The sequence below is a fragment of the Erythrolamprus reginae genome, chromosome Z, assembly GCF_031021105.1.
Source record: "Erythrolamprus reginae isolate rEryReg1 chromosome Z, rEryReg1.hap1, whole genome shotgun sequence".
Classification (NCBI taxonomy): domain Eukaryota; kingdom Metazoa; phylum Chordata; class Lepidosauria; order Squamata; family Dipsadidae; genus Erythrolamprus; species Erythrolamprus reginae.
In genome coordinates this window covers 141,381,311-141,432,691 of record NC_091963.1, presented here as the reverse complement: position 1 = coordinate 141,432,691, position 51,381 = coordinate 141,381,311, and the positions used below count along the sequence as shown (strand labels likewise).

Sequence of the window (51,381 nt, the reverse complement as noted above, 5' to 3'; positions counted from 1 at the left end):
AAAGACACAAGGTTCAACCAGAAAGTAATGCACCACATTTTTTTTCTGCTTACAGTAATAGTACAAATTCATAACTTTAGATATACATTGTTTGAATTGTCAGGAGTGCATGTGTAAATTTTGCGTTTCTTCAGACAGATAGTGTATCTGCAGTAGTGTTTCGAAATGGCATCTGTAAGTGATGTACATTACAAGCAGTGTGTCAACATTGAATTTCTCACTGCAGAGAAATAAATTGTTGGGAACATTCACAAATGTTAGTGTGCAGTTTACAGACAATCTGCAGTCGACAGAAATATGATTAGTCACCGGGCACAAAGGGTGAGACCTTTAGAAGACAGTGCACAGTGCAGAAATGGCTTCATGATCAGAACAAGGAGCGGTACCGACAGGGCATACAAGCCCTTGTGTCTCGCTGGAGGAAGGCCATAGAACAGGACAGAGATTACGTGGTAAAATAGAGAGTGTAGAAGAAACATCATTCTTTCTTGTGTGTAAGTTTCATTATGTTCAATAAATAATAGTTGAAGAAGAAAAAATGTGGGGCATTACTCCCTGGGCATCCCTCTTATTTGCATGGGCATGTGGTGAGCATGGCTATACAACAACGGTACATAGAATGCTGTTACATTGCGGCGCAGGCGGAGTAATAGTCGGACACAAGGTGTGTGGGTATAACGGGGTCACTTTTATTCAACAACTTAATCCTTAACTTATTAACTTATTTAACCATTAACCCCACATGACCTGCAGGGTGCAAAATCAAATGGGGGCGGAATAACATGCCCAATTCAGACAGCAACCCTGGGGCGAAAACTCCTTGAAACTGGGTGCGGGTCATGTTAAACTACACCTACCCCCTGCACCCTTACTACGCCACACCTGGCGTGCGGGATGGCTCGCTACTGGTCTACGTTAAACTCCAGCCAGCGAGCCACAGGAGCGACTCACTCCCCGGACCCAGGCCGGTCGAGCCCTGTAATCCGAGAAGGAGCTCGCCCCTCACCTCAGTAGAGGTGCCCCAAAAGGAGCTCACCAGTTGCTATTTATTTTATTTTCCGCCCCCTATCGGCCACCCCTCCCCCCCCAGTGACCCTAAGGGGGGGGGGGCACTAGATGGTGGGGCCACCCCCTAACCACACTCCCACGCACAGAGTGGAGTAGGCGAAAAAACAATCGCAGCTCGTCCAATTCTGCTGCGACTGCAAAAAATTCCTACTCGGCCCCCCGGAGGGCGACCCATCATATGCACCCTGTAACAGAGGGAGGGTGGGTGGGTGCCTCACGATGCTCCGGGCGAGACTGCTGCGCAACAAGGCAGCCCCCTCTTATAGGGCTGCCTCCACTCGCCCGGCCAATCGGTGCCCACGCACCGCACCACGTGGTCACGGCACCCGACGTGGGTGCCGTGACTCCGCCCCCAACATGGCGGCCTCCATACCCCCGCCGATCGCCGCAAACCCCACCGGCCGGTAAGTCGGCTGTGGGAATTGCGGCGCAGGCGGAGTAATAGTCGGACACAAGGTGTGTGGGTATAACGGGGTCACTTTTATTCAACAACTTAATCCTTAACTTATTAACTTATTTAACCATTAACCCCACATGACCTGCAGGGTGCAAAATCAAATGGGGGCGGAATAACATGCCCAATTCAGACAGCAACCCTGGGGCGAAAACTCCTTGAAACTGGGTGCGGGTCATGTTAAACTACACCTACCCCCTGCACCCTTACTACGCCACACCTGGCGTGCGGGATGGCTCGCTACTGGTCTACGTTAAACTCCAGCCAGCGAGCCACAGGAGCGACTCACTCCCCGGACCCAGGCCGGTCGAGCCCTGTAATCCGAGAAGGAGCTCGCCCCTCACCTCAGTAGAGGTGCCCCAAAAGGAGCTCACCAGTTGCTATTTATTTTATTTTCCGCCCCCTATCGGCCACAGCAGGGGGTGAAATTTTAATTTATTCCCCCTGCTCCCCCCCCTGCACATACATGTGCAGGCACCTCTGCAGGTCGGCTATAAATTTATCGTTCCCGCTATCGGTCAAGTGTACACCGTCCTGCCTGTACAAGTCTATGAGGGATACCCTGATGTCTGGATGGTCTATCACTCCACCCCCAGCCTGAATCACCCACTTCTTAACCGCTCTGTTTACCCTCTTTCTAGCCTTATCCACTGCGCTAGGGCTTCTAGCCTGCCGCCAACTCCTCCTGGGCAGGATGTTGGACCACCACACACACGTATCTGGCCACCGCCCCCAGATCACCTGCAAACTCTCCCAAATGTGCCACAGCAGCTCTACACCTGTCATCGCTCCCAGATCGTTCCCACCAACGTGCAATACCAAACAGCCCGGCACCCCTCGCACCCTTCCACTGTCGAACAACAGTGGAAGAACTTCCCGCCAACGTAGGCCTCGTCGGCCCAGCCACTGAACCACCGCTCGATCGATCTCCAAACTCGTGCCGGGCGTCGTCTCACGGGCCCTCCGCTCGGCCCAGTACACCATGCTGTGGCCACATATCAGGATTCTGCGGCGCCAGTCAAGTCGTCGGGCTAGAGAAAGGGAGGAAGCAGAGCAGCATCAGACTGGCGGCCCGGCGCGTCCCCCCCCGCCCCACTCACCTAGGGGCGGATGTACGTCCGGAAGGCCCCAGATCTCCAGCGGCCCACTGTCTTTATATCCAGCCTGCTGAAACCTTCGACTGCTGCCAACGACGCTGCACCTATTCTGAATGAGTGAGTCCCGTAACGTCTGGGGTCCAAGCCCAGCCTTGCCAGCGCCTTGGACGTGACAGCCCAGAACTGGTACCTGGTCAGGGGTTCCCCGGACGCGTGACAAAACAAAAAACCCGGCTCTACACCCCTGTGGGCCCAATACGCCCCCAGCGCGGCCACCGGGCATACCCGCCGGTTGTTGGCCCGGGAAAGTTGGACCGTCACACCTCTACCCCTCTGGTCGGTCTTGGACCGTCGCAACCTCAAGGACACCGAGCTACGACCTAACTTGATATCCCTAGTGGTGAACGCCTGGCCGGAGCTATCGGCTCTGGAAGCTGCTAGAACCTCGCTAACCCGAAAAGCCCCGAAAAACAAGGTCACAGCCGCGGCGTGATACAGTGACGCCTCATAAGCAGAGCGGCAGAGCCGACCCCACAGCTCGTAAAGCCCCATCAAGTGGGTGAGCTTTAGGGGACGCCTACTGTCACCCCGGGCCGGACCTTTCTCCCTGATCCAACCCTCTAATGTCTTTCTGATCCTGAAATCCCCTGTGGTGTCCGCAAAGCCCCGAGACTTGGCTACAAAGGCCAGGCCTGCCAACTTGCCCCTAATCGTCCGGGCAGACAACCCACGGCGGCGGTCAAGCGCGCAAAATTCAAGCAGGTGTTCGACCGGGGCCGGCCAGAGCTGATCGTATCTCCTATCATGACGAAAAGCCCAAAATTCCCTACCTGCCCGCTGGTACGCTCTCCTGGTGCTGGGAGCTATGGACAAATCCATGGCCTTGCTTACGTCGGCCCTCCAATCAGCCACAGATGCTGTGGGGCTGCTTCCGGGTACTCCTCGGCCTGTGGGGCAAGCAGCCGGAACCTAGCCAACTGCCCCCTGGACAGAGCGTCAGCCACCCCGTTTCTCACCCCTGGAACATGATGTGCCCGGAAAAGCATATTGTTGGCAAGGCATCTCCTAACCATATGCCGGACCAAACCCATAACCCGCTCGTTCCTAGATGAAAGAGTATTCACTACGTGTACCACCGCCATATTGTCGCACCAAAAGTGGACTGTCCTACCGGCAAAACTGGCTGCCCACAACTCGATGGCCACGACTATTGGGAATAGCTCCAAAAATGTCAAATCCCTACAGATGGCCCCGCCGCGCCACTCCTGCGGCCAGTCAGCCCGGAACCATTTGCTTTGCCACACCACTCCAAAGCCGGTCGTGCCCGCCGCATCGGACTTCACTTGGAAGTCCGCTTTCAGCAGCATATCCTGCCTCCACAATGACACACCGTTGTACCCGTCCAGAAACCCTTGCCACACCACGAGGTCCTCCCTAACACTCTTCGATAACCTAATCCTGTGGTGCGGTTTTGTCACGCCAACCATTGCCCTGTACAGTCTAAACATAAAGGCCCGTCCTGGCGCAACCACCCGACAAGCAAAATTCAACAGGCCAGCCAGCTCCTGCACCTGTTTCAAAGTCACCTTCTTTGCGGCTCGTGCGACCCTCACCGCTTCCTTGAGTCTAGTCAGTTTGTCATCGGGTAGCCTACACGTTTGTGCAACGGAGTCCACCTCGATGCCTAAAAATGTCAGTTTAGTCGAAGGTCCCTCGGTCTTTTCGTGAGCCAAAGGTACACCTAAATCCGCGCATAAAGCCTGGAAACCCAACATTCCCTGCTGACAATCGACGGCGCCCGCCGGCCCCGCGAATAGAAAATCATCCAAATAATGTACTACAGACGCCAAGCCCGTACTTTTAACATGTGCCCACTCCAAAAATGAACTAAACTTCTCAAACAACGAGCAGGATATAGAACAACCCATTGGCAAGGCTCTATCAACAAAGAACCCGCCCTCGAACTGGAAACCCAACAAGTCGAAATCCCCCGGGTGAATGGGCAAAAGCCGGAAGGCCGATTTGATATCACACTTCCCCATCAGCGCCCCCACTCCGCACGCCCGGACCATCGCGACAGCCGTCTCGAATGGTGTGTAGCGCACCGAGCAGAGCTCCTCGGGAATGTGGTCGTTCACCGATTCACCAGGGGGGAACGACAGGTGATGTATAAGCCGAAACTCACCCGCTGCCCTCTTGGGCACCACACCGAGTGGGGACACCTGCAGGAAGGGCAGGGGGGGCTCCGAAAAGGGGCCCAAAACCCGGCCCTCGCGCACCTCCTTCATTATTTTGTCCCGCACAACGTGGCCCATTCCTGCCACAGACCTCAAATTGTCCGCCATGCAGGCCCTGCGCGGCCCCCCATACGGGATCCTGAAACCCGCGGTAAACCCCGCGAGCAGGAAATCCGCACCCTTCCTGGGGCGGTAGCCGGTGAGCCAATGCTGCAACCTGTCCAATCTAACGGGAGTTGGGCCCCTTACCTTGAGCTCCCCCAGGCTGGGGTTTGGCGGGGGTCCCAGCGTCCTTGGAGCCGGCCCCACCGCGCACCCTGTAACAAGCGGAGGTCGGGTGTCTGCCACTACACAAGGCGCAGGCGTGGCGAAAACGACAATATGCCCTGGAACAGGCCCCTCTAGCGCCGTACTCGTAACAGTACGGCTGGCCTCGAAAGGACGACCCAGCCGTGCTGCGTTGGCCGGAGGCCGGGGTCCCCGTCCCCACCGCCGGGCGGGGAAGAGTAGCCTCCTTGCCCGTTGTTAAGAGCAAGTGACCTGTGGGTGTTCGCCCACTGGCCGGAGTTGACGCTTGCTGCGTGGCCTGAAGCCACAGATCGTTATGCCGCATATCCCACGGCCAGTGCCTGTTGTGGGCGGCGAACCTGCGAAAATCCTCGTCATATCGCTTCCAAGCCTCCCCCCCAAACTCCTGATACGCTCTCAGAATCATGTTCATGTACAAGATGAGCTCATGTGTCTTATGGACATCATCTTCTACCACCACCGAGTGGTAGGCCAAAAATGCATACGCCCAGGACAGAATTCCCTTGTCCATTTTGGTGCCTTTTGGGTCCTCCGACCCCTTCTTGCCCTCTTTATCCTTCTCCTTCTTGGACTTAGGCGGAAGCAAAATCTGAAACATGTCCACGTAAGCGCCCCGCCAAATTTTACGCTTGAGGGACTGGGACATGTGCATACTGAGCGGAGTGTCCGGTAGGCCCGGCGCGAAAGGATTATCGCTGTCAAAAGAAGTACTGGTAGACCCCGAGGTAGTTGACCCTGAGCTGTCCCTTGAAGTATCCCTCTTCCGTTTGTGCCTCCTAGCCACTGCCCTTCTACGCCCCCTCCTCCAGACTTGCGCAGCTGTGCGGGAGCGCCCGGTCCTCTGACCCCCCTGTGTCGTGCGTTTTGAAGCCCGTAGCCTGCCACGAGGCCCTCTTGGGAGGGACCACCGGTGCCTAGGCACAGGGCACTCACCCCAGTGAGAGGAGTCATCATCCGCCTCCTCAGAGCCGGACACCATCCTGTTGGCCTTCCTCCGCTTGGACTTTGACTGCGCATGCCGGTCCTCGTGGGATCTCTGCGGGCTCCCAGCCGACTCTGATGAGCTCCGAGACCCATCTGCGCCGGCAACTTGCGTGGCCCGGCCCCGACGAGACCTGCCCCGCTTCTTTGGCCTCTCTTCCAGTTTCTCGAGTAATGAAGACAGTATACGTGAGGAAACAGAAAGTGAATCCCTCGCCCCCTGCCCCCTTCTGGCAGGCCGTGAAGCAGATGCCTCTGCTTCAGAGAAACCTGATTCCATACCACTGAGAGGCCCCTCCTCTGCGCCAGAAAACACCCCTGGGGCCCCCAGTGGATCCACGGGCGGGGCCCGGCCCTGGCGGGGCCCCCGCGCCCCCACTGCAGCTCCCCTACGGCCCCTCGTGCGCCCCCTGGGGGTCGCCACCCCCCTGGGGCCATCCTCACTGTCCTGCCTCCCGGCAGGCCCTGCCCCTGGGGCCTCGCTCCACGCCCGCTTGGGCGCCCTCCTTCTTCCCGTGCGGCGGGGCTCCGTGGGGGGGCCCCCCGGCCCTCCGGCCTGCCCCCCCGATGCCCGCCGCCGTGCCCCCGAGCGACCACGTCCACCCCCCGCCATGCCTCCCTGCTCCCAATGCGCCTCCAAACCCTGTGGGGGGTGTCGCCGAAGCGAACTGAAGGCTCCAGCCGCCGCTCGCGGCTCTTCTGGCCTCAAAGGCCTGACGCTCCGGCGAAGATCGGCTGCGCACCAGGCCTTCAAGCCTGTGACGCAGCTCGCTGGGGGGAAAGGCAGCAGCAGCCTCGCCTCACGATGCTCCGGGCGAGACTGCTGCGCAACAAGGCAGCCCCCTCTTATAGGGCTGCCTCCACTCGCCCGGCCAATCGGTGCCCACGCACCGCACCACGTGGTCACGGCACCCGACGTGGGTGCCGTGACTCCGCCCCCAACATGGCGGCCTCCATACCCCCGCCGATCGCCGCAAACCCCACCGGCCGGTAAGTCGGCTGTGGGAATTCCCACTGAAATGTGACATATTAATCTGCTCATGTGTGCTTGCTTTGGAATATGTTAAGTAGCCAGGAGATGGGGCAAGTAATAGATAATAGCAGTAGTATCATGATGGATCATATATTACTAATGGTATCATGATAGATATTGTATTAAACAAAGAGTATGAAAAGTGAGCTCAATAAATATATTTCCATTATTTCTCTATTTTTTTCTTTTGTATATATGATTGACCTTTCATTCTCCCATTTTCTACTTAATGTTCCAAAAGTTCATAACAATGCAATAGTTTTACAATGTTTCTATGTTTCTATAGTGTCTACTGAGACATAATATGATGATATTTTTTAAAAACAAACTACTGATGCAAGTAATATTATTGATTACACATTAAGTATAATAATTGTTCCTTCTTCTCCATGTCACAAGGGCATTCCAGCAGACACTAAAAAAACTGTATCACTAGATGAAGATGTTACATTGCATTAATCTCTGCTCAGAAATACAGAACTAATACTACAAACTAATATTTCCTGGCCTTAATTTCAGCGATTGTTTTAACTGTAGGTTAATGGGTGGCTAACCCAACTCCTCATCTGAATGATAAAATAGGAGTGACTGTTCAATATCTACAATGGTCATGTGTTACAGTGGGTTGGTTATAATCAGAACATTGATGTTATTCTTTTTTCCTAACATAATATTAATCTCTACTGCTTGCAACTGCAAAGTTAGTAGTCCTCTTCCAATTGTTCACAAGTATTATCAGTCTGGGGATTTAATCATTGCTGCAATTATGTATCAGGTCTTATTTCTTTCAAATGAGATCACATTTGAAAGCTTCCCCTCTCGTGAAGTACTTGATCAGTATCTGTAAGTATCTTCCCACTGCTGATTCTCCTCCTAGTTCTTTTCCTGTAGTATTTTTCTGCTGAACTATATCATTTGCTAGTTACTCAGTAATCAACTTCCAATGACCATTCTTATTTACAAAACACTCAGAAATATCTCCTGTTTTAATGTAGATGTTCAAATTGAAAAAATTGATTTGACTCATAAATTATATTATTTTTTTCTTCAGGAGACTTCCTTTCTTCAATAAAGTCCTCTGTTGAAAGTAAAAAATCCAGAGGTTGTACATGCCCTCAGGTTAATCTTGATTTTTTTTGTTTCTCCTACTTCAAAGCAGGAATTACCCAGCTTTGACAATTTTTTTCCACATCTTTTAAGTCTAATGTGGAAAAATTGAAGTGACTTCCCACTGTTAAAAATCACAGACAAAATTTAGATAGAATTGAAATTACTTTGACATCTAAGTTGATCTTGTAAGAGATATTATACAATCAATTTGACAATTCGCTAGATGGAGATTATAAAATACAGAAGAAAGCAGTCTAGAAACACTTTCTCAGTACAATGTTATCTTATTTCCACTCCACATCACTGATTCCTTAAGCACTAGATCCATAACATAAAAAAATATCAACTGTCTAAATCTGAAGCAGCAATATTTGATGTCATTTCTAACTCTCACTGAAGGTTCCTCACTCAAAATTATCAACATGCTTTGGCTTTGACATTTGCCGCAAAGGAGATCAATGAACATTCTGAGATTTTACCCAATGTTAGCGTCGGGTTCCACATCGCTACCAATTATCTTGAGGAATATACAACTTATCTTTTAGCAATGGAATTTTTATCTACAAAAGAAAAATTTATCCCCAATTACAAATATAAAGACCAGACCAATACGGTAGCTTTTATTGGAGGACCCCAGATTAAAACCTGTCTCAACATGGCAACCAGTCTTTACAACTACAAATTTCCCCAGGTGAGTAGAAATGTGGAGCAAGATGGAAAGTTCATGAACTAGTTGTTATTTTCAGATGTTAAGTCCTCATAATTATTCCTATGAGAAAGATTCCAGGGGCAAGAAATATTTGTCATATAATGATAAGAATATTATCAAAGGCAAGTCACTTCTTTGCTTCATAACCAGCATTTAACTCCCATAACCCTTATTGTGCATTTTATGAAGCCTCTCTCAAATCCAAGTATTGTGTTAAGTAAGAGAAAATATGCATTCTTTCTTTAATTTTTAAAATTCCTTTCAAAGTCTGTTTCCTTTCTTCTTATATTGACCTATATTTCCCTAATTAGATTACATATGGATCAGCTCCTTTGATGAATAATGACCAAGCAGGAATTTTTGTCAAATGGATGTTCCCTGAAGAGATCCATCAACTGAAAGGAGTGCTACACTTACTATTGCATTTTGGATGGACGTGGGTTGGATTGATTTCTCTGTTTGAAGAAGATAGGGAAAGGTTTGTTCAAAAAAGTCTTGCCATGTTTTCAGAGAAAGGAATCTGCTTTGACTTTATAGAATGTCTACCCCAAATGATGTATGGTAATGAAGCTGCTGAAATGGTTGAGAGGGCAGATAAAATATATAAAGTGATCATGTGGAGTACAGTCATTGCAGTGATCCTTAATGCTGAAAGCATAGTGTCAGTGAGAATGATGCTCTCTGGTTTAGATTCTGATGATATTCCAAAGGAAAGAAAATCCAAAGTTTGGATCATGACAGCTCAAATGGAATTCACCTCTATTCTAATGCAAAGACAAGTACCCATTGATTTTCTCCATGGTGCAATTTCTTTTGCAGTTCACTCAAAGAAGCTAACAGGATTCCAACAATTTACACAGGAGAAAAACCCAAATTCTGAAGAAGATGATGGATTTATTAGGGATTTTTGGAAAGATGCATTTGAATGTTCATTCTCCAGTGATATTCTAGATGAAAATGCTGAAGGGATCTGCACTGGAGAAGAGAAGCTGGTGACCCTTCCTAATTCTGTCTTTGACACCACTATGGGTGGAAATAGTTACAGCATCTACAATGCAGTCTATGCTGTGGCACATGCCCTGAGGGCTTTGCATGACTCCAAACTCAAATGGAGTCGAAAAATGGATGAGAGGAGGTGGAAGTACTTCCTTCAATCACCATGGCAGGTAATGTTTAATCCAATTTAGGAATCATGTAACATTACATAAATAAATGTTGGCTTATAGTTTTCTCCCCTCCTTTCCTTTTAAAACTGTTGTTTTTATTTATATTTTGTAATTCTTAACTGTTCACTTCTCTCCTCTCTCCCTTTACAGATAATTTTGAATGTTCATGGTATTCTCTTATGCAGAAACAAAAAAAAACCCCTATTAGTTTTTTTCAAATATTGTCTGAATAAATTAAACCACAACAATCAGTTGAATGCAATTTGAAAATAAAATTAAACTATTTGGAAACCCTCCCCCCAACATATGAAGTTTATTTTATGTATGAAATGCTATGTAAAGTATCTTTAAAATTCCTTTTCAGGAATTCAGTTTATATTTATATTCCTATTTTGTTTTGTTTTTTAGCTCCATCGTTTTTTACACAAAGTCTCTTTTAACAACAGTGCAGGAGAACAAGTTTCTTTTGGCCCCAATGGAGAATTTGAAACTGAGTTTGATGTTTTCAATTGGGTCACATTTCCAAACAAGTCCTTTCTGAAAGTCCAAATTGGAAAGATTGACCCCCTGGCTCCCCCAGAAAATCTCCTTACCATTTCTAAAAAAGATACTGTTTGGCCCCTTATATTTAACCAGGTATTTTTAATTTTTCTTTTCTTTTTTTTTTGAAATCATGTATTCATTGAGACACATAATCACAACCACATTTGGATTTAACAACTTAATTTTTTTTTGGCTTAATGTATATGAACGTAAGCTACTGAAGTTGTTGTTAGTTGCAAAGTCCTGTCCACCTATTGCCACCCCATGGACAACATTCCTCCTGGATTTCCTGTTCTTATTTATATAAAATTAATATTAGCATCAGGCACAGTAAAGTACAATTAAATTAGATAAGATAAAACAGTAAAAAAAGATAAAACAGTAAAATCAAATGGGATTTGGCAAAACAGAATACAACAATGTATAATGAAATGAATCCTAGAGATGGACAACAGTGGGCTATTTATTTATTTGTTTGTTTGTTCGTTTGCTTCTTTACATTTCTATGCCATCCAACTCCCAAGAGACTTAGAGCAGCTCACCACAAAAATAAACATGGATCAATATAAACAACTTTTAAATTTAAAATTATTGCAGCCATCCATACATTTATGGGCTTATCTTGCTCGTAGCCCCCCACAAGGTCAATGACGTCAGGTCTGTCAGAAAAGCCAGGCCTTTACAGCATTTTGGAAGGCCAATAAGTTGGGGGCTGTGCAGATCTCAGGAGATAATTGATTCCAGAGAGTCGGGGCAACACAGAGAAAGCTCTTCACTGTGGACCCGCCAGCTCACACTGTTTAGCTGACGGGATCCGAGGAAGACCAACCTTGTGGGATTTTACCAGTCACTGTGAGGTATGTGATAGAAGGCAGTCTTTCAAATACTCTGGCCCTGGCCGTGTAGGATTTTAACAGTAATAATCAACACCATGAATTGTGACTGAAGACCAACAGGAAGCCAGTGCAGCTTGTGAAGAATAGGGACTTAGATGGACTGTGGACAAGGGATTCAAGTATCTCCCCAAGCTCATTAGGCATCTGGGGCAGAACCACTTATTTGGTTCCACCTCCCTACAATGGAGGAGTGGTGCCTTAAATCTAACCTCAGCAAGAAGTGATCTGACTATGACAAAGGAGAAATGAATATACCACTTAATCTCAGATGATCAACATACTGCCCTGAGAGAAACACTAGGTCCAGCATATGACACCCCCCCTTATGAGTTGGACCATGAACTACTTGGGTCCATTGTTGTCATGGAAGCCATGAACTCCTGAGCTGCATCAGAGGATTCGCCGAGTGATGACAAGTTAAAGTTCCCCAGCACCATGAGCCGGGGAACTCCACCTCCAGTCCGTCTACCACATCTAGCAGTGCAGGCAGGGCCATTGTAATGCAGTTGGGAGACAGGTATGCCAGCAATAGACCCAACTAACCCCTGAATCCAACCTCAGGATGAGAGACTCACACCCAGCAATCCCTAGGGCAGGGATTCAGTGAGGAAGAAGACTCTTGCATACTATAATTGCCGCATGAGTCCCAGAGACTGGTTAAGTCCCACAGAATCAGCCTTCCCCAGGTCCCATCAACTAGATAAAGTTTTGTGGTGGGACCTAGGTAAGAGCCTTCTCTAAGGGAGCTCTGGCCCTCTGGAATCAGCTCCCCCCAGAGATTTGCACCTCCCCCACCCTCCTTGCTTTTCACAAGAGTTTGAAGACTCATTTGTGCCATCAGGCTTGGGGCTATTAATTCCTTGCCCCCTGGCCGATGAAAGAAATGTAGGTTTGTTGTTTGAATGGGAGTGAGTGGTTCTTAATGTACTTGGGTTTTAGATCAGTTAGTTTTAAATATAATAATACTGATACTGATACTGATACTAATAATAATAATAATAATAATAATAATAATAATAATAATAATAATAATAATACCCACTGATGGGTACGCCTTGTTGTGGTAGTGGGGCTTTTGTGCGTCAATGAAGCTGAGAGCTGTGCCAGCGGTAGTGTAAAGTACTGGTAGGTCTAATCTTGCCGGAGTGGTCAAAGCAGAAGAGCCAGACTAAACGTACCTAACCAATTTAAACTAATGGAGAGACAAAACAAAAAGAAGTCCAGTCTCCAACCTTCCCAGTCTCCAACCTTATGGAGAAGGTTGTTGAGAAGGTGGTGGTGCTCCAGCTCCAGTGGTCCTTGGAAGAAGCCGATTAACTAGGTCCCCAGCAGTCGGGTTTCAGGCCCGGTTACAGCAGTGGTCGACCCCAAGGTTTCTCCCTTGTGGGGTGCCTCAGAGGTCGGTCCTCTCCCCCCTGCTATTCAATATCTACATGAAACTGCTGGATGAGATCATCCAAGGGCATGGGGTGAGGTACCATCAGTACGCTGATGATACCCAGCTTTACATCTCCACCCCATGTCCAGTGGAAGTGATGGAGGCTGTTGGGGCTTGGATGGGTGTCAACAGACTCAAACTCACCCGGTTTTGCCTCCCAAGGACAATTCCACCTGTCCATCCATCACCCTGGGGGGGAATTATTGACCCCGTCAGAGAGGGTCTGCAACTTGGGCGTCCTCCTCGATCCACAGCTCACATTAGAGAACCATCTTTCAGCTGTGGTGAGGGGGGCGTTTGCCCACGTTCGCCTGGTGCACCAGTTGCGGCCCTATTTGGACTGAGGGTCACTGCTCATGCCCTCATCACCTCGAGGCTCGACTACTGTAACACTCTCTACATGGGGCTACCTTTGAAAAGTGTTCGGAAACTTCAGATCGTGCAGAATGCAGCTGCGAGAGCAGTCATGGGCTTTCCCAAAAATGCCCATGTTACACCAACACTCCGCAGTCTGCATTGGTTGCCGATCAATTTCTGGTCACAATTCAAAGTGTTGGTTATGATCTATAAAGCCCTTCATGGCATCGGACCAGAATATCTCTGAGACCGCCTTCTGCTGCACGGTTTCATGTAGATGTTAAATAGCAGGGGGGAGAGGACCGACCCCTGAGGCACCCCACAAGGGAGAAACCTAGAGGTCGACCTCTGACCCCCCACTAACACCGACTGCGACCGACCGGAGAGGTAGGAGGAGAACCACTGAAGGACAGTGCCTCTCACTCCCATCCCCTCCAGCCGGCGCAAAAGGATACCATGGTCGATGGTATCGAAAGCCGCTTAGAGGTCAAGAAGCACCAGGACAGAGGACAAGCCCCTGTCCCGGGCCCGCCAGAGATCATCCATCAACGCGACCAAAGCAGTTTCCGTGCTGTAGCTGGGCCTGAATCCAGACTTCTAAGGACCTAGATAATCGGCTTCTTCCAAGGACCGCTGGAGTTGGAGCGCCACCACCTTCTCGACAACCTTCCCCATAAAGGGAAGGTTGGAGACTGGACGGTAGTTATTAAGCACAGCTGGGTCCAGGGAAGGCTTCTTGAGGAGGGGGTGCACAAGTGCCTCCTTATAAAGGGCCGGAAAGGACCCCCTCCCCAAGGAGGCATTGACAATCTCCTGGACCCAGCTCCGTGTCACCTCTCGACTGGCTGAAACCAACCAAGAGGGACACAGATCCAGTAAACAGGTGGCAGAGCTCACAGCTCCAATGGCCTTGTCCACTTCATCAGGTGTCACCAAGTCAAACTCCTCCCAGACAGATGGACAAAGACGTTTAGCCCCAGTCACCTCGACTGACTCATCCAAGCGATTTTATCAGCAAAAAACATGTTAAAGTCCTCAGCACTGCTCTGTAAGGGCTCCCCAACTCCCCCCTGATTAAGAAGGGAGCGGGTTACCCTAAACAGAGCGGCCGGGCAGGATTCTGTTGATGCAATCAAGGCGGCATGATACGCGCATCTTGCCGCCTTGAGCGCCACTTTGTAAGTCTTAATATGAGCTCTTACAAGTGTTCGATCGAATTCGGATTTACTCTTCCTCCATCGCTTCTCTAGACATCTCTTCTGGCGTTTCAACTCCCAGAGCTCCTCGTTGAACCATGGAGCTCTATGGGGTCTAGCGCCATGGAGAGGTCGCAGCGGCGCAATTCGGTCAAGGGCCTCCACTTCAGCCTTGTTCCAGGCCTCAGCCAGAGACTCTGCCGAACTGCGGACGGGTTTATCTGGAAAAACCCCAAGCGCCTTCTGAAAACCTTCTGGATCCATCAGGAGCCTGGGGCAGAACAACTTAATAGGTTCCGCCTCCCTGCGGGGGAGGATTGGAGCCAGGAAGTCAAGCCGCAGTAGAAAATGGTCTGACCATGACACAGGCAACACTTCTAAGCCCCATAGTCTCAGACCATTACTCAGTTGCTCAGAGAGGAATACCATGTCGGGTGCATGTCCCCCCTGATGAGTCGGACCCTGTACTACTTGAGTCAGGTCCATGGCTGCCATGGTGGCCATGAACTCCTGTGCCAGTCCAGAGGATTCGCCGAGCGACGGCAGGTTGAAGTCCCCCAAGACAAGAAGTCTAGAGAATCCCACCACCAGCCCGGCTACCTCCTCGAGTAGCACAGGCAGGGCTTGTGCCACGCAGCTGGGAGGAAGGTACGTGAGAAACAAGCCCACCTGAACCCCTAAGTCCAACTTCACCAGGAGGGACTCGCAACCCGCAATCTCCAGAGCAACGAGTCTACGCAGGCAAAGGCTCTCCCTGGCTATAATAGCCACTCCTCCCCCCCTTCCCCGAGGTCGAGGTTGATGCCATATCTGAAACCTGGCTGGGCAAATTTCAGACAGAGGAACTCCTCCCTCTGGGCCCAGCTAGGTTTCAGTTACACATGCCAGGTCGGCCTCCTCATCCAGGATTAAATCCCGGATGAGGAGAGCTTTATTTACCACCGACCTGGCATTGAGTAGCAGCAACCTGAGCCCAGGGCCAGACTCATCAATCAGCTTCAATTATCAATTAATTATCAATGTTATCAAATATCTATCAATATCTATCATTGTCATTTGGTGGGGCCTAGGGAAAGAGCCTTCTTTGCGGTGGTCCCAGCCCTTTGGAATCAGCTCTCTCCTAGAGATTCACACTGCCCCCACCCTCCTCACCTTCCACAAGAGTCTCAAGACTCACTTATGTCTCCAGGCCTGGGGCAATTAGATCTAGATCCCCTGACTACTAAATGTGATGCATGTTTGTGATTAAACTGGTAGATTGATTTTAATACCATATTTTTCGGTGTATAATATGCACCAGAATATAAGATACACCTAGATTTTGGAGGAGGAAAATAAGAAAAAAAGAATTCTGAGCCAAATGATCTAGTAGCATCTCACTTGGCCAATAAAGAATTCTATTCTATTTTATTCTAATGTTTCCTTTCTAAACACTTTAGCTGAAACCATGTTTATTCATTCATTCATTCATTCATTCATTCATTCATTCATTCATTCATTCATTCATTCATTCAATTTTTATGCCACCCTTCTCCTTAGACTCAGGGCGGCTTACACCATGTTTAGCAATAGCACTTTTTAAATAGAGCCAGCATATTGCCCCCACAATCCGGGTCCTCATTTTTTTATTTATTTATTTATTATTTGGATTTGTATGCCGCCCCTCTCCGAAAACTCGGGGCGGCATACCCACCTCGGAAGGATGAAAGGCTGAGTCAACCTTGAGCCGGTGATGAAATCTGAACCGCTGACCTACAAATCTACAGTCAGCTTCAGTGGCCTGCAGTACAGCACTCTACCTGCTGCGCCACCCCTTTTACTGAAAGAGAAAAGAAAAAGAAAAAGAAAAACAAAACAAAAAGAAAACAAAACAGCAAAACCAAAGTCAATGTGTAACAAATAAATATTATTTAAAAAAATAGAAATGGAATTTTTTATGTGTACCGTAATAAAACATTTTAATACATGAAGAAAACAACAACACTTCACTTGATTTTGTTAATGCAGCCTCGGACTCTGTTGGCTTTTTTGGCAGCTGCAGCATTCAGGGAATTGACATTAATGCATCTATTGGGTGCTAATGTTCAAAATATGAATTAAAGGGTTGTTTGGGTGTATTTAAAATAAAATAAATGAGGAAATGAGACACTGAATTTTAATGAATATGTGAAAAATTTGAATAACCTGAAAATTGAAAACTCCCAACCTATCAGTCCTTCATGTGAAAGAATTCTGATTTTCTTTACGACCAGACTTTGCCTCTTTCCATCTGTAATGAAAAATGTCCTTTTGGCTATAGCAAAGTAAAAGCAGAAGGGAAATTATCCTGCTGCTATGACTGCAGACAATGTCCAGAAGGAAAGATAGCTGACCAAATGGGTAAGCAAAGGAATATACTGAATATATCAATAATTTAATAAATATAATTCGGTTGAATGTTTAATCAGTATTATGATCACTGAAAAGCTTGAGCTGTCTGACAGTTTGTAAAGTTGAGTAATGGAAAATGTGAACTTCATGTTTCTAATTAAAAGGGATATTTAATGTCTATGAAGATATGAATATAATGTTTATCAATAGTGTTGGGCGAACCGAACTCGCACAATTCGGGTCCGTACCAAATTTTGCGGTGTTCAGCATACCAAACCTGAACCTGAATTTTTTTGAAAATCCATGCCGAAGTTCGGGGCTCGGTTCGGGCAATGTGGCGAAGCAGCGGACCAATGGACAGCCTTCTTACCTGAAGCCATGCGGTCTCTGGTCATCAAGGTAAATAAAAGGCTGTGATTGGCCATGTGTCCTCCTGACCACTGATTGTCCAGCAGCATGCATGGCTTGGATTGGTCCCCAAGGACACCTGACCTGCCTCTATAAAAGGCAGCACCTTGCTGTCCATCCCCATTGTAAGAGATACCAGCTAGGGAGGGAAAGTCTGTGTTAGTTATACTGAGAGGGAGAGATAGCTTAGATTTCAAAGACGTACACACTTTGTTTCTGCTAAACAGAAAGAGAGATATTGACCTCAAAGACTCTTCATACAAGTTGAAGACACAAGAAAACTTTGGTGAGCATCCAGGCAGGGCAGGGCTGAAGACGAAAAAGACAGAGGGAGGCAGGGGGCCAGTTGCTCTCTACTACATTTCCACTTTTACATTTTAAATACGTATTTCCTTTCATTCATTTTGTGTCCAAATGCATGGAAGGGCACAACAATATTACTTTGTGGGTATTTTGGGGGTTATATTCTCTATCCTATACTTCCACTTTCAAATTTTTAAACCATTTTTTCCTTTCATTCATTTTTGTTTTGTGGGCGGCAAGACTGCCACTCAGAAAGCAAAAAAAAAAAAAAGTTGCTGAATCTGAACAAGCCTGCTGATCCTGTCTGCAAAAAAGTTCTACAATGCAGTCTGGGGTCCTTCTAGTCTTGGAAAGCAACACCTGCTTCCAGGACCAAAGCTATGTCCTGTATCCAGAGGGATGGGGACTCCTGTTCCTGTCTGCAAAAAAGTTCTCCAGTGTGGTCTGGGGTCCTTCTAGTCTTGGAAAGCAACACCTGCTTCCAGGGCCAAAGCTATTTCCTGTATCCAGAGGGAGGGGGACTCCTTTTCCTGTCTGAAGAAAAGTTCTCCAGTGAGGTCTGTGGTCCTTCTAGTCTTGGAAAGCAACACCAGCTTCCAGGGCCAAAGCTATTTCCTGTACCCAGAGGGAGGGGGACTTATCCAATGTGCAGATTGGTTGGGTGGAAAAAGTTCATGTAGAAGTGATCAATCGAGCCATTCCAGTAATTAAAAAGTGCAATGGCTAACATGTTGAATGGCTAACCTGCCCAGACTCTAAGGAGAATCGCGGCATAAAAATCAAATAAAAAATCAAATAAATAAAAAGAGGTGGATGATAACTTTTGTCTCACTACTGACCTCTGGCACTCATATTCTGGGCCACTTTCTTTCAATTTCTTTCTGTGCATTTCCTTTTATATATATATATATATATAAAGCCATTAGAGCTCTGTCAATTTATTTTTTGGTAAAACAAGGGCCAATTCCTATCTCTGCATCTCTTTCTTCTATCTAATCTGAAGCTTCTAGTGCTCTCTATAAATTTAATTTTGGGTCAAACACGGTTAAGCTATTCTGGGAGTTGAAGTCCATTAATCAAGCATTATCACCTTGTTTTGAACTCTGGGATATTGGTAGATTTCTCAGCAAAAGACTTGTCCAACGTGCAGATTGGTTGGGTGAAAAAAGTTCATGTAGAAGTGATCAATCCAGTAATTAAAAAGTGCAATGGCTAACATGTTGAAAGCCGCCCTGACTCTAAGGAGAATAGTGGCATAAAAATCGAATAAATAAATACATAAAAGGGGTGGACGGATACTTTTGTCTTGCTACTGACCTCTGGCACTCGTACTTTTGGGTCCACCTCTGGACCACTTTCTTTCAATTTCTTTCTGTGCATTTCCTTTTTTTCTATATATATAAAAAAGCCACTAGAGCTCTGTCAATTACTTTTTAGGTAAAAGAAGGGCCAATTCCTATCTCTGCATCTCCGTCTTCTATCTAATCTGAAGCCTCTAGTGCTCTCTGAAATTTTGGGTCAAACACAGGGCCACTTCCTGTATCTGTGATTTTGATGTTTTTCTGTCTAGTACAAAGTCTTTACTGCTGCCTGGGCATTTAAGTTTTACAGTGCATTTTTTCCTCAAACTCTAGTTCCACCTGAATGCCGCACCTTCAACTGTTCCTTGGACCAGTGTCACTGCAGGCTCTCAAACATGATGAAAGCCACAAAAAAGGGACAAGGCCAAGCTGGTGGTGGTGGTGGTGGTGGTGGTGATGGAGCTGGTGCTGCAGGGGCAGGTAGAGGGCGTGTGACATCTGTGTCTCCTACCACTTCCTCTGGTGCTAGCAGGCGCCTGGCTTTGATGCAAGAAGAAGTTGGAGATGACATGGCATGCAGCGCTACCTTTTCCTTGTTATTGCCTTCTACGCCACCACATCTGCGTATTCAGTGCCTGAGTCATCACCCCGCTCCAAAGCAGCAAGGCCGTCTCACCCAGAAGCAGTGGAGTCTTAGATGCTGTTCTCTGAAACTTGCAACTGGGATGCCATGGGGCGTCCACCTGCCCAATCCACAGTTGCAGACCTTGGGCTTCCGGATAGCCAGGAGAAAGAGGAGGTATCCATGGCATCATCAGGGAAGACCATGATAGATAATGATGAGACACAGATCCCCGCTCCTGCAGCTTACTGCAATGTAGAGTCTGAGATGGAGGCTAGCCGGGAGGAGTTGGTGGAAGAAGATGACGAGGTGCTAGATCCCATGTGGACCGAAGTCCGACAGAGTTAAGAGGATGAAGAGGCTGTGGTAGTCCCATATCCCCAGGCAGCCAGCAGAAGTGGAGGGAGAAGGCTGCAAACCCTCAGCACTCAGTCTGCTGGTACTACTGCCCACCTTGTCCAGGGGGCGAGCACGTCTCATGTGGCACAAAGAATCTCACCAGCGTGGCATTTTTTGAAGCAGTTAACAGAAGACAAGAAAAAGGTCGTTTGCAATCTCTGCCAACAGTCCCTGAAGTGAGGGAGAGATCTTAATAATCTCAGCACCAGCTGCATGACCAGGCACCTGATTTCCAAACATGACCTTCGGTGGAGACAATAGCTTAAAAGTATTCAAAAGCCTGGGTCTTCCTATTCTGCTATGGCTGCCTCGGCCACTGCCAATGCCCCCCCCCAACGACAAGGTCACCTGTCTCTCCCCAAAGGGACAATGATGGATCGCCACCAACACCAACACCAAGAGCAGCATCGGCACCACCACCACCAGCAGCACTGGCAGCACCACCACCACCACCATCGCCAAGCATGTCTACACCATCCCAGGGAAGCATTCATCAGCTGTCCATCCCTCAAAATTTTGAGAGAAAGCAGAGGTTCGGCCCATCCCACTCATGAGCGCTGGCCCTAAAGGCCAGCAATTCACAACTGCTGGTATTTGAAATACTAACCTACCGCCTGGTGGAGACACCAAGTTTCAGTAAATTATTTAAATTGGCTGTCCCACAATACTCCATTCCCAGCCGCTATTACTTTTCATGCAAGGCCATCCCTGCCCTGCACCAACATGTAGTGGAGAAAATTCAGTGTGCACTGCAAAATGCTGTCAGTTCCCACATCCACCTCACCACTGACACGTGGATCAATAAACATGGCCAGGGCCGGTACATCTCTCTCACTGCCCACTGGGTAAATGTAGTGGTGGCTGGGAATGAGGCGGGAAGCAGTTCAGCGCATATCCTTCCACCACCCAGGATTACTGGACATCAGTCGGTGCCTGCTGTTGCCTCCTGATCCTACTCTGCTTCCCCATCTTCTTCCTCCACATCCAGTAAGCACAGCCTGGTAACCCCCTACTTCAAAACAGCTGTGGGTAAATGGCAGCACGCGGTGCTGAAACTTATCTACTTGGGTGAGAGACCACACACTGCCCAGGAGCTATGGACCGGCATTCAGGGGCAGACAGATGAGTGGTTGGTGCCGCTGAACCTGAAGCCGGGGAAGGTGGTGTGTGACAATGGGAAGAACCTTGTGGCAGTTCTGGGCCAAGCGGGGTTGACGCACATCCCTTGCATGGTGCATGTGGTCAACCTGGTGGTGCAGAAGTTCCTGGCCAATTATTCGGGCATGTTGTCGACGTTCCCACCCTGCTGCTGCTCGCCTATCTTCCCTGCAGAGGAACTTTGGCCTTCCCACCCACCGCCTCATCTACGATTTGCCAACCAGGTGGAATTCCATGCTGCATATGCTTGAAAGGGTGTGTGAGCAACAGCAGGCAAAAGTGGATTACTAGTTTCATAACCCCCGGTCAAGTAGAAGTGCAGACCCACAGCACTTTACCCCCAATGAGTGGGCCTCCATGAGGGACATTTGTTCCATCCTGCATGGCTTCCAGTATGTCATTAATATGGTCAGGGCTGACAATTCCTTCATCAGTACTACCATCCCCATGTTTTGCCTACTGGAAAAAACCCTTCAGGCCATGCAGGATGTGCAACAGGAGGAAACAGAGCAGCAGGCGGAACAGGAAGAGAAGGAGGAGGAAGGCCCATTTTCTCAGCATATCCATGTCTCGCAGGGTGGGGGGCTGTGCCAACAGCAGCCAGGTACTCTCCTGTCCAGCCAGTGTAGAGCTTTGGGGCAGGAGGAGGAGGTGTAGGAGGACTTGCAGCAGGGTGGCCCCCAGTGCAGCTCACGGGCACCAATGGAGCATAGCTGGAGGCAGGAGCAGGAGGAAGAGGAGGAGGAGAGACCTGTTGTTGAAAACATTGCCTTGACTCTGGGCAACGTGGCTCACATGAGCCACTACATGGTCCAGTGCCTGCGGGATGACCCAACGGTAGCCCGCATCCCCAACTCTGCCAGTTATTGGGTGGCTACCCTGCTGGATCCCCATTATAAGGACAGCATCACCTCCTTCATACCAGTGCCCGAGAGGGAGCACAGAATCCGCGCGTACAAGCATGTGCTCATGGATGCACTATTGGAAGAGTTCCCACAGCAATTGGAGTGCCCAGTGGTGGCACACGGAGTAAGAGTAGGACGCAGTCGGCAATGCAGCGGGGACACTGGCAGCACCGCAGGGGGGTGGGTGGTCATTGTCAGACGTTGAAAATATCTATGAGGCCTTATTCAATATTCACACATATGCACCACCCTCAGATGTGATGTCTCGTAGCAGAAGGCATCATGTGACCCGCATGGTGGACAACTACCTGTCCACGTGCATTATGATTCTTAGTGATGCCTCCACCAACTTCAATTTTTAGGTAGGTAAATTGAACACATGGCCAGAGCTTGCCCTCTATGCCCTGGAAGTGCTGGCCTGCCCTGCGGCAAGCATCCTGTCAGAGAGTGTGTTCAGCACCGCAGGAGGGGTCGTCACTGACAGAAGGATCCGCCTACCCACAGACAACATTGACATACTGGCATTTCTTAAAATGAACCAGGCATGGATCACAAAGGACGTTGCTGTGCCAACACCTGAGTGAGTGGTTAGAGCGTTCGCTAAAACTACCAACACCACCCTCACAGTTGTAAAATTCATGTTATGTATGTATACAGTCAGTTATATTTTTATGGTGAAAATTTGGGTATAGTTTGTGTTTGACTAAAGTTTTTGTTCAATAAACCTATTTTTTGCACATATTTGTTCTGAGAGCCTAAATGGATGTTCCTTCCAAGTTGTGTCACCTATTGAAAATCTGAGATATCCATGTGTATTTTCATGGGAAAACCTTTAGGGTGTCCTGAGTTCGAATCCAGTCAATGGCTGTACTGTGCACCTGGTCAGGAAGAATTTTTTTTTTTTTGAAAAGTGGTTGCAGGGAGCCTAACTGCAGGGAGTCTTCGGAGAGGGGCAGCATACAACTCTAATAAACTATAAACTATGTTCCCTCCCAGAAATGTCACCATTTGTAAATCTGAGATATGCAGACTTATAGTAAATCTGAGATATGCAGACTTATAGGTGTACATAATGGGATGTAATGTTCTCATTTGGGTTTGAGAAGCACAGTTTGTGTTCTCTCTCCACTAGTTGCAGTTTGCCAGTATACCACTCTTGTCCAGTGTGCAAAGCCATCCAGGCATGGCAACAGAACAAGAGAGAGAGGAGGTGTCCAGGGCATCATCTGGGAAGGATGATGAGACCCAGATCACCAATGCTGCAGCTTACTGCAATGTAGAGTCTTAGAGTAAGGCTAGCGGGGAGGAGTCGGTGAAAGATGATGAGGTGCTAGATCACACATGGACCGAAAACCCTCAGTGTTCAGTCTGCTGTTACTACTGTCCACAGTGGCCAGTGACCCAGCATGCCACATAGCGCATGGCCTCCAATAACACAGGATTGCTGTGAAAAATCTGGTGGGTGGCTGCTGTTCCATCCTCCTGCTACTCTGCATCCCCCGGTTCACCCTCTTGCAAATTTGATTTGTGGGCAACCACAGGGCCACCTTCTTTCTCTGCCTTTCCTTTTTCTGTGTAATCTGAAGCCTCTAGCTCTCTCTGTAAATTTAATTTTTGGCCAACCACAGGGCAGCCTTCTTTCTCTGCCTTTCCTTTTTCTATGCAAGAAAAAGCCACTAGCGCCGTCTCTCAATTTAATTTGTGGGCAACCACAGGGCCGCCTTCTTTCTCTGCCTTTCCTTTTTCTGCGTAATCTGAAGCCTGAAGCTGCTACTACTGGTCACAGCGGCCAGAGACCAATAGCCTTCCATCACACGGGATTACTGTGAAAAATGTGATGTCTGTGTCCCCCTGTTCACCCTCTTGCAAATTTAATTTGTGGGCAACCACAGGGCCACCTTCTTTCTCTGCCTTTCCTTTTTCTATGCAAGAAAAAGACACTAGTGCAGTCTCTCAATTTAATTTTTGGCCAACCACAGGGTCGCCTTCTTTCTCTGCCTTTCCTTTTTCTATGAAAGAAAAAGTCACTAGCGCTGTCTCTCAATTTAATTTGTGGGCAACCACAGGGCTACCTTTCCTTTTTCTGTGTAATTTGAAGCCTCAAGCTGCTACTAATGGTCACAGCGGCCAGAAACCGATAGCTCCACAGAGCACATTGCCTTCCATCACACGGGATTACTGTGAAAAAGGTGATGCCTGCCGCATATGGGATTGCTGGGCAAAAGCTGGTGGGTGGCTGCTGTTGCCTCCTCCTGCTACTCTGTGTTCCATTCACCCTCTTGCAAATTTAATTTGTGGGCAACCACAGGACCGCCTTCTGAGGCTCTATTTTTAAAAAGTTTGGGGTTTGGATTCGGTGACATCACCCGAATTTCTTGCAAAGTTCACCCGAATGCGCCAAACCCGAACTTCGTTGGTTTTGCCCATCACCATCTATCAATCATACAAAGTGCTTTTTGTCTCATTGTTCCTTTTTTCAAAAGACAACTGGACTTCTTTCTTTTTTCCTTGAAGACATTTTACTTATCATTTAAGAGGTTTCTTCATTTTGACTGAAAGGCTTCATGCAGAACTAAAGAAGCTTCTTGGATGGGAAGCAAAATGTCTTCAAGGAAAAATAAAGAAAGTACAATTGCTTTTTGAAATAGCTCTTTTGAAAAATATTTAATGGTACAATCAACCAGTTCACTTTAAATACTATAATCTCTCTTAGGGATCAATAGATTTTTCAGATTGGATTATTCTTATTATTTGGCAGATGACCAATGCTTATTGGTAAACAATCCAGAATACTATTATGTTTTTGACTGTAAGATAATTTTCCATTCAATTCACTCCATGCAATATTTTTCTATCCTATTCCACCTGTGTCATATAAAAGTTTTGAGTTAGCAATACAGTTTAAAGAATATTGACACTGAACAAGGCATTATACAATGAATTTCATTTTAAATTATTTTGAGAAAAATAACATGAACTAATTGAATCTAGCATGTTATTTACATTTTCATGCTTAAAATCTATAATGGTTCTGTGAATGAGTTTTATTTCATCTGTTCCCCACAGACTTAGATGATTGTTTCCCATGTCCAGAGGATCAACATCCAAACAAAGGTCAAGATAATTGTTTTCCAAAAACTATAACTTATTTGACTTTCCAAGAGCCATTGGGTATTTGTTTGGTAATGACTGCAGTCTTCTTTTCTGTCATCTCAGCTATGGTGCTAGGAATCTTCATAAAACACCAGGACACTCCCATTGTCAAAGCCAACAATAAGAATCTCACCTACATTCTTCTTTTTGCTCTCCTGCTCTCCTTCCTTTGCACTTTGCTCTTCATTGGGCAACCTGATCAAGTGAAATGTCTCTTGCGACAAAGTACTTTTGGCATCACTTTCTCTATTGCCCTTTCTTGTATTTTGGGTAAAACAGCCATAGTAGTTCTTGCTTTCATGGCCACAAAGCCAGGCTCCAAAATGAGGAAATGGGTGGGGAGAAGGATGGCCAACTCAATTGTCCTATCTGTCTTCATGGTTCAGTTCATTATCTGTGTGGTGTGGTTGACAATTTCTCCCCCATTTCCAGATTCGGACATGCACTCCATGGTTAAGGAAATTGTCTTGGAATGTAATGAAGGTTCAACCGCAATATTTTATACTGTCCTTGGTTTTATGGGGCTCTTGACTGCTATCACCTTCACGGTGGCCTTCTTAGCTAGGAATTTACCTGACAGCTTTAATGAAACCAAATTCATCACCTTCAGCATGTTGGTCTTTTGCAGTGTCTGGGTCACATTTGTTCCCACCTACTTGAGCACCAAGGGAAAATATGTGGTTGCTGTCGAGGTCTTCTCAATTTTGGTTTCAGCAGCTGGATTACTGGGCTGCATCTTTACCCCCAAGTGCTATATCATTATTCTCAGACCTGATTTGAATAAGAAGGAGCAACTAATAAAAAAACAAAACTGATATTTATAAGAGATCCCTTGAATGAAGCTCAATTGTTCACTTTCACAAAGTACAACTTTTTTTGTTCTGTTTTTGCAGTTTGGGGTGTGCATTTTTCCCTCATATCACCACATCAAAGTGACATACAAAGAAGTAGATAGTTAGCTAGCTAGCTAAGACAGAAGACAGACAGACAGATAGATAGAAACAGATATTTACTTTGCAATCATTCTATGACAGCATGAGAGATAATGCAGCATGTTTTTAAATTTTTATTATTAAATGATTCTAATTTTAATGTTAATTGTATTGATTATATTTTATACTGGTGTTTCCACCCATCATTCTTAGGAAAGCATCCATATTTCCTGCATTGAATGAGGATAACAAATTGTTCTCTTTTTGTCCTGGCCATTTTTTATAGAGGCACAATTGAGAATATTTCAACAAACTGTGTTCATGTTGTTTGGTAGAAGTAGTGCTTCAGAAATTCCATACAGAGTGATAAGGATTTTAAGGATTTTAATGTACTTGTAAATGCAGAACTGAATTACAAAAGTAGCAAAATAAGCAAAAAAAAGCTAAGAAAAACACTTCCAAGAACCTTTTCCAAAATGTCAGAAGCAATAGATATTCAAGATGTATGGAGAGATATACTATGAGAAAAACCAATATTCATTTTATTCTAATAGATACATGTCTTGGTGAAGAATACAGGTAAAACTCAAAAAATTAGTATATTGTGCAGATGTTCATTTATTTCAGTAATGCAACTTAAAAGATGAAATGTGATATATGAGAGAGATTCATTACATGCAATTACATGCAAGGCAAATTAATTCAAGCCATGATTTGTCGTAATTGTGATGATTAGTACAGCTCATGAAAACTCCAAATCCACCATCTTCCATGCCAAGCCATATTGAGGCAGTAATTGCTACAAAAGTACATATACATGCTTATATTTGTCAGAGGTCAATATTGTTCTTTGTGCAATCCTTGTTTTGTTGATTGCATGTAATATTCTAATTCTCCATAATGGGTGCAGCCATAGTTCCCTCTAAGCTGAGCAGTGAGCAATCATTCACTTAAAAATCATCATCAACTCAGAGTTTTCCAAACCTGCCCAGAAGCCGAGAGAGAAAGAGTGAGAGAGAAGGAGAGAGAGAGGAAGAGAGGAAGAGAGAGAAACAGATAGAAAAAAGAGAGGAAGGAAAAGAGAAAGAAAAAGAATGGGAGTAAGGAAGAGAGAAAGAAAATCAAAATCTGGTTTGAAACTAGCTCAACTATTTAAGTGGCATTTTGATATTGATAGAGTTGCCCTATTATGAGCTCACTGTTATAGACACACAGTACAGTATTTTATTTTGAAATTCTCTGAGGCAAAACAGGGTGGGGTTTTTGTTTGTTTGTTTGTTTGTTTTTTGTTTGTTTGTTTGTTTGTTTATTTATTTATTATTTTTGTGCCACCCAGTCCCGAAGGGACTGCCGCTCAGACACTATACTTTTCCGCCCACCCCCAAAAAAAAAAAATTAGAGGGAACACTGGTAATGGTATGAATGCATAAATGAGTAGTACCAACAGGGCATATGTGGAAAAATAGGGAGTATAGAAGAAACATCATTCTTTCTTGTGTGTAAGTTTCATTGTGTTCAATAAATAATAGTTGAACAAAAAAATGTGGTGCATTACTTTCTGGACATCCCTCTTATTTGCATTGTCATGTGGTGAGCATGGCTATACAGTAATACCCCGGTTATTGCGTCCCCGACCATTGCGAACAGGGTAATTTGCAATTTTTCAACCCGGAAGTCAAAACACCATCTGCGCATGTGTGCCCTTTTTTTCTATGGGCATGCATGCGTAGATGGCGCCCGGCAGATCAGCTGCTGGGCGGCTTCCCTGGGTCTTCCCCCTCTTGCTGGCGGGAGGGCGAGCAGCGGGCATCAGCAAGGAGTTTCCCCACCGCCCACGCAAACTCCTCGCTGCCGCCCGCCCTTCGCCCGCCCACGCCGTTCATTCTCGCCGCTTTCGAGCTGAGTGCTGAAGCGAATTCGCTCCAGGACTCAGCTCGAAAGCGGCGACAGCCAGCGCGGAGAAGCCGTTCGCTGGCGCTGGCTGTCGGCGCTTTTGAGCTGAGTCCCGGAGCGAATTCGCTTCAGCACTCAGCTCGAAAGCGGCGACAGCCAGCGCGGAGAAGCCGTTCGCTGGCGCTGGCTGTCGGCGCTTTTGAGCTGAGTCCCGGAGCGAATTCGCTCCGGGACTCAGCTCGAAAGCGGCGAAAGCCAGCGCGGAGAAGCCATTCGCTGGCGCTGGCTGTCGGCGCTTTTGAGCTGAGTCCCGGAGCGAATTCGCTCCAGGACTCAGCTCAAAAGCGCCGACAGCCAGCGCCAGCGAACGGCTTCTCCGCGCTGGCTGTCGCAGCGAATGGCTTGTCCGCCGCCTGCCTGCCCGCTAGCGAGGAGCCGAAGATTGGGGGTGGCGCGGCTGTTTTAAAATGTCGCCGCCGGCATGGGGGGCTTGCCAGCACCCCCCGGACCCCCAACCCGGGTTTGGGGGGCTGCTAGGAAGCCCCCCATGCCGGCGGCGACATTTTAAAACAGCCGCACCGCCCCCAATCTTTGGCTCCTCGCTAGCGCTGCGGGAGTAAAAACACCATCTGCACATGCGCAGATGGTGTTTTTACTTCCGCAGCGCTACTTCGCGAAAACCCGCTCGTTGCGGGGAGTCCTGGAACGGAACCCTCGCAACGAGCGGGGGATCACTGTATACCAAAGGCACACAGAATGCTGTTACATTCCCACTGAAATGGACCTATTAATCTGCTCACGTGTGCTTGCTTTGGAACATATTAAGTGGCCAGGAGATGGGGCAAGTAATAGGTAATAGCAGTACTATTTTCATGGATCATATATTAATAATATTATCATGATAGATGTTGTATTAAGCAAAGAGTATGAAAAATGAGCTCAATAAATATATTTCCATTATTTCTGTATTATTTCTTTTGTATATATGATTGACCTTTCACTCTCCCATTTTCTACTTAATGTTCCAAAAGTTCATAACAATGCAATAGTGTCTACTGAGACATAATATGAAGATATTTTTTCAAACAAAGCACTGTTGCAAATAATATTATTGATTACACATTAAATATAGTCATTGTCCCTTCTTCTCCATGTCACAAGGGCATTCCAGCAGTCACTGAAAAACTGTATTCCTAGATTAAGATGTTACATTACATTAATCTCTGCTCAGAAATACAGAACTACATTTGGGGGAGGGGAGGGATTTGTTTTTGAACTAATATTTCCTTGTCTTAATTTCAGAGATTGTTCATTGTTTTAACTGTAGGTAACATTAATGGGTGGCTAACCCAACTCCTCATCTGAATGATAAAATAAGAGCAACTGTTCAATATCTACAATGGTCATGTGTTACAGTGAGTTGGTTATAATCAAAACATTGATTTTATTCTTTTTTCCTAACATAATATTAATCTCTACTGCTTGCAACTGCAAAGTTAGTAGTCCTCTTCCAATTGTTCACAAGTATTATCAGTCTGGGGACTTAATCATTGCTGCAATTATTTATCAGGTCTTCTTTCTTTCAAATGAGATCACATTTGAAAGCTTTCCCTCTCGTGAAGTACTTGATCAGTATCTGTAAGTATCTTCCCACTGCTGCTTCTCCTCCTAGTTCTTTTCCTTTAGTATTTTTCTGCTGAACCATATCATTTGCTAGTTACTCAGTAATCAACTTCCAGTGACCATTCTTAGTTACAAAACTCTCAGAAATATCTCCTGTTTTAATGTAGAAGTTCATAATGAAACAAATTGATTTGAGTCATAAATTATATGATTTTTTCTTCAGGAGACTTCCTTTGTTCAATAAAGTCCTCTGTTGAAAGTAAAAAAAAGCCCCAGATGTTGTACATGCCCTCAGGTTAATCTTGATTTTTTTTGTTTGTTTCTCCTATTTCAAAGCAGGAATTACCCAGCTTTGACAAAAAATTTTCACATCTTTTAAGTATAATGTGGAAAAATTAAACTGACTTCCCACTGTTAAAAATCACAGACAAAATATAGATAGAATTGAAATTACTTTGACATCTAAGTTGATCCTGTAAGAGATATAATAAAATGAATTTGACAATTCGCTAGATGAAGAATATAAAATACAGAAGAAAGCAGGCTAGAAACACTTTCTCTGTATAATGATTCCTTAAGCACTAGATCCACAACATAAAAAGTATCAACTGTCTGAATTTGAAGCAGCAATATTTGATGTCATTTCTAACTCTCACCGAAGGTTCCTCACTCAAAATTATCAACATGCTTTGGCTTTGGCATTTGCTGCAAAGGAGATCAATGAACATTCTGAGATTTTACCCAATGTTAGCGTTGGTTTCCACATCGCTACCAATTATCTTGAGGAATATACAACTTATCTTTTAGCTATGGAATTTATATCCACAAAAGATAAATTTATCCCCAATTACAAATGTAATGACCAGAGCAATACGGTAGCTTTCATTGGAGGACCCCAGACCAAAACCTGTCTCAACATGGCAACCAGTCTTTGCAACTACAAATTTCCCCAGGTGAGAAGAAATGTGGAGCAAGATGGAAAGTTCATGAGCTAGTTGTTATTTTTGGATGTTAAGTCCTCATAATAACTCCTATGAGAAAGATTCCAGGGGCAATAAATATTTGTCATATAATGATAAGAATATAATCAAGGACCAGTCACTTCTTTGTTTCATGACCAGAATTAAATATCCATAACCCTTACTGTGCATTTTATGAAGCCTCTTTCAAAGCCAAGTATTGTATTAAGTAAAAGAAAATATACTGTACATTCCTTCTTTAATTTTAAATATTCCTTTAAAAGTCTGTTTCCTTTCTTCCTATGTTCACCTATATTTCCCTAATTAGATTACATATGGATCAGCTCCTTTGATGAATAATGACCAAGCAGGAATTTTTGTCAAATGGATGTTCCCTGATGAGATCCATCAACTGAAAGGAGTGCTATACTTACTATTGCATTTTGGATGGACATGGGTTGGGTTGATTTCTCTGTTTGAAGAAGATAGGGAGAGGTTTGTTCAAAAGAGTCTTGCCATGTTTTCAGAGAAAGGAATCTGCTTTGACTTTATAGAATGTCTACCCCAAATGATGTATGGTAGTGAAGCTGCTGAAATGGTGGAGAAGGCAGATAAAATATATAAAGTGATCATGTGGAGTACAGTCATTGCAGTGATCTTTAATGCTGAAATTACAAGCATAGTGACATTAAGGATGATGCTGTCTGTTTTAGATTCTGATGACATTCCAAAGGAGAGAAAATCCAAAGTTTGGATCATGACAGCTCAAATGGAATTCACCTCTATTCTAATGCAAAGACCAGTACCCATTGATTTTCTCCATGGTGCAATTTCTTTTGCAGTTCACTCAAAGAAGCTAACAGGATTCCAACAATTTACGCAGAAGAAAAACCCAAATTTTGAAAAAGACGATGGATTTATTAGGGATTTTTGGAAAGATGCATTTGAATGTTCATTCTCCAGTGATATTCCAGATGAAAATGCTGAAGGGATCTGCACTGGAGAAGAGAAGCTGGAGACTCTTCCTAATTCTATCTTTGAGACCACCATGGGTGGACATAGTTACAGCATCTACAATGCAGTCTACACTGTGGCGCATGCCCTGAAGGCCTTGCATGACTCCAAACTCCAATGGAGTCAAAAAATGGATGAAAGGAGATGGAAGTATTTTCTTCAATCGCCATACCAGGTAATTCTTAATCCAATTTAGGAATCATGTAAAATTATGTAAATAAATGTTTGCTTATAGTTTCCCCCTATTTTCCTTTAAAAACTGTCTTTATTTATATTTTGTAATTCTTAAATGTTCACTTCCCCCCTCTTTCCCTTTACAGGTAATTTTGAATGTACATGGTATTCTCTTATGCAAAAATTTATAACTATTAAAAGCCTATTTTTCCCCCCAAATGTTATATGAATAATCTAAACTACAAAGGCCATGTATTAAAAGTTGGATGTAATTTGAAATTCAACTTAAGCTATCAAAAAAGTCTGGGAATAACACTAATATATGAACTTTATTTTATTTATGAAATGCTATGTAAATTATATTTACAATTCCTTTTCAAGGAATTGAGTTCATATTTATATATGTGTTTCTTTTTTCAATTTAGCTCCATCATTTTTTACAGCAAGTCTCTTTTAACAACAGTGCTGGAGAACAAGTTTCTTTTGGCCCCAGTGGAGAATTTGAAACTGGGTTTGATGTTTTCAATTGGGTCACATTTCCAAACAAGTCCTTTCTGAAAGTCCAAATTGGAAAGATTGACCCCCTGGCTCCCCCAGAAAAGATCCTTACCATTTCTTCCAAGGAAGCTGCTTGGCCTCTCATATTTAACCAGGTGTGTCCAATTTTTCACATTTTACCAAATCATGTATTCATTGAACCCCAGAAGTAAACAATTAAATCACAATCACAATCAAACTTGGATTTAATAGCCACATTTTTGTTTACAATATTTCCCTGAAGGAAATATTTTATATTTTATTTGTTTGAGTGCTAATATATCATTTTTGTGAAGCAATATTTCTATGCATTGAGTCCTTGCTCTGACATATAATGGACAATTGAGTAGGATATCTGAAGTAATCAGGTGTCTATGACTACATTAGAAAAAGAAGAACAATTAAGCAATTTCTCCAACCCAACAAGTTTATGAAGTGTGCATTTCAACTCAAAACTTCAGCATGCTGGTTGGGGAAATAACAGATTAATTTTGCAGGTATTCTAATCCAGTTCCCCCTACTCAGGAAACCTTACACTATTTCAGACAAATAGTTGTGCAATCTCTTCTTCAAAGTCTCCCCATGTTCGAGGACCCAGAATTTCTGGAGGCGGGCTGTTTCACTGATTAATTGTTCTTTCATGATATTTCTCCTTAGGTCTAGGTTGGTCCTCTCCTTGATTAAATTCCATCCATTATTTCTTACCCTGCCTTCAGGTAATTTGGAGAATAGGTTAATACTCTCTTCTTAGTGGTGGCCCTCAGATATTGGAAGACTGCTATCATGTCACCCCTAGTTTTTCTTTTCATTGAACTAGACACACCCAATTTCTGCAACTATTCTTTATATATATATATTTAGCTACCAATCCCCTAATCATTTTTGTTGCTCTTCTCTGCACATTTCTATATTCTCTGTATCTTTTTATATTGTGGCAACCAAAACTGGATGCAATACTCCAAGTCTGGTTTTACTCAAATTTTATAAAGTGACATTAACACTTCACATGATCTTGTTTCTGTCCCTTTGTTAATGCAGCCTAGGACTATGTTGACTTTTTTTGGCAGCTGCAGCCTTCAGGGAGTTGATCATCATAATCTTTTGGTTACTGAAGTTTGAGAATTGAATTAAAGGATGGTTTTGGTGTATTTAAAGCAAAATAAAATGGGGAAATGAGACACTAAGGTTTAATGAATATGTGAAAAGTTAGAGTAACCTGATGAATTGAACACTTCCAACCTATAATGTGAAAGAATTCTGATTTTCTTTACGAACAGACTTTGCCTCTTTCCATCTGTAATGAAAAATGTCCTTATGGCTACAGCAAAGTAAAAATAGAAGGAAAATTATCCTGCTGCTATGATTGTAGACAGTGTCCAGAAGGGAAGATAGCTGACCAAATGGGTAAGCAAAGGAATATACTGAATATATCAATAACTTAATAAATATAATTGGGTTGAATTTTCAATCAGTATTATGGTGACTAAAAACCTTGAGCTGTCTGACAGTTGGTAAAGTTGAGTAATGAAACATAATTTAATCCCTATAATTGGGGTTCAATTTTTATCAGTATTATGGTGACTAAAAATATTGAAAAGTCTGGTAGGTTTTATGAGAATGCAATGAAAAAATGTGAACTACTTGTTTTTAATTGAAAGGGATATTTAAAGTACATATAGATTCTTAGTCATTCGAAGTGCCTTTTGTCTCAAGGTTGCTTTTTCAAAAGATAACTGGATTTTCTTTCTTTTTTCCTTGAAGATGTTTTACTTATCATCTAAGAAGCTTCTTCAATTTTGATTGATAGGCTTCACACAGAATTGAAGAAGTTTCTTGGATGAGAAGCAAAATGCCTTCAAGCAAGAATAAGGAAAGTCCAGTTGCTTTTTGAAACAACTATTTGGGGAAATATTTAATGGTACTATAACTTTATCAGGTTTGGGTTATTATTCTTATTGTATGTAGACATTTGGCAGGTAACCAATACATGTTGGTAAACAATCCAGAAATCTTTTTATTATATTTTTGGACTGTAAGACCATTTTCCATCAAATTCAATTCATGCAGCATTTTTTTCCTGCTATTTCAACTCTTTTTCTGTCCTATTCAACCTGGAGAGTAAAAGTGTCATATAAAAGCTTTGAAGAAACTATATAATTAAAGAATATTGATACTGAACAATGAATTATATAATGAATTTTATTTTAACCTCTTTTGAGAAAAATAATGCAAACTCGTTGGATCTTATTAAATTAAATGGTTCTATGAAAAAGTTTTATTTCTTCTTTTCCCCCAGATTTAGATGACTGTTTCCCGTGTCCAGAGGATCAACATCCAAACAAAGGTCGAGATAGTTGCCTTCCAAAAACTGTAACTTTTTTGACTTTCCAAGAGCCATTGGGTATTTCTTTGGTAACAATTGCAGTTTCTTTTTCTGTGGTCTCAGCTATGGTGCTGGGAATCTTCATAAAACACCAGGACACTCCCATTGTCAAAGCCAACAACAGGAACCTCACCTACATTCTTCTCATTGCTCTCCTGCTTTCCTTCCTTTGCACTTTGCTCTTCATTGGGCAACCTGACCAAACAAAATGTCTCTTGCGACAAAGTACTTTTGGCATCACTTTCTCGATTGCCCTTTCTTGTATTTTGGGTAAAACAAGCATAGTAGTCCTTGCTTTCATGGCCACAAAGCCAGGCTCCAAAATGAGGAAATGGGTGGGGAGAAGGATGGCCAATTCAATCGTCCTATCTGTCTTCATGGTTCAGTTCACCATCTGTGTGGTGTGGTTGGCAATTTCTCCCCCGTTTCCAGATTCAGATATGCACTCCATAGATGAAGAAATTGTCTTAGAATGTAATGAAGGTTCAACCACAATGTTTTATACTGTCCTTGGCTTTATGGGGCTTTTGACTGCTGTCACCTTCACGGTGGCCTTCTTGGCAAGGAATTTACCTGACAGCTTCAATGAAGCCAAATTCATCACCTTCAGCATGTTGGTCTTTTGCAGTGTCTGGGTGTCATTTGTTCCCACCTACTTGAGCACCAAGGGGAAATATGTGGTTGCTGTAGAGATCTTCTCCATTTTGGCCTCAGCAGCTGGATTACTGGGTTGCATCTTCTCCCCCAAGTGCTATATCATTATTCTGAGACCTGATTTGAATAGGAAGGAGCAACTAATAAAAAAATAAAACTCATATTTATACCAGATCCTTTGAATGAAGCTTGATTCTTTACTTTCATGTAATAGGGCTTTTTTTTGTTGTTCTGTTTTTGCAGTTTAGGTTAAATGCATTCTTCCCTCATATCACCACACCAAAGTGACACAAGGGAGTAGCTTGATATATGTAGGAACACAGATATTTAAGTGGTAGTGAGTGATAATGCAGCATGTTTTTAAAAGTATTATTGTTAAATTATTCTGATTTTAAAGTTAATTGTATTGATTATATTACATGCTGGTCCCTCCATATATTATTCCTAGGAAAGTATCTTCAATTCCTGCATTGGATGAATAGAGCACATTTTTTCTCCTTTTGTCCTGGCCACTTTTTACAGAGGCATAATTGAGAGTGTTTTAACAAACTGTGTCAATTTTTGTTTGGTGGAAGCAGTACCTTAGAAAGTCCATACAGAAAGTGTAAGGACTTTAATGCAATTGTAGATGCAGAACTGGATTATAAAAGTATTAAAATAAGCAAAAAAAACACAAAACCCTACAAAAACACTTCCAAGGACATTTTTCAAAATGGCAGAAAAAACAGATATTCAAAAGGTATAGAGATAGATATAGACTAAAAAAAGCCAATATTCATATACATACATACATACATACATACATACATACATACATACATACATACATACATACACACAGAGAGAGACACAGACACACACAGACACACAGAAACACAGACACGCAGGCACACACACATGCACACACACATACACACACATACACACATATATATGTATCACGTGTTTATACCAGGGTGATCCGACAGAATATAGAATAGAATAGAATAGAATTTTATTGGCCAAGTGTGATTGGACACACAAGGAATTTGTCTTGGTGCATATGCTCTCAAAGTACATAAAATAAAATATACATTTGTCAAGAATCATGTGATACAACACTTAATGATTGTCATAGGGGTCAAATAAGCAATGAAGAAGCAATATTAATAAAAAATATTAATAAAAATCTTAGGATATACGCAACAAGTTACAGTCATACAGTCAACATGGGAGGAAATGGGTGATAGGAATGATGAGAAAAACTAGTAGAATAGAAGTGCAGATTTAGTAGAAAGTCTGACAGTTTTGAGGGAATTATTTGTTTAGTAGAGTGATGGCGTTCGGGAAAAAACTGTTCTTGTGTCTAGTTGTCTTGGTGTGCAGTACATATATATATATATATTGTGTGTGTTTGTTTGTGTGTGTGTGTGTGTGTGTGTGTGTGTGTATGTATATGTATGTATGTATGTATATATATGTCAAGAATATATATGATATGGATATCACCAGATAATAATCAAATGTGCAAGAAATAGAAATAGAAAGAAGCATTTGGGCAGACATCAATCCAGTAACAGTTAAGTGGAAAGGACAAAAGAGAAAATTTATCTGGATGCTGAATCAGTCAATATTAAATGACAGGAATTTATTCAAACCATGGAAAAAGAATTTGATTTCTTTTTTAAATGGAAGAGGAAAAAAGAGACTTCACTGCAAAATTTATGGGATACTGCTAAGGTGTATATCAAGGGACTAGTCGTAACATATTGGAAAGAAAAATTAATAATAAACAAAGCCATAAAATACTAAAAGAAGAATTCAAAAGAATAGAATTAGAATTACACAAAGAAACACAATTTTTTTTGAAAAAAATCAAATGGGATTAATAAAGCATAAACTGAATTTATAAGAAAAATTGATATAAAAAATTAAAAGTGCTAAATAGTGATGGGCGAACCCAACAAAGTTTGGGTTCGGCAGATTCGGGTGAACTTTTTAAAAAATTCGGGTGACATCACAGAACCCCGAACCCGAACCAAACTCCAAATTTTAAAAAAAATAGAGCCGCGGAAGATAGCGCAGCCCTGTGCTTGCCCACACAAATTAAATTTGCAGGAGGATGGACGCAGAGTAGCAGGAGGAGGCAACAGCAGCCACCCGCCAGATTTTACCCAGCAATCCAATATGCCACAGGCATCACCTTTTTCACAGTAATCCTGTGTGATGGAAGGCCATGCGCTCTGTGGCGCGATCGGTCTGTGGCCGCTGTGACCAGTAGTAACAGCTTCAGGCTTCAGCTTACACAGAAAAAGGAAAGGCAGAGAAAGAAGGTGTCCCTGCAGTTGACCCAAAATTACATTTAGAGAGAGCACTAGTGGCTTTGTCTTGCATAGGAAAAGGAAAGGCAGAGAAAGAAGGTGGTCCTGCGGTTCACCCAAATGTACATTACAGGTTCTCAGAACAAATCTGTGCAAAAAATAGGTTTATTGAACACAAACTTTAGTCAAACACAAACTATACCCAAACTTTCACCATAAAAATATAACTGACTATATACATACATAACATGATGAATTTTACAAAAGTCTGTAAGGGTGGTGTTGGTAGTGGTGGTAGCGAACGCTCTAACCATTCACTCAGGTGGTGGCACAGCAATGTCCTCTGTGATCCACGACTTGTTCATTTTTAGAAATGTCACTATGTCAAAGTTGACTGTGGATAGGTGGATACTTCTGTCAGTGATGACCCCTCCTGCAGTGCTGAACACACGCTCTGACAGGACGCTTGCCGCAGTGCAGGCCAGCACTTCCAGGGCATAGAGGGCAAGCTCTGGCCACGTGTTCAATTTTCCTACCAAAAAATTGAAGTTGGTGGAGGCATCGCTATGAACCATCATGCGTGTGGACAGGTATTCGTCCACCATGCGGGTCACGTGATGCCTTCTGCTATAGGGCATCACATCCGAGGGTGGTGCATCTGTGTGGAGGTCGAATAAGGTATCATGCATATTTGCAACATCTTCCCCAAAGAGAGGGTCCGCAACCTGGGCATCCTCCTCGATCCACAGCTCACATTAGAGAAACATCTTTCAGCTGTGGCGAGGGGGGCGTTTGCCCAGGTTCGCCTGGTGCACCAGTTGCGGCCCTATCTGGACCGGGACTCACTGCTCACAGTCACTCATGCCCTCATCACCTCGAGGCTCGACTACTGTAATGCTCTCTACATGGGGCTACCTTTGAAAAGTGTTCGGAAACTTCAGATCGTGCAGAATGCAGCTGCGAGAGCAATCATGGGCTTCCCAAGGCATCCCCATGTTACTCCAACACTCCGTAGTCTGCATTGGTTGCCGATCAGTTTCCGGTCACAATTCAAAGTGTTGGTTATGACCTATAAAGCCCTTCATGGCACCAGACCAGAATATCTCCAGGACCGCCTCCTGCCACACGAATCCCAGCGACCGGTTAGGTCCCACAGATTTGGCCTTCTCCGGGTCCTGTCGATTAAACAATGTCATTTGGCAGGACCCAGGAGAAGAGCCTTCTCTGCGGCGGCCCCGACCCTCTGGAACCAGCTCCCCCCAGATATCAGAGTTCCCCCACCCTCCTTGCTTTTCTCAAGCTCCTCTGTTGTCAGGCATGGGGGAATTGAAAATTTTTTCTCCCTTCCCCCTAGGCTTATAGAATTTATACATGGTATGTTTGTTGGTATGATTGGTCTCTTAAATTGGGGGTTTTTAGATTACTTTTTAATATTAGATTTGTTACATTGTTTTTTATTGTTGTTAGCCGCCCTGAGTCTATGGAGAGGGGCGGCATGCAAATCTAATAAATAAATGAATGAATGAATGAATGAATGAATGAAAGAATGAAAACACATTTAAAACAAAATCTTCCCAAGTTTCTTCCTCATTTTATGCTTTGCATTTAAGTTTTAAAAGTATAGCTAATATAAAATGAATATGTTTCCGTTTGATATTTTACAAAAATGAAAGGAAGGTAATTTTGCAAGTTAGCTATTATCTCCCAGGTAATTATCAAATTAAAAATTATTGTTCCAGGTATCAAGGGAATTCTAATAAACATGAGATAACTATGAACCCAGGTTAAAGAAAATTGCATTCTATTAATATCATCTCAGAAATATAGAATTAACAGTAGAGAGAACAAGAAAGATGTACATTTAATCTGTGATACTTCATTTCATACACTATTCACGAGAGGCTGATTGATTTGATTCAGCTATCAGTAGAATGATAATATTGAAGTTACACTTTGATTTGTACAATGACTATAATATGTACTGAGTTGCTTCTATTCAGAACCCTGTTTTTATTCCTTTTTCCTGAGACAATGTGCATTTCTCTAGTCTGCACTTGCAACCTCAGATATCCTCTTCCAATTGTTCATAGGTATTATCAATCAGGAGATTTAATCATTGCTGCTATCATATATCAGATGATATTTGTTTCAAATGAGATCACTTTTCAAAGTGTTCCTTCGCATGATGTCCTTGATCAGTATTTGTAAGTATCATTACTGTCATTCACAGACTCATAGACATCACCACCTAAATGCTCCCTCCCTCCTTCTGTAAAATAGTTACCGTACTGTATGCCCCTCAGCCATGTCTTAATTCTAAAGCTAAGAGAGATGTAAGCTCCCCAAATTCCAAAGTCTCAAATGAGGAAAATATTGTTGCTTTTAATTTTACAATTTATTTCACTTATTAATGTTATTTCCCATAAAGAAACATAGAAACATAGAAGTCTGACAGCAGAAAAAGACCTCATGGTCCATCTAGTCTGCCCTTATACTATTTTCTGTATTTTATCTTAGGATGGATATATGTTTATCCCAGGCATGTTTAAATTCAGTTACTGTGGATTTATCTACCACGTCTGCTGGAAGTTTGTTCCAAGGATCTACTACTCTTTCAGTAAAATAATATTTTCTCACGTTGCTTTTGATCTTTCCCCCAACTAACTTCAGATTGTGTCCCCTTGTTCTTGTGTTCACTTTCCTATTAAAAACACTTCCCTCCTGGACCTTATTTAACCCTTTAATATATTTAAATGTTTCGATCATGTCCCCCCTTTTCCTTCTGTCCTCCAGACTATACAGATTGAGTTCATGAAGTCTTTCCTGATATGTTTTATGCTTAAGACCTTCCACCATTGTTGTAGCCCATCTTTGGACCCATTCAATTTTGTCAATATCTTTTTGTAGGTGAGGTCTCCAGAACTGAACACAGTATTCCAAATGTGGTCTCACCAGCACTCTATATAGCAGGATCATAATCTCCCTCTTCCTGCTTGTTATACCTCTAGCTATGCAGCCAAGCATCCTACTTGCTTTCCCTACCGCCTGACTGCACTGTTCACCCATTTTGAGACTGTCAGAAATCACTACCCCTAAATCCTTTTCTTCTGAAGTATTTGCTAACACAGAACATCCACAGAACATCCTCAGTCCTTTGTTTCATTAGATTAATCATGATTAATCTAAATTGTAGGGTTGCTTTAAAAATAGTCTATAAATGTCCTGGTACTTTCTGAATTTTGTTCCTTTTGCAGCTCACCCTGGAATTCAGAGCACTGTGATGGGAAATGGAACTGGATTATTATTTTTACAAAATGCAAATGCCCAAAAGTCAAATTACTTGTAAGAATGCTGTAAGCATAAAATTGAAATCGCATCTCCCTTTATTCACTCTAGATAGGAATATTGCAAACAACCAAATTCATCCTGGAATATACTGTACTTCTCACCAAAGAGACTTAATTAGAGAAGAAAGCAGGCTACAAAATAATTCCACACATCAGTACTTTCCAATCTATACAATCTAAGGCTATTGTAGGTCTAGCATATGCCATGTGACCATAGTAAACAGTAAGGAAAACATTTTCTATATTTATGAATATATTTTAAAATATTTACTATATAATTCTGAAGAAAAAAATCATATTGACATTGTTTATAACTTTCTTTCTTTTTTTTTAAATCTCTTTATTAATTTTTCTTATGTCATTCCCATCACATATTATTTTGAATTACAGATTATACATATTCTCAGTTAACATTCTGACAGTAAGTTTTGACCGGTTTTCTTTCATTATATACATTGTATTTTATATTTTTAAATTCTAAAATCTATTACGTTCATTAATTATACACGGTAACTGTAGGTCGTTTCAATTGTACTGTTGTTTCATATTATGTTGCTTTTATGTTCTCTTTTGAACCCATTCGTGCCATTTTTGCCATGTTCTTTTTGATTCTATTAATTTATTTCCCTTAATTGAGTTCGTGAATTCGTCCATCTCTACACATGCATATATCTTATCTATAATTAAATCTTCCGTTGGTATCTGATCACTTTTCCAGAGTTGTGCTATCGCAATTCTCGTGGCGGTGTTAATATGTGTTGTGAGGAGCATTGTTTGTTTTGAATAATGTTTTCTCCAAACTCCTAAAAGCATAGCTTCCGGTGTGAGTTCTATTTCCTCTTTCGTGATCTCTGTGAGCCAAGTATGAGTTATTGTCCAAATTTTTTGTATCATGGGGCAGGACCACCACATATGGAAAAACGTACCTCTTTCCTTTTTACACTTCCAACATGAGTCTGATAACGTTGGGTGGATCTTTGCTAATCTCGCCGGTGGGAGGTACCATCTGTAGAATAATTTGTAATAGTTTTCCTTATATGCTGCCGAAAGGGTTATTTTGGATATTGTGGTCCATGTTCTTTCCCAGTCGGCAATATGGATGGTGTGTTGCAGATTTTTTTCCCACGCTATCATTGGTGTTTTGGTCGTATCTTTTATTCTTTCCTGTTCTAAAAGTATTTGGTATATTCTGCTTATTTGTTTGTTTTCATTTCCTATCAGAATCTTATCTAATGGGTTCATAGATTTTTGAATACCGGGTGTTTGATTATCTTTTTTAAATCTGGATTCTATTTGGGCGTATGTCCACCAATCCATTTTATGATTTAATCTTTCCAGTTCTTGTCTAGATTTGAGTTCCCCGTTTGGGTGTAATATGTCTCTGTACTGGATGGTTTTGGCTATGTCGATCAAATTTGGGTAGATGATGGCTTCCATAGTGGAAAGCCATCTTGGAATTTTGTCGTAGTGTTTATTTTTAATTTCGTACCAGGTTTTTAGTAGTGATTTACGGATCAAGTGCCTGTCAAATATAGTTTGTTTTTGCAATTTATCTTTCCATAAATGCGCATGCCAGCCTGTTTGTAAGTCATGACCTTCTAATACAAGTATTCTCTTATTTTTTAAGTTAATCCACTCTTTTATCCAAATTAGGCTTGCCGCTTTGTAGTATAATTTTAGATCCGGGAGCCCCAGGCCTCCTCTAATTCTATTATCTTGGAGATACACATATTTTATTCTTGGCCTTTTGTTTTGCCAGATGAATTTGGAGATGATTTTATTGATTTCTTTAAAAAAATTTGGTTCCAAGTTAATCGGGGCTGTCTGAAAAAGATATAAAAATTTGGGAAGAATATCCATTTTTATTACAGATATTCTGCCTAACATTGATATTTGTAGGTCTTTCCATTTCTCTAAATTTTTTTTGGTATCTTGCAATAATTTGTCATAATTGTCCTTTTTAAGTGTAATTGTTTTGTTTGTTAATATTAATCCTAAATACTTCATTTTTTTTGTAGTTTGGAGTTTAGTAGTTTCTTCTAATTTCCTAATTTGTCGTATACTCATGTTTTTTGTCATTAACATTGTTTTCTGTTTATTTATTTTTAGACCTGCAAATTCCCCAAAAATTTCAATTTCTTTAATTAGCTCTGGGCCAGAGCTGGTTGGTTCTTCTAAAAAGAACACCATGTCGTCCGCATATGCCTGTAATTTGTATTCTTCTTTTTTAATTTTAATTCCTTGTATATTTTTATTATTTCTTATTTTATTTAGTAGTAGTTCCTGTGTCAGTATAAATAATAAGGGTGACATTGGGCAGCCTTGGCGGACTCCTTTTTCTATCAAAATTGGTTTTGTAGTGTCTCCATTTATTATTGCTCTGGCCTTTTGGGTGGTATATATATTTTTGATAATGTTTTCAAATCTGTTACCTAATTTTAATTCTCTAATTAACTCATTTAAGTATTGCCAATTAACATTATCAAATGCCTTCTGGGCATCCAGGAAGACAAGAGCTATTTGTTTTCCTGGATGGGCTTCACCATATTCTAAGACGTCTAAAACTGTCCTGGTGCAGTTGAAAATTTGTCTGGAGGGTAGAAAGCCATTTTGATCTGTGTTGATGATTTTATTTAATATTTCTTTTATTCTGTCTGCTAAGATTACCATAAAGATCTTATAATCCGCGTTAAGCAGAGAAATTGGTCTGTAGTTTTTTATTTTCTGTTTGTCTAACCCCTCCTTTGGTATCATCGTTATGTATGATTCTCTCCAGGATTCTGGAATTTTTGCTTGTTCTAATATTTCATTGTATGTCTCCAGTAATATGGGTTCAAATAGATCTTTATTTCCTTTATAGAATTCCCCCGGGAGTCCGTCCGGCCCTGGGGTTTTATTGTTTTTTTGTTTTTTTAATGCTAATTGGATTTCTTGTAAAGTAATTTTTTCATTTAAAATTTGTTTATCGAGTTCTTCAATTTGTATGGTATTATTTTCTTGTATGTATTTAGTAATTTTTACCATTTCGATTGGTTCTTCTTTATATAGGTTGTTGTAATAATCTTGTATTATTTCCTTTTTCTGTTGTTCCATGTGTTGTATTGTCCCGTTTTTATCCTCTAATTGATAAATTAATTTTCCGCTTCTCATTTTTTTGATTTTCTGTGCAAGCCATCTACCTGGTTTGTTAGCTGTTTCAAAGTATTTTTGTTTCGTTTGTTTTAAATTTCTAATAAATTCTTGCTGTTCTAATATATTTATTTTGGATTTAGCTTCCCTTAGTGATATTTGTGTCTGTTTGTTTGTTGGGTTTTGTTGAAGAGTTTTTTCCAGGTTGGCTATTTTATTTACGTAGTGATTATATTCTGCCTTCTCTTCTTTTTGTTTTTTAGCTGTATATGATATAGTAACTCCCCTAGTATATGCTTTCAGTGTGTCCCATAGTATTTGAGTTGAGGTGGGTTGTTTCTTATTTTCCTCTAGAAATAATTTTATTTCTTTGTTTAGCATTTCTGTATATTTTTCATCTCGAAGTAGGTTTGTATTTAATGACCATCTTCTAAATTCTTTCTTTTCCCCCTGCCAAGTGATTGTTATTGGGTTATGGTCAGCCCACGTATTTGGTTCTATGTCAACAGATTTTATTTTTTTGTGCATATTCTTACTTAGCCATACCATATCTATCCTAGAGAAAGAGTTGTGTGGGGCAGAGTAGAATGTAAATTGTTTTTCATTTGGATGTATTAATCTCCACATATCTACCAGATCTAGTTCATCCGTCATTTTCTCAAATGTGGTTGGTAGTGTGGCTCTTTTTATTTTACTCTTGGTTTCTATTTTGTAGTCCAGTTTTTGGTTCACTATTCCGTTATAGTCTCCTATTATACATATATTTGTTTGGTTAAATTGTAATAATATTTCATGTATTTTTTTATAAAATTGTTTCAATTCATGATTTGGTGCATATATATTTACTAATAATATTTTCTCTCCTTTGATTTCTACTTCTACTATAATATATCTTCCTTTTGGGTCAGTTTTTATCTCTCTTGGGTTTAATTCTTTTTTCACATATGTGGCTACCCCTCTTTTCTTTTCTTTTTCATCTAGAGAAGTGTATAGCTCTCCCAATTTGGTGTATTCTAAATATTTTTTGTGTGCAAGTTTGATATGTACTTCTTGTAGACATATTATCTGTGCTTTCTGTTTCAGGAGTTTGGAGAAAACCTTTTTTCTTTTCTGATTGTTGTTGAGACCATTTATGTTTATTGAAATTAGTTTAGTTCCCAGTGGCATTTAGCTTTGAATGGGTAGAAAGAGAATATATAAACAAGAATAAAAGAATAAAAGAAAGAGGGCTTTTCCTTCTTGGTTGTTTTTAGTTCCTTTTGTTTGTTTGTTTCTATTTGTCTGCTGCTGCTGCTGCTGTTTGGGATCTGGTCTTAGCCCCTTCTTCCCTTTCTCCTTCTCCCCCCGTCTCCCCCGTCCTTCCACCTGTTTGTTTGTCAATTTCAATTTCTTCTTCTTTACTAGATTCTAATCTCTCCCCGCTCTCTAACTCTATCTCAGTGTTAACCAATTGTTCGTATATTTCTTGTGCTTTTTCAAGGGAGTCCACTTTAACTCTTCTGCCATCAATATTTATCATCATCCCTTCGGGATTAATCCATCTAAATGTAATTTCTTTTTTGTTTAGGACAGAGGCTAGTGTCTTATAATCTCTCCTTCTCTCTCTTACCTTTCTAGGGATTTGCTTTAATATATTTAATTCTTTACCCTTATATGTCATTTTCCTTCCTCTAGAAATTGCATATACCCTGTCTCTCATGATCCTTCTAGCAAATCTCAGGTGGATCTCCCTCGGGAGTCGGTTTCTACGGGCATAATTAGTGTTAATTCTGTAAATTTCATCCAGTTCACTTATTACCTCTTCCCGACTGGTTTGTAATATTCCTGAAATTATGGTTATCATAATCTCCCCTAAGTTTTCATTCTCTGTCTCTATCACATTTTGAAATCTTAAAAAATAAGAAGATCGTTCCAACTCCAGCTGAATCAGGGAGTTTTCGAGATCCTTATGGGATTCCTTAAGTTTTTGATCTACCTGTTCAATTTTTTTCTCACTCTGTTCTATTTTCTCTTCCACCTGTGTAATTTTTTGTTCATTTTTCTGTGTTGCAAGTTGTGCTGTTTCCAGTCTGTTTTCTAACCTAAGGATATCAGTTTTTAACTCTAGGTGGTTATTGGTAATGAGTTCTTGTAGTTTCAGCATTGCTTCTTGCATAACTGTCAATGTTTTATTCATATTTTGCATTAGTGAGGAACTTTCTTTCTCTTTTTCTTTCTCTGGATTTAACATATCATCTATTTGTCTTTGTGATGCTGAAGAAGCTGAAGATAGTGTATTTGAAGGTGTGGCTGGGGTTGTTTTTTTACCACCTCTGGGCTGGTAATTGGCCATTTCTTTTATAATCTGGTTTTGCTTTTCTAAAATATTATATATTCTATTCCATATGACCATAGGAAATATTTATGCACTTTAAAAGTTCTATTATTTTTCTTAGAAATGTTAACGTTTTTTACAAGGCTACAAATTCTATAATAATTAATTAAAATTTCTATAGCACTTAATGACTTAATAACTATTTTAGTATATTAAATATATCTAAATATCTAAATATAAGTATATCTGAGTATCAGTGTAGTTATAAACAATTAATCTATTAACAATTATGTAAATATATCTAAGAATCAAAAATAATAATAATAAACAATTAATATTTTTATACTATATATATATATATATATATATATGCTATATATATTTTTTTTTTTAAGAAGTAACACTGTATCTATAAGGCTATGTCTAAATCTATACTTATGTATTATCTATGCTATTAATCTATTAATACAGACTTCTATTTTATAATTTGTCTAAACACTTAATATATATGTATTAATTTAAATAAAAAGAGAACTAATAGGTTGTAACATAGAATATAGAAAAAAGGAGAGAAAAAGGGAAGAAAAAGGAAGGAAAGAAGGAAATTTTTAACTTTTTAAATTGTGAAAACACTTTCTTTGCTGCTTAGCGTTTCCTACTCCCCTAATATGCAAGTTCCAAATCTTCTACTGCAACTTAATAGCCGGATATGATGTCAGTTCATTTACTGTTCTCTTCGCCTCTTGCAATTTGGCCGTTATTCTAAAGTCTTTTACTCCTGTCACAGTCTTTCTGCCGCCAGATAAGATCTTGTAAAGTCTCACTAGTTCAAGTAATCCAAAACCCGACAGCAGAGTCTCACCAAAACAAATCTTTCCTTTCTGTTTAGCTGTGTTCAGGGTCACTCTCTCTGTCAGATTTTTCTCCCTGTGCTGTTCCGGTTTCTCCGCTCACTTCTCCACTCACTTTTCTTATCGGCTGCTTGTCAAACCTCACCGTCGCTTCAGTTATAAATCACCGTCTCTCCCGTTGTATAATAATTATCTGCTGCAGTTTAAATCTTCAAGGTTTTGATCACCACAACAAACAGAGAAATTTCCCACGTTGAACTCCGGCTCACCCAGGCAGTTTCCGGTTCGTAAATCCCAGCGAAAGTGAATGTCAATTAGATGTCTGCGTCAGTTTTGTTTTTTTTTAGGCAAAGATGAAAGAATCACAAAGTTAATATGCTTGGGAATATTCTCTTCCCCCTACAGAGATCTGATCTTCAGATATTTTAGTTCCAAATCTGGTCAGATATCAGGCATTTCCCTCCTCTCGCCTTCGCCGCTTTTACTAATTTAAGTTGTTTTTTTTTTTTTCTTTCTTCCGATCTCTGATTGGGGGTGGGTGTTTTTCAAAATAAAAGTAAGTCTAATTTTAATTGTGCCAGGCTTGTTCTTCTTAAAGTTAACAACAACAGTACAAATATAAGCTGAAGATTTGAAAATCTGTTTATCTCACTGCTTCCCTCTGCGGTGGCTCATTGAGGCTTCAGGTCCGCCATACTGGTGACAGCTTGACAGACGCCTTTGATCTCCGATAGAGAGGGTGTCCTTCGCACCGATTGTGAAATGCCTTTACCAATCGATGCCTGGATGATCCCTCATTACCCACGTCGCCCTCCAAACGAACTGTGCCCCGAAAGGTCTCAGAAATCGAAGGAAATAGCAGTCATGGGGAGGAGAGATCCTCCTCACAGCTGCTTCGCCCCTCCTTGCCAACCAGGAAGTCCCGACATTGTTTATAACTTTCACTGAAGGTTCCTCACTCACAATTATCAACACACTTTGGCTCTGGCATTTGCAGTAAAGGAGATCAATGAACATTCTGGGATTTTACCCAATGTTAGCCTCGGCTTCCATATTGCTACGGACTATCCTGTGGATATTACAACTTATCATTTAGCAATGGAATTTCTATCAACAAAAGATAAATTTATCCCCAACTACAAATGCAATGACCAGTTCTATACAGTAGCTGTCATTGGAGGACCCCGTACTAAGACCTGTGTCAACATGGCAACGGTGCTGTGTAACTACAAATTTCCTCAGGTGAGATGAAAACTGGAATGTTGACTGCTCAAGATAGGTTTTCTAAAACTTCAATACAACCAGTTCACGAACTGCAGTGGAAATCACCGCCACTGCTGTTCTTAAACACATTGAAACTTCCTGATGCCAAGTTGTTCAACTAACAAGAAATACTTTTATGCCATTGGCATCAAAAGCAAAAGTTTGGATTATGTGAAATTTGACAAGTGTTCAATAATTAGGCAAGGGTGACAATTAACAAACACTTCACTTTGAAAAAAATACCTTTTTTGCTTCCATCATTTCCCCCCATTGTAGATTACATATGGAGCAGCTCCACTGATGGATAAGGAAACAGCAGCATATTTTGTCAAATGGATGTTTCCAGATGAGATCCACCAACTTAAAGGAATACTCTACTTATTGTCATATTTTGGATGGACCTGGGTTGGATTAATTTCTCTATATGAGGAAGATAGGGAGAGATTTATTCAAAAGAGTCTTTCCATGTTTTCAGAAAGAGGAATCTGCTTTGACTTTATAGAATGTCTACCCCAAATTATGTATGGTAGTAAAGCTGCTGAAATGGTGGAGGAGGCAGATAAAATATATAAAGTGATGATGAGAAGTACAGTCACTGCAGTGATCTTTAATGGTGAAATTACAACAATTGTGGTTTTGAGATTAATGATCTATGTTTTAGATTCTGATGATATACCAAAGAAGAAAAAGGCCAAAGTTTGGATTTTGTCAGCTCAGATGGATTTTACCTCCATTCTAATGCAAAGGCACTTGCCCATTGATTTTCTTCATGGTGCTCTATCCCTCGCAATTCATTCAGAAGAGTTAAGAGGTTTCAAAAAATTTATATTAAAGAGAAGACCAAACTTTGAAAAAGAAGATAAGTTGATATGGGATTTTTGGAAAGATGCATATGACTGTTCATTTCCTGGTGAGATAAAGGATAGGAATGCTGAAAGGATCTGCACAGGAGAAGAGAAGCTGGAGACTCTTCCCAATTCTGTCTTTGAAACTACTGTGAGTGGACATAGCTACAGCATCTACAATGCAGTCTATGCTGTGGCACATGCTCTGAAGGCAATATGTTCCCAAACTCCCAAAATCAAAGAGAATCAAATAATTGATGAGAAGAAATGGAAAATCTTTCTTCAGTCACCATGGCAGGTAATGTTGGCTAATTCAAAATTCAGGAAAGGAACCATGTTATATAAAAAGTATTGAATTGTTCAAGTACACACACAAAAAATGATCTGTTGGCTTTTTCTTTTTTTTCAGGGTTTTCATGGAATCTTCATCTGAAATATTTGCAGTTGAAATATTCTAGTTAGGCAGTAAAGTTAAAAAAAAATACAGATGATGAAGAACATATTTTTTCCCAGTTTTAAATAGCATAGACTGATGTGAATTTTAGCATGTAATTTTTCATTAATCAATGCCAAATGTTCATGGCCTTCAAGAAATCCTGTTAACTTTCTTGTTTCCTTTTCCTATTCTTTCAATATTTTTAAAAGTAAATATTTGGTTGGACATAAAGGCCATTTGGGCCTACAATTTTCTACATTGCATAATTATCTATTCTCTACTTTTCTGCAAATTAAGTCAAAATACTTTGACAACTCAATTGATCAGAGCATTTGATAAATTTATTCCTTTCTGGACTTGTCATGGCATTCTCATTTGAAAATCTTTCAACTAAAAAAAATGTTAGGCAATAAAATAGAAGAATGCATGCCATAGAAATATATTTAAAATAATGTAGAATAAGGCAAATGAAATAGCTTACTTTTCATGAAGCATAGACTAAATTGAATTGAAGAAACTGGGTTTTCCTCCAATCCTTTAATGAATCCTGTTAACTTTCTTATTTATTTCTGTTTCTTTTCTTCTTCTTTATTTAGCTCCACCATTTTTTACAGAAAGCCTCCTTTAACAATAGTGTTGGAGAACAGATTTATTTTGGTCCTAATGGGGAATTAGAAACAGGATTTGATATTTTCAGTTGGGTTACATTCCCAAACAAGTCTTTTCTAAGAGTTCAAGTAGGAATGGTTGATCCCCTGGCTCCCCTGGACAAGTTCCTCATGATTTCTGCCCAGGATGCTGTTTGGCCTCCCATGTTTAATCAGGTGGGGGATTTTTTTTTCAGTTTTTAGGAAATCATTTAGTTGCTCTCCCATACCAATAAATGATTTCAATACAACAACACTGGGATTATTTTTAGCAGCCATTTAATTTGATGAAATAGCCTTAAAAAAAAAAAATTTCAAATATATTCAATCTATAGCAAAATTTTAATTTATTTCTTTTTCTTCAAATTGTAGTATTAGAAATATGATTGCTATCTAAAATTCATTTTCTAAAATTAAAATTAATCATATTATAGAAAAATTTTGATCTTTCGACTCTATATGTCAGAGTTATTATATTTTTGGAGTATAAGAGGCACTGGCACACCTTAGTTTTTGGGGAGGAAAATTGGAAAAAGAATCTGCTTCCCAGATATTCATCTGGCTAGTATCCTTAGTCTGGTCAGCTTCAGCACATTATTTTATCCCTTGGTTAAGGGTTTAAAAATTTATTCTGACAGAGTAACAATGAAAGAGCTTGCAAGCCCGTAAGAGCTGGGAACATAGTTAGCACATGGTTAGGGCTGGGGGAAAAAACTTACTCAGAGCAAGTTAGAGTAATGAAAAAAAAAACTGCAAAGACTTAGGGCTTGGAAAAGCAGAGAGAAACAATGAAAGAGCCTGCATGGTAAGACCTGGGAAGATTGTTAGCAGCTTGTTAGGGCTGGAAAAAATATATATGCTACATTC

General features: G+C 41.9%; 3 protein-coding genes across 3 annotated transcripts in view; all 3 read left to right on the top strand.

The window, feature by feature from the left end:
- The first annotated feature begins 7,089 nt into the window (after positions 1–7,089).
- LOC139154211 (vomeronasal type-2 receptor 26-like) lies at positions 7,090–26,028 on the top strand. The gene is made up of 6 exons (XM_070728642.1): positions 7,090–7,136; positions 8,689–8,980; positions 9,310–10,164; positions 10,573–10,800; positions 16,847–16,973; positions 25,127–26,028. Exons 1-6 carry the CDS (start codon positions 7,090–7,092, stop codon positions 26,026–26,028), a joined length of 2,451 nt encoding a protein of 816 aa, XP_070584743.1.
- Positions 26,029–29,623: 3,595 nt separating this feature from the next.
- Positions 29,624–35,537, top strand: LOC139153604 (vomeronasal type-2 receptor 26-like). The gene is made up of 6 exons (XM_070727749.1): positions 29,624–29,676; positions 30,323–30,614; positions 30,949–31,809; positions 32,234–32,461; positions 33,623–33,749; positions 34,642–35,537. The coding sequence occupies exons 2-6, from the start codon at positions 30,471–30,473 to the stop codon at positions 35,535–35,537; spliced, it is 2,256 nt and encodes a 751-aa protein (XP_070583850.1). The 5' UTR covers positions 29,624–29,676; positions 30,323–30,470.
- A 12,740-nt stretch (positions 35,538–48,277) lies between these two features.
- The window catches only part of LOC139154210 (vomeronasal type-2 receptor 26-like), a 7,805-nt gene continuing 4,701 nt past the window's right edge, over positions 48,278–51,381 (top strand). The window contains exons 1-3 of the mRNA XM_070728641.1: positions 48,278–48,565; positions 48,863–49,729; positions 50,464–50,691. Coding sequence (XP_070584742.1) covers positions 48,422–48,565; positions 48,863–49,729; positions 50,464–50,691 — 1,239 coding nt within the window. The 5' untranslated portion in view covers positions 48,278–48,421. The remainder of the gene's footprint in view (positions 48,566–48,862; positions 49,730–50,463; positions 50,692–51,381) is intronic.

Excerpts from the sequence above, each read along its gene's own strand:
- LOC139154211 (XM_070728642.1), top strand. The coding sequence starts at position 7,090 with ATGGCGGCCTCCATACCCCCGCCGATCGCCGCAAACCCCACCGGCCG. Across the intron at positions 10,165-10,572 it reads TCCTTCAATCACCATGGCAG|CTCCATCGTTTTTTACACAA; the intron begins GTAATGTTTAAT and ends TTTGTTTTTTAG. Across the intron at positions 16,974-25,126 it reads AAAGATAGCTGACCAAATGG|ACTTAGATGATTGTTTCCCA; the intron begins GTAAGCAAAGGA and ends TGTTCCCCACAG.
- LOC139153604 (XM_070727749.1), top strand. The coding sequence starts at position 30,471 with ATGGAATTTATATCCACAAAAGATAAATTTATCCCCAATTACAAATGT. Across the intron at positions 30,615-30,948 it reads GCAACTACAAATTTCCCCAG|ATTACATATGGATCAGCTCC; the intron begins GTGAGAAGAAAT and ends TTCCCTAATTAG. Across the intron at positions 31,810-32,233 it reads TTCTTCAATCGCCATACCAG|CTCCATCATTTTTTACAGCA; the intron begins GTAATTCTTAAT and ends TTTTCAATTTAG.